This window comes from Euphorbia lathyris, chromosome 2 (genome assembly GCF_963576675.1).
Source record: "Euphorbia lathyris chromosome 2, ddEupLath1.1, whole genome shotgun sequence".
Lineage (NCBI taxonomy): Eukaryota > Viridiplantae > Streptophyta > Magnoliopsida > Malpighiales > Euphorbiaceae > Euphorbia > Euphorbia lathyris.
The window spans coordinates 55,269,076-55,336,717 of record NC_088911.1 but is presented as its reverse complement, the minus strand read 5'-3'; the positions used below and the strand labels follow the sequence as shown (position 1 = coordinate 55,336,717).

The 67,642-nt window shown below is 35.4% G+C and overlaps 1 protein-coding gene and 1 non-coding gene across 4 annotated transcripts; both read right to left on the bottom strand.

The window, feature by feature from the left end:
• Window positions 1–8,200: 8,200 nt before the first annotated feature.
• Window positions 8,201–19,194, bottom strand: LOC136218271 (uncharacterized). 3 transcript variants are annotated; one of them, XR_010683717.1, is made up of 5 exons: window positions 19,041–19,194; window positions 15,080–15,281; window positions 9,919–12,410; window positions 9,651–9,712; window positions 8,201–8,515 (listed from the first exon to the last, which is right to left on the bottom strand). XR_010683717.1 is itself a non-coding variant. In XM_066005063.1 (4 exons), exon 3 carries the CDS (start codon window positions 11,432–11,434, stop codon window positions 9,926–9,928), a length of 1,509 nt encoding a protein of 502 aa, XP_065861135.1. In that variant the 5' UTR covers window positions 11,435–12,410; window positions 15,080–15,281; window positions 19,041–19,194; the 3' UTR covers window positions 8,201–8,515; window positions 9,919–9,925. The 3 variants fall into 3 exon arrangements, 2 of the variants coding, with proteins under 2 accessions (XP_065861135.1, XP_065861136.1); XM_066005063.1 differs by lacking the exon at window positions 9,651–9,712; XM_066005064.1 differs by lacking the exons at window positions 9,651–9,712; window positions 15,080–15,281.
• Window positions 19,195–63,311: 44,117 nt separating this feature from the next.
• Window positions 63,312–63,418, bottom strand: LOC136221203 (small nucleolar RNA R71). Its single transcript, XR_010684985.1, has one exon. It is a non-coding gene; the product is annotated as a small nucleolar RNA R71 (small nucleolar RNA).
• Between the last annotated feature and the right edge of the window lie 4,224 nt (window positions 63,419–67,642).

Below are 67,642 nucleotides of genomic sequence, written 5' to 3'. Positions count from 1 at the left end.
GATGGTGGACAAGTTCATATTTCCAGATGATTTCGTGGTTCTTGATATAGAGGATGATAAATGGTCCTGATCTTGCTAGGTAGGTTATTTCTTGATAGATGTTTAAGAAGGTAAGTTGAACCTTCGATTGTAAGATGAAGAGGTAACCTTCAATGTCTATGATATGCTTTAGAGTTTCCTAATAGAAATATAAGTAGTTGTAATGTCATTGATTTGATTTCCCATGTTGATGTTTGTGTTGAGGAAACTATATATAGGCACAAGGATGACATCTCGTTGGAAGATGGCGAGAGGCGTACATTTGAGGAAGCTAAGATTTTTTTTTTATAACAACAGAAACAAAACAGGGACAAACAGAAAACTAGCCTGGGACCAATCTCGGGACGGAAATGCCAGCTAAATCATCCCTCAACAGCTCCCTTACATATCCTGGTATACCATTCAGCACCAAAAGACCCGGCTGGGCGGAATGAGCTTCAGAAGCAATTCTGTCCGCAACCTTGTTTTGCTCACGATAGATATGACGAATATCAAAACCAGTAAACTTCATTACAGCAGAGTGTTTTTGGGTAAATAAAAGGAATGAGGATCTCGACCAAGAGACTAAACTCGCACCTATGTCCTCGTTAGAGGATTCTCCAAAAATAGAGCACAAAACTTTACCTATTAATATTAAGTATATGTTTTTGGAACCTTCGAATTATTTACCCATTGTTATTTCTACTTCTTTGATAGGAAAACAGGATGAGTAGCTAATTGAGGTACTAAATAGGCACAAGAAGGCTTTAGATGGCCGATCCATGACATCGAGGGCATAAGCCCCACAATGTGCACCCACAAGATATTCATTGAGGAGGAAAACAAACCTATCATCCAAAAACAACGTTGACTCAACCCAAATATGAAAGAGGTAGTGAAAGTAGAGGTTATAAAACTCATCGACTCAAGTATAATCTTCCCTATCTCCAATAGTAAACGGGTTAGCCTGGTGTAATGTGTACAAAAAATGGAGGTGTGACGATAATGGAAAACAATAGGAGGGAGTTAATCCCGATTAGAAAAGTCATAGAATGACGAGTTTTTATATATTATAGAAAGTTAAATGATGCCATCTGTAAGTATAATTTTCCAATACTGTTCATCGACCAAATGTTAGCAAGGATGGCGATGCATATGTTCTTTTGCACATTGGATGGCTTATCCGGCTATAATGCTCCCGCCATATTCCAAAGGTGTATAATGGTCATTTTTATGATGATTGAGGACTTCATGAAAGTCTTCATATACGATTTTAGTGTGATCAGACCATTTTTTGATAAATGTCTAGAGAATTTAGACATACTTTAGCGGTGTGTGGACACCAACTTGGCACTCAGTTGGGAGAAGTATCGATTCATGGTGAAAATTTGAATCGAGTTGGGGAATAAGGTGTCTAAAAATGGAATAAAGGTCGATCCGATCAAGATCAAGTTAATTAAAAAATTGCCCCCACCTAGCAATTTCAAGTTTATTAGGAGCTTCTTAGGTCATCCAAATTTCTATCGGAGGTTCATTAAGGACTTCTCCAAGATAGTCAAACACCTAATTTAATTACTTCTAAAGGATGAATTTTTTTTCTAAAGAATGTTTAGATCATTTTTAACTTGTTGAAAGACAAATTAGTTAATGCTCTTATTATGATAAGCCTGGAATAGGACCTTCCATTTGAATTGATGTGTGGTGTAAGCGACTTAGCAATCAGAGCTTTCCTTAGTCAAAGGGTGGATAAAACGGGCACCCCTTTTATAGTGTACCTTCTATCAATGTTGTGATGGTTGGGGATGTGGTGTGAAAATTTGGTGTTTTCTTGACACAATAGGAGAAAATGTTGGGAGAATTTGGGCTATTCAGGGCAACATTTTTACATTCTAAGGATATGGCTTCTAGCGTTCTTAACCTTGGGTGGAATCCAATTCCTTTATGACGACATGAACAAAGTTACTCTTTCATTTCCCTAACATCTTGGCTATTCTAAGGGAGTAATCTACAATTGTCAGAGAAATCATTTTTGTTTTTATCAAGATAGATTAGTCGAACTCCGATAAAAGTTGTTAGATCTACACTTACCACACCAATGATAATATCAGAGGAAAATTCTGTCGTTGTGGATCTAAATATTAGGATTGTGGAATCTGGATAACATTGTTTAGGATGGAGTTTGGGCATGCTTGTTTGAACTTGCAAAATAAAGTTTGGTCATACCCCGATGAGGGATATTTTGACGTTCAAGTCAGTTCTAATCGAAAAGGGTGAAGAGAGAATGTAACAAAGTCTCTTTGAGACGAATTAAGTTATTGTAGCTTAATGAAAGGAGTTGGACCCCTTTATATTGGAGTGGTAACTCGTAGTCCAAATAAAAGATAACTGATTTTGAATCCGATAAGAAAAGGACACTGAGAAAGTCATCATTCTTTATCAGGTGGCGCTATCTACGTACGTTGGTGAGTATACTTTTGGTAACTTCCTCAAAGTTAAAAAAACAATCTCCAAAGTAAGATATAAATATAAATAGATGCAATCAATTATCTTATTATTGTCAAAATGGATCATAAAACAATAATATAGTTCGTATATCCCATAAATTTAAATTGAAGCATTTCCAAGAGACTCTTAGTCTACTCTTCAAAAATAATAGAAACAATTACCTCTTGGAAATTGTATTGTTGAAGTGTGATTTGAAGATTGACTAATTAATGACATCTCCAACAATACTCTCATACCCACTACTTATTTTTTTATCATTAAAATTAGTAATGTGTTGTTATATTTACCAACAGTGAGTTGAGAGAGAGTGTTCAATAATAAATTATTAATAAAAAAACAATTTGAGGAGTCACTAAGAGTGAAGAAAGACTCCTTATTAATGAGGAGGGAATGAATGCTCTTAGTGATTTGAGGAGCCACTAGGAGACTGTTGGAGTTGGTTTCTAATTCACACTCCTCAAATTTTAACTTAGAAGCCCAACAAAAGAGTCTCTTGAAATGGATTGACACAATCTATAAAATAAATGGATCGGGTCAAAGATTAACCGGCCAATATGTTAATAACCCATCTCTCTCTCTCTCTCTCTCTCTCTATATATATATATATATATATATATATATATATATATAATGGGTATAAACATACTTTTTCCTATGTCTAGTAAAAAATATCACCAAAGGATGCTAATGCCTTCTTCGAATATCCAGTTCAACACCGTTCAACCATTCCTGCAAGATACAAATTGAGCGGATTCTAGCTATGAACTTTCCAACGTTCAAGTCAATTCTAATATAGTAGAACGACTATAATAATAGTAAGCAATATTGTGTAAGAAGTGAAAGATATATCTTTGAGGATCAATGACCCTTCACATAAGAGTATATATAAATAAAGTGAGTCTAATATGCATAGGAAAGAATCCTAAAAAAGATGGGACTTTATCTATTTCGAAGATAATTGCATATGTTAATGACTTCTAATTAGAGTAGGACTAAGATACCATAATCAGGGAAAAAAAAAACACACTTCTAGAAGATCGAACAGACTATGAAGTTTAGTTTATAGTATTTGATTAATTATTATCTAAGCTTGATCTTTATGTTTGATGTAAATCTCAAATATTCACATTCGTGATCACTGTGTTATGCTAACTGGTGACAACTTATTTGAAAAGCAAATTTTTGTCTTCAATCTTCACTTGCCACGAGTCCTTGACCAATATATTAGTGCATTAAAATTTAATGTTTTTTCTAAACATAAAATTTAATGTTTTAAAGAATGGTTTTACGTTTTTATGTTTTTCAGAATTTTTTTTAATGTTTTTAGTTGCGAAAGAAAAAGATATGGAATAGTAATTTGAAAAAGAGATGATGGTTTTTCAATGAATTGAAGTATAACCAAATTGTTAATTTCTTGTACTTAATTGGACTTTGTTTTGTTAGACTAAATTTTAACTTGTTTAGTTGATTTCTTTTTATATGTTTAATTAAAATATTAAATATGTTTTTTTTTATCAAAGGTAACTCATTCATTGAATCAAATCAGAAGAAATAGTTCCTTGTAATCAAACCGGAGCAGAAAATGACACAAACTCGTTAGCATTGGACATACATGGCATGCCGTGCAACAACATAGACACCTCTATTCGCTAGACGTGAACAAATATGTTAAATGTTAAAATAATTTAAGTTTAAATTGTTTGAATTTTATATATTTTTTTAATCTTTATTTCAAAATTTATGGTTTATTAATAAATGTCTTAAAAAGAAATAGGTTTGTGGAGGCTTAATACATCAAAAGTCCTCTGAACTTGTCTAAAAAATTTGATTGCTCTCTAAACTTACACGATATCTCGTTAGTCCCATCAACTTCCTTAAAATAGCCTATTGGCCACCTAAATTATTTTAAAGTCATCTATTAACCTCTTGAACTTGCTTATAATGATCCATTTACCTCCTAAACTTATTTAAAGTGGTATATATTTCAATTTGTTTAAATTTTTTCACGATGCTGTGTTTAAAGGATATTAACTTTCTATTTTTAAAATCTTAATATCATTTTTATAGATTTACGAACTTAATCATGACATTTTAAACAAGTGTACAAGGCTAATAAATTCAGGGACCAATTAAACTTTTTAGACAAGTTCAAAAAGCTTTTGATGTATTAAGCTGGTTTGTGCATTTTATATCGATTGATTTTTATTATATAAAAAGTTAAATAGGCCATATTATTTGTAATGTATTAATTATTTATTTAATTACTCATGTCAAACAAATCAATTTATGCCAACCCGGTTAATAAATAGATAGTGTCATATTAACACATTTATTAAATAAGTTATATTGGAATTAACCCTTAACAAGCGATCAGAGTAGATCAACACAATTCGTTTATGATTCCTCCACCCATTTGAACACTATTCCGTTCAATACACCTTGAATTGTTGGTTCAGTCCTCCAGTTGCCATAAATTTGGTAACCCTAAATCTCATTATATAGATTTGTAACTCAAAACCACCACTTAATGGTGCCCGCTATGGTTACTTTGCTTTTTACAAAGTACCGTTACTTGGTGTGGTTTTCACCATTAGATGATAGAGCATAAAATTAATCCAATGGTGAAAACCACACCAAGTAACGGTACTTTGTAAAAAACAAAGTAACCATAGCGAATACCCCACTTAATTGTTGAAAGTGAACACATTGAATTTGTTAAGTAATTAATAACATCAAGTTACATCTCTTAGCCATTTAGTATAGGCACGTCTATGGAATGGACCTGTAAGAAATGAACAAGGCATGTGGATTTTACTCTTAATCATCCATCCGGCCCCTACTCTACTCTATGTGCTTCTTCTGCTGCCAAAATATATATTCTTCTTCTACCACTATAGTTCTATAAAACCTCAAGGCAGGATGATTTACTCTGAATGGAAAACCTTTATTAAAGAATTAAATGAAAAATACATATCCAACAAAAAAGGAAAGAAACAAAACATTTGTACCCTATATATATTGTCTTATCTTTATAAGAAACCTTTCAAACAATTATCATTGTCCAAGACAATATCCAACAATATTATACACCCAACATGGGGTCCAAAAAGTTTCCGCAACCAAACAAATTGTTAAAAATACATAAATATCAGCATGCTCAAGGCCTATTATTGCATCTAGACCAAAACTAATTCATCTTATAAAGTGTTTGTTTTAACTTTTTCTTCCTCCTAATTGTTGTTTCACTCTTAGGTTAAAATCACACAACAGCTCATGATTGATGTTTTAGGTGTATACAACTGATGTTTCTATAAGCAAGAAAATACTGCTTTTCTGCATTGACAATTTCGAAGTGTTCATTTGCCACCACCAGCAAATATGGGATCCTACTCTAAGGCCTTACTCTTGCTGCTTGCTAATTTGTGCATATAAATGGCAGTTGAGTTGTGTTTCTGCTATGTTTGCTTAGCTTTACATACATTTCAAAGGCTTTGTAACGTATATATGGTACTAAATTAACCTTACTACATGCTTTCATACCTATATGTTCTATTAATCTACATACTTGCAACCCGTTCGTAGATTATTTTTACTAATTTTAAATTACATTTATATATTTATTTAAAATGTATTCATATTTGTCATTTTATATAATAAAGTCATAATTTTATTAAAATAATCAATCAGCTAACAACAACAATAAAGGTAAATAAAAACAGTTGAACCAAAAGCCTAACACTACTTATAAAACACAACTCATTTCAACACCCAACATCAACATCTTTTTATTCCCAGTCCCACTATCACATAACATTCTCAACACTTGCAGTCTCATGAACTTTATTTTCTGCTTGTCAGACTCAAAAAAAAAAATTGAAGTTGTTAAGCTGGGATTTTTCTTTAGAAAAATGCCCATTTTCGGAATATATCTTTAACTAGTGCTAAGTTCTTTTTTTTTTTTTTTTAATCTTAACCTAATGCTTAGTTCTGCTACAATATATATACTCGCCTTCCATCAATACATTTCCAAACTATCACAGTCTCGTTCTACCAGCATATAAACCTCAGCTACTTCAACGAAACAGGAAGAGGTCAGGATAGAAGATACTCAAATGGAGAAAAAGGATAAACACAAATCAAATCTTAATAGATGCAAGTTGGAAATTCATCTAACACGAACGAACATGAATTGAATAATAATCTACCACATAAATGCTGGATAACTTTCACTTAGCAACAAAAAACTGTATTAACTGAAAATGAATCTTTTTTCCTAGACTAGTCAGCTCCTTGTTTCTTCCTCTAAAGTCTAAACACTTGTTTCTTCCTCTAAAGTCTAAACACTATCAAACTGGTAAGTCACCATGTGTCAAGATCATATCCATATATAACTCATGCTAAAACTGACTTCATCATACAAAACAATTTAACTTCAAAATTATGTACACATCATCAGGTAAGTTTCTATGTTTTTGTTTACAGATATTGCACCATTCAACTTGTCATGTACAGGCCAAACTAGTGCTATCAATTACTTATGCTGATTTCTACTCATTAAGCATATCCAATTCAAGTTAAATCGTACACTAATATATTGTTTACTCAATATTAGTTACAAATGAGCTGATCCTGAGAAAGAAACAAAGATGAACTACAAATGAAGCATATGAATATTTCCTATTGATTCAAGTGGGGGAAATAAATAAACCAAAATAAGAATTTGATTCGATCTAGATTAATTGAGAAGAATAAATACTCCACAAATTATCAAAACATTTCTGGTTAAGTGAAATTTTAGGTAGCAAAATCATTTTACAAATTAAATTATGAAACAAATTACTTCTTATATACATATAGTAAACTAAAGGGCGAGCCTTGGCGCAACGGTAAACGTTGTTGTCGTGTGACCAAGAGGTCACGGGTTCGAGTCTTAGGAGCGGCCTCTTGCCAAATAAATTGGCAGGGGAAGGCTTGCCCCAGTACACCCTTGTGGTGGGACCCCTCCCCGGACCCTCGCTCAGCGGGGACGCGTAGTGCGACCGGGCCGCCCTTTTTTTTTTTTTATACATATAGTAAACTAAGGGTGATGTAGTAGGAAGTAGTATTCTTTTTCCTTGCAAACTCTAATAATTAAATAGATGCTAGTTAATGAATTGACAAACTAAAATTGACATACTAATATAAACAAGTAGAAGAAAATTTGCTTGAAATTCAAAACATACTTCCGCATCTTAGAAGAGGTTTAAAAGAAATTCCAGAATGCCTACTTCAGAACTCCAGATTGATCATCAACACAAAATCCAAATATACAACACTGAATGGAATAAACAAAAATTTAGTAACACTAATTTGAAAATAAAGAAAAATATGATAAATTTTAAGATTATTTAGTAATCAAACCCAACTTAAATAGGGTATATTTGTCATGATCATTTTACTATGAAGAGTGTATTATTCTAAGAGTTTATTAACTTTGTCTTAACTAACTTCTAATGAACATTTTTTTTTATTATTCAATACACTAATCAAGGACAAGATTTGTCATTCTTATGTATAATTCAGTAGCAATTCTCATTTTATATACACGAAGCAAACATATAATCTTTGTGCTAAATCTATTGTGTTATATATAATTCACAATTTCACAAACATAATATTATGTTATGTATACTGTTCATTTATAATGAAATTTCTTTTCTTTTTTTCCTAAAAAAGTAATATAGGTGCAAGAGAGAGAAGGATTGTAGTGATAACAACGTCAAATACAAAATTAAACCCCCACTGATGAGAAACGAATTAAGAGTATTTCAACCTGATTAGAAAGACCTGCATCCCTAGCCTGATCCCTCTTACTCTTGTTCTTTCTTCCTTGTAAGATTGCTGCTTTCCAATCCTCTGCAGCATCAGAACAGACAGAAAATTTCTTTTCGTTGCTCTAATGTACTAGTGTAACAGCCAAAGCTGAAGATCTTCTCTCCTCCATATCTAAACTCTGAAAGTCATGAACCATTTATAAATTATGCTTTTGCTTAAAAATGACTCTCACTAGTGCACATTTCATTTACCCCACAGCTGATCTTAGATATAGCTGTCTATCCTCGACATAAATCACAGATTTACTATATTAAATTCATACTACAGATAATCAGAAACCACATTCGAGTAATACCAGCACAGGTTAATTGCTGAAAAAAGTCAGCGAGTGCAAACAACCCCAAACTTTAGAACAACAAATAGAAAAATTATCTCCATCTATATATCACATATCTAGGCACTATACAAAGTTCAATTTCAATGGCACATACTCTTGAGTATGTCAAATGGCCCAATACCAGAACTTTATCCCATTTTCGTCTGGGGTACTCGCCAAGAAATATGTTAACTTCCCAAACTCAGCTAAAATTTCTACTTTCAAGTCATTGTTGATCTCTGCAATCCAAAATCCAAGTCTTAAGATTCTATATTTACCTGTGATACCCTACTGCATGTGGTACACTGGTTTGCAAAATTAATTATTTTCCCCAAAACTAAACTATAAGAACCTTTCGTTTTTGGCCATTGTTGATAACGGCTATAATATTAACTTGTCAAGACGTTAAGATGTCATCAGCTATGAAGCACCAACTCGGTTGCAGCAAACGACATTTAAAAAAAACGAGGCATGGGTGCGGCCGGACATGGGAAATTTCTATATAACTAATTATTATATATATTAAACACATAAATAAAGTTTATAAGCGATAAAAGTACACAAATTACAATTATTTCGCAGCATATAGAGGGGAAATGTGTCATTTTCCAATCCAATTATTTCCATGCATAATCATATTTGTTTTTTTTTTTATGAAAATGCTTATATTGTTCCATTAGATGAAAAAAGTACAAGAACAACAGTGTTTTATAGGTCACTCCGACCCCCCCCCCCCCGGAAGAGTCGGTGCTTCATAGGTCATCAGTGTTTTAGGCTCCTAACTCTAATAATCAAACTGCTTCAGTCAGCCGACATGCAATTGCTAACTTATTCCACACAACAATAACAATAACACCAGCAAATTTTATAATTAAAGCATCAGAAACTAAAATTATTTCAGAAGCTGCATACACATTTCATTGACCCCCCAGCTGACCTTAGATAATAATAGCTGTCTATCCTCGGCAAGAATCACAGATTTACTATGTAAAATCCATACTGCAGATAATCAGAAACCAAATTCCAGCAACATCAGCACAGCTTAATTAGAGTGAAAAAAAGTCAGCAAGTGCAAAAACCCCAAAATTTAGAACATCAAGTAGTTCCTAGAAAAATTATCTCTATCTATATATCACACATCTAAGCACTATAAGCTACAACAGTAAGGATGGCATTAGGATCATAACACATATAACAATGCTCACCTTGCCATCAAGCATCAGGACCCGCAAAAGGATCATGTGTAGGGCCAACATCCTGACCAATATGGCGCTGCACTAGCCTCTGTAAATCAGCCATAACCTTGTGCTCACGTTTTGCCTTTTCTTCATAGTTAAACATGGCCAAAGCTCGCTTGTCTTCAGCACTGTAGACCTGATTCTCTTTCCTGATACGAATGGCATTCATCCTCTGGTGCCTACTACCACTCATCACATACCCAAGACTCTCAAACTTTTGAATCTCTTCAGCAGAAAGACCCACTTCACCTCTTCGAGGAATACGCTTTCCTTGTTGCACATACTGTGCAATGGCATCACCTTCACCAGGCCTCAATGCCCCTCCATAGCTAATATGTCCCTCAGCCCTGGGTAATGGCATTGGGCCAACTATAGGTTCATTATCCAAAGCAGGCTTCTTCTGAGCTTCAATCATCTCTTTCAATATGAGGGCATCCGCATCAAGTTCAGCATTTTTCAACTCATCTAGCTTTGCTTTTCCCTTTGAATCAGTTTCAGAATCTGAACCCTTAGCCGGAGGAGAATTTTCACTCTCTGTTTCAGACATTCTCTTCTTCTTGCCGTGTTTAGAGCGTGAAGCTGATGGTCTTCTCCGCTTCTTTGATTCGGAATCAGATTCTTCACTTCCACTATTGTTATCATCTGAATCAGTATACCTGGTCTTCCTCTTACTTCGTTTTCTGCTGTTTTTCTTGCTACTCTTCTTTTTCCTATGGCTGCTTTTACCTGACCTTTTCCTGCTCTTTCGATTCTCTTCAGAATCTGAGTCGGTTTCACTCTCGCTCTCAGAAGATCTCCTGCTCCTCCGCCTAGAACTAATCCTCTTCTTCCTTGATGGAGATTCATCTGATTCCGATTCAGATTCCGATTCCGATTCACTTCTACCCGACTCGAACTTACCCTTTCCATCCCGCTGTTTTGCCTTCTCTTTATCGCTGGAATCACCCTTATATTCATCTTCTACATACCTATTCGAAATCTCATCTGGTTTATCTTCAAAATCTTCTTCATCATTCTCAACCCTCGGAGGACTAGGTGTGATTGTCCAAAAACAATACCTATGGATATTTTTCCTCATCTTCTGCCTCTTCAGCCTCCTACGCTCCTCGTAGCTCAGTCCATTTAATTCCTCATCCGATTCAGATCCTGAGTTCCTCCCATTACGATAACCGCCTCGGCCACCACGGTCGAGGTAGGCACGCCCTCCGCCCCCGAACTTGTTAGGTAAAGAGTCTAGGGTTTTTCTGGGCCTAGGGCTTGGACTTCTTCTCCTAGGGCTTGGATAGTCAGGTAAGCCTGAGCTGTAACGGCGGCGGTCGGTTTCTCGATGACGTTCATCGTAGCTGTGGTAGGAGGGACTACGACGGTCTCGGCCACGGCGGTAGTCATCAGAAGTGTCAGATTCAGGAGTATGACGGCCGTTGTGGCGCTCCGAAAAGTACCGTTTGTCGGGAATTTCGACGGTGGAAGCTGGCCTGCCCATTACGTATGAAATTGACGGTATGATTTCAACTATGGTCTATTCATATTTGTCCACGGCTTAATCCGTTTAAACGTAGGAATAGGATTTCTACAACCCAGAATATGGGGCCCTTTAAATTTAGATGCGAGCTGAGGGTATCCGGCCCAGTAAGGCCCATTTCAAATTGAGTTTTAGTAGGGGTTACTGATATAATAGTGTCTCATACTTATTTATACGTTTAAAAAGAATTTTTCAAAATGTCAAATTTTTAAAGTTTAAACTGCTTATAGAAACTGATGGTGGAAAAAACTAGGGAAAATTATAAAACTAGGTCAAATGGGAGGCCCATTTACATATTTAACACATTTACTCAACCTATTACATATCTAGACTTATTTTGTGTGACTTTCTAAAAATACCCCCAATATTTACGCGCGGCTCGCCCCATCCCGTCTGACTTCGCATATTCCATACTATGCGAAGTCTGCAAAGTAAATGTTTGGGTTTGCTTGATGAATTTAGTTCGCATATGCGAAGCCTGGATGTGTTTTGAAGCTAATTCGCGAAGTGGTATATAACAAAAAAGGGCAAACAACAACGGATTCTAACATTAAAATCATAACATTATCAAAATTTACAACAAGATCGCCACAATAACGACATTCAAATCATAACATTATCAAAATTTACAACAAGATTGCCACAATGAACTCTACTAACTAATCATTTCAAAGTGAAACTAACTAATCCGGTACCAAGATTACGCATCCGCTTCAAAATTGGCACCGGATTAAGTTAGGTCCACTTTGAAGATTGGCACCATGGGATGGACGTGTCCCATGGTGCACCCCGAGATTGACACAACCTCTCCTAACGAATCATTTCAGAAGTGAATGTGTCAATCTTGGGGAAGTTCATCCCTATACAGGAAGGAAAATCATCTTCCCTGCAGCCCAGTACGCCGCCTTCCAGAAAGGGATGTTACGTATTCAACCATCTACAGAAAAAATTAACCGTGTTAGTTATGAAAAAGGACGATTTTAGATTCGCGAAATGAAAATTAGCGAAGCATGCGAATGTAAATGTGCAGGGGAAGAGGTGATTTTACTTCGCATATCGATTTTTTCGCGAAGTCTGCGAGGTCTGAAATGTGACTATCTACGTCGCATATCGATGCTTTCGCGAAGTCTGCGAGGTCTGAAACGTGAGGATCTATTCGCAGACTTCGCGAACTAATAGATTCGCGAGGTAGATCCATACGTTTCAGACTCTTTCTCTTCGCAGAACGTCGCGAAATCATCAATGCACGAAGTAGATCATCACTTTCCAGGCTCGTTCTCTTCGCAAAGCTTAGCGAAACCATCGATTACGAAGTGAATTCATGATAAAACGCAGAAAAAAACAGATACTTACATTTTTCGCCCCTTTCACCCCCAAAAACGACAATAACAATATGATAACATGGGAAGAACGAAGGAAATAACGTAGAAAAACCATTTCTTTGATGGTAACAAGAAGAAAGAAACCAAGCAACGAACAGGAAGATGAAAAACCATGGCTTCGTTTTCTAGGGTTCGGAAGTTGCAGAATCAAGAGATGAAAAGAGGAAAATGAGAAATTCATTGTGATTTTGACGAAATGGTGCAGATTTCGTGCAATTTAAAGGAAGAAAGGAAGATCAAAAGTCTTGAAATCATTAATGCAGGAGCAACTTTTCGCATAACCAAGGAGATAGGGGGAGCGATGATTCGTAGAGATAGGGGGGAAGTGGGAAGGTCAGGGGTATTTTTGGAAAGTCACACAAAATGAGTCTAGATATGTAATAGGTTGAGTAAATGGGTTAAATATGTAAATGGCCTTTCCATTTGACCCAGATTTGTAATTTCCCCAAAAAACTAAGACTTAATACATCATTTGTTTAAAAAGGTTGATTGTCCCCAAAACTTTTAAAATGTTCTGATAGCTCCCTCAACTTGCATAAAATGTTCAGTTAGTCCTGTGAACTTACGTAAAATGTAATCAGTTGATCACTCGATCGCAAAAAAAAAAAAAAGTTAAATGCAAAAGATGTATTCCACGCATCTTAAATTGTTATTACATAATTCAAAAATAAATTAAAAAGGAAATTATTAATTGCTCAATTATAAAACTTGTCTTCTCTAATATTAGAACAGCATACTCCGATTTTAGTCGTTTTACTTTTTTTTAAGATGCGTGGAATACATGTTCGGCACTTAATTTACTTTTTTGCGATCGAGTGATCAATTGATTACATTTTACATAAGTTTAGGGGGTTAACAGAACATTTTATGCAAATTCAAGGACTATCGAAACACTTTGAAAGTTAAAAGAACCAATCAAGCTTTTTGTACAAGTTCAGGAGGCAATTGATGTATTACGCCAAAAACTAAAAAAAAAAGGTATAGGAATAGAAAATGAGAAAACCCAGAAAAATGAGTTCCTCAACAGTAAAATAAAATCTAAAACTCTAACGTAATTTCCTCTAAAAATTTATAACGATGTAAAATTTAATAAATAATTATATGAATAATTTAAAATCAGTAACTTTTTTTAAAAAAAATATATGTTATTGATATATTAAAAAAAATGGGGTGATAAAAAAAAAGGGTAAATAATTATAAGGTTTTTACGTTTTTACTTAACACGCTAGTAAGTCCATCATATTATTATAAGGTCCTTAAGTTTTATCGTAATCAATTCTTTAGTCCTTCCATCTGTTTTTATAAATGAAAGTTCAAATTTGCCCCTAGTTATATACATTAAAAATTAATCTTTTAGTTTCAAATTTAATATAATTAGTTTTAATTAAATTTTTGAACTACATATACACCGAAATTAATATATTTGAAAAAATGTATTATTAATTTTCTTAAATTGTAATTATTTTTTTGATATAATATCAATAAACTAACATTAAATATTATTATAATTTTTTTATAATTTTTTTAAAAATCATATATTTTTTTCTTCATTTGTATAATTTATTAGAATTGTAAAACATTTTTACAATGATAGCCTACTCCTATTTTAATAATTTTTGAAATATTTTTCATTTATTTTTTTAGTCAATAGATTTTACGTTATTAAATTAAAGTTCAATAATTTTATAAAAATTAATAAATTAATTACTTTATATTGGAGTTTATAATGAAAAGATTGTGATTATGTAGGAAAAAAGAGAAAAAATATAAAATAAGAAAAATAGATGTTTTATTATTAAAACATAAAGTAAAGGGTAATTTTGGTATTTTGAAATTTATTTAGTATAGTTTGACCATTGATCCAAGCATAAGGACTAAGGAGTTAACAAAAACAAAAACTGGAGGACTATATAATTATTTCTAAAAACATAGGGACTAAGTAGTGTATTAGGTAAAAACACAGGGACCTTATAATTATTTACCCTAAAAAAATAGATAAAAGAGTTAGTGCATGTTTGTTTCCCGTGTTCGAAACTCTTTTTTGCCTTTTAAATCTAAGCAACTGCTTTTAACAGAAAATCAACTAGTATCTAATGCTTATCGGTAACAGCAAACGGGAACATGTAAAACAAAAGTGCCTAAAATGTAAAATAAACATGAAACTTGATTTGAGTGTAATTTTCTCTTTTAGTAGTTGATATTAGACGAATATAAACACACTCACGTGGCATTTATGGAGTTTGAGCCACCACATAAGGTCATAACTCATGTGGAATCATCATAGAGAATCAGATCCCAATACGACCCGGTCTCACAATCTTGGCTCGGAGATCTCCATCACTCCCATTAAAGATCATCTCGTTAATCAATCACGTTTGATCCCATTAATCACGGATCAAGTGAACTTGAGGGATACCGAACCCGATCTGCAGACACACATTTTTTTTATCAATAGGTGACACATAGCTCAACATGATTCAAGGCTTATAATCGCCTCTCCATATTCGGTCATATTGTAAATAGAGTAAGACATCCTCCAAGGTATACTACTTCATTCATTACTCACTAAGCTTATATTATAACTTTGATTTATTATTGTGTTCATCCTCAAATCGCCCCTAAAAGCTGACTTATGCATCGGAGCGGGTTAGCCGAACTCCGACTCCTCTTTTGACCCTATTTTTTTTATCTTATTTCAGGCTTACAAGAGGAACTGCGGGATTTAGCCACACGAAATTGGTGTAGTGAACATGGAACAAATATAGTCATGACTCGTTTAAATTAGGGGTGGGCAAATAAACCGGACAAACCGGTAATCTGAACCGGAAACCAGTAATCCAAACCGAAAAAAGTGGTTAACCGAACCGGTGGTTTTTTTAATGGTTAAAAAAATAGATAGGTATCGGTTTCGATTTCGGTTTAGGGTGTTCAAAAACCACGGTTACCGAACCGTTTAATAAATATATATTTAAAAAAATTAATATATTATATAAATTATATTATAATATATAATTGATGTGATGAAGCAAATATCTACTTTAAGCAACCCGGTATAATATAAGTTGAAATATTGTTATGTATGAAGATTATGACCGAGCCAATGCCAAGAGATTTCAAATACTCATTGCTGAAAGATTACAATGGAACTAGGGACCCTACTACCCACTTAAAGAACTTCAGGCGCACTATAGATACTACAACAACTATAGACGTTGTAATATGTCGCCTCTTCCATATAACATTGAAGGATGTTGCCTTTTTACTAGTATGAGCAACTCATTACGATCACTAGTTTCAAACAAATGATAAAATAATTTTCAGACCACTTCGTGACGTCCATCCCTGAAAGCAAAAACATGCAGGACCTCTACTATCTCATCCAACATGAAAATGGAACTTTGAAAGACTGCATGGAGAGCTTCTTGTAAGAAGCCATCGAGGTCCAAATGCCTCAACAAGGAGCTATCCCAAGAGTTGACAACTAACAGGCCCTAAACCTTCAAATACATGATAATCGATCGAGGGACTTTTGCATATATATGGACGATAAACCTTATGTTCAACTTGCCAAATCAGTAGCCACAGAGACCCATTCAGAGCACTTTTCAAACACAAAAGGCGATACGCAAAGGCAATGAAAAAATTATCGTCAGTAGAACCAAGCCAGGTCTATAAATCCTTACGATCACGAATAAGAAATAAAGCTCTGGACGCAAGCAACATCGGTTTAGAATGAGGGAGGAGAAATTGCAATTTTTCCAATTCCAATACCCATTAACCCACCAATTTAAAACCATGTAATACATATCTTACACAAACATCTGCCCAATCACAACCCGAATAAAAGGCACATACTCCACCCATTTATCATGCTAAAAACTCATATCTCGACCATTATTCATCAGTCTACACACTCCTTGACAAGCATATTAGAAACGATAATAACACTTTTCAGGAATAGAAGGAAGACTATGTAGCTCGAAAAAAATAGACCTGATCTATCACCTCTATACTTGGAAACAACAACAGACATCCAAGTAGCTTTATCCCTAATCAGAACACACCAATCAAACTTAGGATAGCCATATTCATTTCAAGCATAGATCGAATTCCCAAACCTCCAAAAATCTTAGGCACCGTGAGGATCTCCCACTTAAGAAGATGAATTTTTCAATCCTCACCACAAGAACCCCAAAGAAACCTCCTATTAAGACAATCAATCTTCTTGCAAACACCAATCAGAAGGGTCATAGACTGTATCACATATATAGGGAGGGAGACATTACAACTTTGACCAAAGGTGACACGGCCTGCCATAGAAAGATTACAAGCTTTCCATCCCGAAAGTCTGGCATTCACTCTTCATAACATGCTTGTAGTTATTGTAGGTAACCATACTATGAATGACAGGAACCCCAAATAATTGCCTAAGTTAAAAGTTAAAAAAACACCCGCATCACTCAATCATTTTCCCACCGCATCAAAAATATTAGTCGAAACAAACATATTCGACTTTTGATAGTCAACCAACTGGCCTGAGGCATTACAAAAATACTTAGGAACCCCTTTAACAACACCCACTTGTTTCATATTAGCTTCAATAAGTAATATGATATCATCTGTAAAAAAAATATGGGAATAACAGGACCACCTCTAGAAAGCTTCATCAAGTGTGAATGGTTTGCAGCAATAGCACCAGAGATAATATGATTAATTCTCTCAAAACATAAGCAAAACAGGTATGGAGAGAGAGGATCACCTTGATGAAGACCTTGAGTCGCGTGAAATGTAGGTAATAACTCCCCATTATAGTTAATACACATAGAAGAATATGTACACACAAACAAATTAGCCAAACCCAATTGTCATGAATAAGATTGCCTTTAAGAAAAGTCCAACTAATATGGTCATAAGCCTTCTGAATGCCAAGCTTAAGGATCGTCGCTCCCTTACCACTCCTTTTATCATCGAATGAATAACCTTTTGAAGCAAAAATGACATTATCTAGGATCCATATTCCTAGGACAAAACTACTCTAAGCATAGTCGTTCCTGATATTTCGTAAGCCCGAGCGAGGAAATAAATTTGGACCCTTTAATACAAAAATTTTAAAAATAATTTTTTTTTAAAAGTTGAAATAGAGGTTACGGGGCATCCTAAATAGGCTAGGACCCTCAAACACGTGATTTTAAAATGTGTTAAACAAAATCAATATTGTTAAGAATACAACTTCAAAATATGTTAAACAAAATCAAAATTATTCTAAACCACTAAAGAACAATCTCTATTTTGATATTCTTCATTTTATAACTCTTTTCTAACCCTTGAAGATCATCTTTAATTGCCTACAAAACAAAGTATGCAAATAATAATAAAAAAGTTTACTTCTCCGAGCATTCTCGTTAATGATAATATCAGTATCCATGGTTCCTAAAAAAGTTTACTTCTTTAAGCATTAAACATCTAATCGTTTTTCACTTCCGGACAAATGCCTTTTAGGAAACATCTTATGATTTACGAACAACAACAATTCAAACAAAATATAAAAAGAAACATAACATCTTAATAATCGGACGGTCATGCCTTGTACTCTTCTAAAACTTGATGACCCTGCCTCAGACTCTTCAAAGGCTTTAACAAATACAAACAATATATGAATTAATTATCTATGGGATAAGTTACCAAAATAGGCATATGGTTTTTGGGGAAGTATCAATTTAGGCTCAACCTACAAAATAGCACCAATATACGCTTAACGTTTAAAAACATGTATCAATTTAGGTCTTGAGAACGGATTGGACACGTTACTCTGTTAAGTTCTAATTTCTCCATCCATGTACAATTGACTGTCTCGTTCCGTTATCGAAATCTAAATTGATACCATTTTTTAAAGCTTAAACCTATATTGGTGTTATTTTGTACGTTGAGCCTAAATTGACTTCGCCAGAAACCATAAACCTATTTTGGTACCTTTATCTCATAATCTATCAAATTGAATAAAAGCAAAGAAGTAAAATAAAATCAAATTCAATAAAAATCAAAGTAGAAAAAAATCAAATTCAATCAATCAAACTATAAGCAGCAAAAATAAATCGCAAAGCAGAAAAAAAAAATTCAAATTCAATAAAAGCAAAGCAAGCACCATAAATAATAAAAAGCAAAAATAATAAAAGCACCAAACTTACAGAGACAAAAGGAAACAGGCAGCAAAACAAAACGGAAGGCTAAACCGCTAAATCGGAAGAAATCCCAAACGATTAGAATAGAAGAAGAAGATTTTGGGAAGAAAGCACGCGGCGTCTGTCTATTTTTCTCCTCCTCAACAGCATATACGGTGTAGTTAGGTTCGTATGTTTAATAAATTTCTTTTAATATATATACTGAAATAAATTTTTTTGGACCCTTTAGATTTATGGGCCGTGAGCCTACACCCCAAAAATCAAGGCCCAGGGTTGGGCCTGACTCTAAGCATGCCTAATCAAATAAGTAAGATACAGTTTTAGATGGTTGACAATGCACGTAGTTATGACTTTGTAAAGCACATTACATAAGCTTATCAGCCTGAACTGAGAAACCAACTCAGGATTAGGACCTTAGTGATAAGGGTAAGAATCGACTAATTAAGGGATGACAAAGAGTGCCCAAAATAAGAGCTTCTAAAGTAACACCATAACCCTGGTCATTAGTAATACCCCATAAACGTTAAAAGAAAACAGTTGGATACCCATAAAGACCATGAGCTTTATAAGGAGACATATCGAATAAAGCATATATTACTTCAACCCGGGTAAATGGCTTCACAAGATCCCTTAGATCATCATTTTTCGAAGCAGGAAAAGTTGAGTTCAACAACATATAGGGAGGATAGTCACTTCCTCGGTATACAAGATCTTGAATAAGTCATGAACCAACCTCTGAATGTTACTGTATCCCAAACCCAACCCTCATTTTCATCCCCCAAGCCTTCGATCTTATTCCTCCGACGATGAATCAGAGTAGAGGTATGGAAAATCTTGTATTCCTATCACGATCCACAATCCACTTAGAATGAGACTTTTTAAACGAAAAAGTTTCCTCCTCAAGATTAACCGAGTTCGACTTGTCAGAGACTTTCTTTTCTAAACGAAACAACCCCTATTAGGTTGAGTATCCAATAAAGCTTGCACGCCATCGATCCGAGCCATTAACCTCTTTTTTCAATTCAAAATATAACCAAATACATTTTTGTTCCAACTACACACTTGATAAATATCAGCATTTTTGTCCCAACAAGAATGAAAGAAGGGAACAAAATTCTCATCCAAGAAGCATGCCACTTGGAACCAAAAAGGAGTGTTGTAGATATTCTAGCAAACTGGCTAGCACACAATAAGAAGAGGAGCATGACCCCACTTATTTCTCGATAGATGCCTCACATAAGCATATGGGAATAACAAATTCCAACTATTATCTAACCGGCAAGCAACATGGGTGCAGGGAGTAATCCAATTAGGAGCGAATGGAGTTAAAGTCCCAAGCCATTATCCAGGGACCAGTCAGACTAGGATAAATAAGACGAATGAAAATTTGCTTATGCATTAATTGGGGTCTGACATACACCGCAAAAAAGTCCCAAGGAATAACAAGAGAACGATCAATCCCTTTGACATGAATAAACTGAAACTTTCTCATGGGGACACTAGACACTTTACCAATCTGGCCTGGAAAGGAGATAATATAGAGAACCCGATCCAGAGAAGAATGGAAATCGGCTTACTCAAGAGCCGGTTCTCTTTTCTATGATTCATGGTGGGAGTTGTTTACTGCTTCTTTGTTGGACAAGCAGATTCGCATTTGTTACAACCAACACAATCCTATGTATGTTCTTGGAGCAGAAGCAGTAGAAGGTAATATGTAACATTAGAAATCCATTTGAGTCTCTCGAACTTTTTTCATTCCTACTAGTATCCACCATTTACCCTACAATGAGTTAGGAATTGAACAGAAACTGAGAATCTAGCCCTCAATCTATGCAATTTACCGATCTGGATTTGAAGGCTTAAAGTAAAAGAGGAGCAGCAAACTCGGATTCGGTTAGTAGTTGAATTGGAGTGATGTGATCCGAACCTTTCGGAATTAGCCCCAAGCACTTGCACTTACCTAATTCATGAAGTAGGAATCCTAATCAGGCAAAGTTAATTGATTACTTGACGGGCAACAACTCCTGCCTTTCTTTCATTTTCATCCAAACAAGCAGCAAGGCAAGAAAGCAAGCCAATTTGTGGGTTAAAGTTACTATCCTCTGAATAACCTCCAACTTAACTCTATCCCTCGTGCCACAGGAGCCAGACACCCCACTAAAACCGCTTATCCTTGTCTCTAGGAGGACAAGAACAGATGGATCATGAGAACAGATGAAATCCTTACTTCCCATTGGATAAACGTTAACTCGCTGACCTCCATTTAAACTCTTCCTAATAGCTTCACAATTATTAACTGCAAATTTACCTCGGTCATCAGTAGGGTTAAAACCATCCATTTTAGCATTAACCTCCACCCTTTCCCTGATTGATAGTGCTCCCAAGATCAGCAGAATGGCTTGTCAATGTCAAGGGACCATATGTCTCCATAACCTGATTAGGCACGTCGACCTCCAAACTTCCAAAAGGATTGGTATTAGTGATGTCAGCAAAAGGTTGTCAGAAAAGCTTCTTACTGGAAAAAAAAAAACCATTTGCATTCGCGTTATGCAAAAACCCTCAACACAAATATAGCAAAAAAAAAAGTTGATCATTTGGATGGGCCTCCTAAAGAGGTTGATGCAAATGATATCAGTCCTTAGTTTTTTTTTTTATCAGATAGGTGCTGCAGTAGCAGCAAAACACAAGAGAAAAAAAACCAGAACCAAAAGCAACAAAGCTAGCAGCCTGCAGAAACTAACAAACACATTAGAGACTGCAGAAAAACTAAAAAAACAGTATTTAGCTTATAGGAGCAGCAACAAATCTGGACTCCCCAATACCCCTAAAGTCTAACAATAAAAGTCGTTTTATATCTTCCGGCGGGTCTGTCAGACAGCTGACTCCAATGGGTGACGTGTGAGACAGTTTTGCCAGCCAATCGGCGCATTTGTTGCCTTCTCTATATGTGTGTTTAAAGAGAATATGTGCTTTGCCTCGGAAAGACAAGATTTCCTGGATTAGAATGCGGTGGGGATGAATATGAGGATTCTGAAATCTTCCGTTTAGCATTTGAATAATTTCCCATGAGTCAGATTCAACGATAATTTGACTGTATCCTTGTGCGATAGTTAGCTTCAATCCACTGTAAATCCCCCACAACTCAGCACCAAAACTATCTCCTATTCCTATATTGTGGAGAAACCCAGTGATCCAAGAGCCATTCCAGTCTCTCACCAGTCCACCTGCTCCAATGGAATTCGTATCTGTACTGCAAGAGCCGTCAGTATTCAGTTTCACCCAAGGATAATTTGGTTTGTGCCAATTTACCAGAATTTCTTCGTTAATTCGGACATTGGTGAAATCATTCTCCAGTTCCGCTTGGTAACACATCAGGGCATAGTTTCGGATCCACTTTATTTGATTTTCTGCAGTATTAGCTACATTTCCAAATATGAATTCATTTCTTCCCTTCCATAAGGTCCACAGACTGATCGAGAAAGTAGTATTCCATCTGATGTTCCCATCGTTGCTCCCTTGCTCATTTTTCAGATTAGATAGTAACCATCTTTCCCAGTCATTGGTGAAAAAATTCTGATCATTTATTTCCATTCGGAGTTTCTGCCAGAAGTTTCTTGTGATAGGGCAGTCACGAAATAGGTGGAGATTGGTTTCCATACCTTGTTTACATCGGTGGCATGTAGCATTGTCGGTTAGATGTCTTCTACATCTTTCTACCTGGGTAAGTAGTTTCTCATGTGTAAGTAGCCATAAGAACATTCTGATCCTATATGGGATTTTCAACTTCCATATGAAATGCCATTTCCATTCCCTTTCATCTTCTCTCCTCGTGACAATTGAATAGGCAGATTTAGTTGAGAAGCTTCCGTTCGATGTCCCATGCCAAATCAATTCATCGGAGTGGGTGTTTGTGGTGTCGACTTTTTGGGCTGCCATCTTGAGACATATTTCTGTTGGCAGCAGCTCCTCTAACTCTGACCAAATCCAGTTTCCTTCATTGTCAACATACTCAGCAACCTTTCTTTGTTGGTGGTTAGCTGGGATATGGTTACATACATCCGTGAGACTAAAATCTCCCAACCATTTGTCGGTCCAAAACATGACATTTTTCCCGTCCCCCACACTCCATCTCGTGCCATTCTGAAAATCTTCTTTGACCCGGGAAATGCTTCTCCAGATATGAGAGCAATTTTTTTGGGGGGAAGCATCAAAGAAGTCAGTGTGTGGAAAATATTTGCCTTTGAGTAATCTTACCCAGAGGGCGTTCGGTTCCCTAATGATTCTCCATATCAGTTTCATCAATAGAGCCTTATTCTGGTTTTCTGTTTGCCGAATACCTATTCCTCCTTGTAGTTTGGTGTTGCACACTTCTTCCCATGGAATTAAGTGGACTTTCCTGTTTTCTCCCTTACTTCCCCAAAGAAATTGTCGATTTTTACTGTCAATTCTTCTACTTGTGGTTTTTGGCAAGAGATTAGTATGCATCACGTGAGAGGGAACCGCGCTAGTGACTGCCTGGATTAGCGTGGCTCTGCCTGCCAGTGAGAGTGTTGAGGCCTTCCAACCAGCTAGGCGGTTGCTAACATTTTCCAGAACCTCATTAAAATCTTTCACCATTGTTCTCTTCTGAAAGATCCCCACTCCCAAATATTTCCCCAAACAAGTAGTAAGGGGAATGCCACATTGGCTACTCAAGGATCGAGCCAGAGAATTAGAGACATTTTTGGAAAAGTAAATTTTTGATTTGGAGAGGCTTACCTTTTGACCTGATTGTTTGCAAAAGGAGGCTAGACAATCTCTAATAACTTCAATTTTATTTGGATTGGCCTCCGTAAAGAGGATGAGATCATCTGCAAAGAAAGAGTGAGACAATTTGGGGCAATGTCGACTAAGAGAGATTCCTGTCCATCTCCCCTCTTCCACTTTGGTGCTGATCATTTGGCTCAATCTTTCCATGCATAAGACAAACAGATAGGGTGAGAGGGGGTCCCCTTGTCTTATCCATCTGGCTGGATGAAAAGTTTCAGTCAAATCTCCATTGAACGATATTCGGAAAGAAGAGGTTGTAAGACACTGCTCGATCACTTTGGTCCAGCTTGGTGGCATCCCAATGCATTCCATGGTGTCAATGATGAAGTCCCAGCGGAGTCGGTCATATGCTTTCTCTAGGTCTATTTTGATCGCCATGAAGCCTTTTTTCCCTTTTCGGTTTCTCATGGAGTGGATCGTTTCCTGGACCAAAATGATGTTATCATGAAGTTGCCTCCCCTTAATGAAGCTGCTTTGGTTCTGGTCGACTATATTAGTTTTTTATGTCGGCCTTTTGGTTGGGCTAATGCAAGTGTTAAGGTTATTTGCATTGATCCCTTAACCGACGCAAATGATATCTCTATTTGTATCGGTGCTTACAGCAAATGAACTTTTTTTTTCATTTGGATAATTGAATGAATGTGTTTCACCTGTGAATTCCCCTTGTAGAGATATGAATAATATTTCGACCAATGAGCTTGATAATCAGAGTGTCTTTCCATGGGTGCAATATCAATTATGGGATGTAGTTTATTATGTCCACATAGCCAACTTTAATTAATCCTAAGGCTAAGAGAACTTGAGGAGTTCGAGCATCAGGAGGAATTACAGTATCATTGGAGACAATGTCTCTATACGATTTTGGAGAGTTGATAGTGGGCGAATTCTCCCGATCAGGGCGGGCTTAAGTGATCCCGAGGAATCACGGGCCGCAACTAGTCCCAAACTTTTATAATCTTGATTCTTCAAAATAATATTTATTTTTTCAAACATAATTAACCTAATTAATTGAACCATATAAATATTATGTTTTGAATCAATTTGTATTTTCTTAGTCAATATCCGACTGAAACCAACCAATTGATCCTAACAGATACACTCAAAATCAATCAAGGAAATAAATAAAGGCATATAATCAGATGGAATATACTTTTCAAATGATACAATTCTTAGAAGTATATGTAATTAATTACCACTTCACAAGTCATGTTGGTAAGTTTACATCCAACTTCCATGACATTGTACCATACAAATGTTAGATAAAATGGCTTTAGTGTTGAATAAGAAATAGCTTTAAAAGTGTGGGTATATTTGTCATTAACCTCTTTGCTCTCAAGAGCACATTTACAATCCCACATGGGAAACAAACAACCCTTTGAGTGGGTATATATAGAATTGGGCTTTAGAAGCCTTTAAATTGTGTTAAGAAGGTTTTAGCAAATATACCACACGCACGCGCGCGCTCGTTCGAGTGGGCCCGAATTTTATTTTTATTTCTATCCGTTTTTAACTTGTTTGAATTTTTCTTCAACGTTTTAATCAGTCAAAAACGGAACCTTATTTTTCTCCTGGTCTTACTCCACCTTCTAACGTGTAAGTGAACGTTCCAACGTTCTTATTTCAGAAGGCTATAAATACATGAGTTTCCAGTTTCTTCAACAAACAGTTTTTTCGATATTCCTCTTTAATCAAACTTTCTGGGCACTTAAAATAACCTTTTGCTGTTCTATTATCTTCGACCTTGAGTGCACAGGTTCGAAGGCTTCTGTGTTAACCTTGGGGAGCGACCGGAATTACAGATTGCACCTCGGTCTGCCGAAATCGCTTTCAAGGTAGTGGCAACCGCCACGGCACAGCTCGATTTCTGTTCATTCCAATCGTATTTTCTGTAACCCTTATATAGTTTCTCTCAACAAAAACTTATTTGATCCATGTTTTTTTTATGTAATGTGATTCAGAAACTTCATGTGTTTTTTTTTTTCAAATGGCAGGTCTTAATGAGGATTTATTTACAAGTTACAAGGAATAAAATATATACATTTGCCATGATGATTAAGCTTTGATTTAGAAATTAAAAACTTGCAATTAACACTTGCATAAAAGCTGTAACACACTTGAAGCTGAAGCTGCACGTAAGCCTACTTCCTTGCCCAAAATTAAAAACTTGCAATTAACACTATGTTGTTGTCCAGGAACCACCCACTGACCCAAACGATCCTGCCATGTCTCTGATTGTTCAGCAGTACGACACCCGTTCTGCAAAATACGAAAAAGACAACAAAACTGTTAGGGGTCATCTGCTGAATCATATGTCGAACTCACTGTTCGATATTTTTGTCAATAAGAAATCTGCCAAAGAAATCTGGGATACCCTCAAAGAAAAATACGGGTCTGATGATGCTGGAAAACGTAAGTATGTGGTTGGAAGATGGCTCAATTATCAAATGGTTGATGAAAAACCCATCAATGATCAGATTCATGAATATGAGAATCTTGTTGCTGAAGTTCTGGGTGAAGGCATGACAATGTCTGATTTGCTGCAAGCAAATGTCCTCCTGGAAAAATTTCCACCCTCCTGGAGTGATTTCAGAAACCATCTGAAGCATAAGAAAAAGGACTTCAGTCTTCAGGAGCTTGTCAGCCACATGAGAACTGAAGAAGCAAATCGAATGAAAGATAAGCAACTTTCCTCTAAGTCTGTTTCAATTAATGCTAATATTGTTGAATCTGCTGTGGTGCCAAAAGACAGGAACAAAGGACCTTCAACCAAATTCCAAAAAGGCTCAAACCAAAACAAGCCTTTCAAGAAGAATGAAAGAATTCAGAAGAAGAAAGTAGTGGAATGCTTTGTGTGTGGTAAACCTGGCCACAAGGCATTTCAGTGCTACCAAAGGAAGAACCAACAGAACACCAATCATAATCCAAACAACAGAGCTGCTCCACAATCCAATCTAGTAGAAAATGAAGAAATTATTGCTGCTGTTGTGGTTGAAGCTAATCTGGTGGAAAACAAAACGGACTGGGTTCTAGATACTAGAGCTACAAGGCACTTATGCTCAAACAAGGACCTGTTTAATCACTTTGAGGACGCTGCCGATGGGAAATGCGTCTACATGGGAAACACCACTACTGCTGGTGTTGTCGGTAAAGGAACAGTTTTAATTAAGTTAACTTCTGGAAAAAGCTTGTCTTTAAATAATGTGTTGTATGTGCCTGCTCTTCGTAGGAATCTTATTTCTGGTAGCTTGCTAAACAAGGCTGGTTTAAAAATTATCTTTGAGGCTGATAAGGTTATTCTCACTAGGAATGGGACTTTTGTGGGAAAAGGGTACCTAGCTGATGGCCTCTTTATTTTGAACACTGTCCATGTGAATTCTGTTGGAATTAATGCAACTACATCTGCTTCCGTTTACTTGAGTGAATCCATTGATTTGTGGCATGGTAGATTAGGACACGTAAATTTTGCTTCCATTAAAAAATTGGGAAATATGCATGTTATAAATGTTACTAATTCTGAAATTAACTCCAAATGCCCTATATGTGTGGAAGCAAAATTTGCAAAGAAACCTTTCTTACCTGTTGAGAATAGAAGCACAGAACTGCTTGGTTTAATTCACTCTGATTTAGCTGATTTTAAAAATTCTGTTAGCAAAGGTGGCAAAAGATATTACATTACTTTTGTTGATGACTTCTCTAGATATACCAAAGTGTATTTATTGAAATCAAAAGATGAGGCTGAGCATATGTTTATTAAGTTTAAATCAGAGGTAGAAAATCAATTAGATAAGAAAATAAAAAGGCTTAGGTCCGATAGGGGAGGAGAATATGGAACTTTTTTCCTTAAGTCCTTTTGTGAAAATAATGGCATTGTACATGAGACTAGTGCACCGTATACACCTCAACAAAACGGTATAGCTGAAAGGAAAAATAGAACTCTTAAAGAAATGATGAATGCCATGTTAATTAGTTCTGGGTTATCTGATAACATGTGGGGGGAAGCTGTCCTATCTGCATGCTATATTCTGAATAGGGTTCCTCATAAAAAATTAGATAAAACTCCTTATGAACTGTGGAAGGGGTTTGCACCAAATTTGAATTTTTTGAGAGTTTGGGGTTGTCTTGCTAAAGTTGCATTTCCATCCTTTAGAAAGCCTAACATAGGACCCAAGACCTTTGATTGTGTTTTCATTGGTTATGCCTCAAATAGTGCCGCTTATAGGTTCATGAATCTGAACGACTATAGCATATGTGAATCTAGAGATGTAGTGTTTTTTGAAAACACCTTTCCCCTAAAGAAAGACAAACAGTGTGAGGCAACTAGTGCTTCTACTCCATTACCTTTTCCTACTCCAATTGTGTCTGCTTCATCTCTACCTCGGGATGAGAATGAAAATGATGTTGCTTTTGAACCTAGGAGAAGCAAAAGGAGAAGAATAGAAAATAGCTTTGGACCAGACTTCATTTCAGCCTTTCTATTAGAAAATCCAGATAACATTACTGATGAGATTATGTCTGCCTATCTAATAGAAGAAGACCCAAAAACATATAAAGAAGCTGTTACCTCTATAGATGCTGATTTTTGGAAAGAAGCTATTAAGAGTGAAATAGATTCCATTATGGCCAACCATACATGGGAATTAGTTGATCTGCCAAAAGGCTCTAGACCTATAAGGTGTAAATGGATATTTAAACGAAAATTGAGGCCTGATGGATCCATTGAAAAATTTAAGGCTAGAGTAGTTGTAGTGGGCTATAGTCAAAAGAAAGGAATTGACTATTTTGACACATATTCTCCTGTTACTAAAATCTCTACTATTAGAGTTCTTATTGCAATTGCAACAATTCATAATTTGGTGATACATCAAATGGATGTAAAGACGGCATTTCTAAATGGGGATTTAGAAGAGGAGATCTATATACAGCAACCAGAAGGACACGTCATACATGGACACGAGGACAAAGTGTGCAAATTGAAAAAATCACTCTATGGGTTGAAACAAGCACCCAAACAATGGTATGAAAAATTTAACAGTGTTTTACTTTCCAATGGGTATGTGGTTAATGGATCGGATACATGTGTCTATTCTAAATCTTGTGATTCGAACTATGTGATTATATGCCTATATGTAGATGACATGCTTATCTTAGGGACAAGCTTAGATGTGGTTAATGACACAAAATCCTTTCTTTCTTCTCACTTTGACATGAAAGACATGGGAGAAGCGGATGTAATTCTTGGCATCAAAATTACTAAGACAGAAAATGGGTACTCATTAGGACAATCACATTATGTTGAAAAACTGTTGAAAAAGTTTAACAGTTTTGATGTAGTTCCAGCTAGAACTCCTTATGATCCTAGTGTAAATTTAACAAGCAATAAGGGAGGAAATAGTGTCTCCCAATAGGAATATGCTAAGATCATAGGCAGTGTAATGTTCCTAATGAATCATACTAGACCGGACATAGCTTATGCTGTTAGTAGATTGAGTAGATATACTCACTGTCCAAATAATGAACACTGGAGTGCACTTTATCGCTTATTGAAATACTTAAGAGGTACCATGAATTATTGTTTGCACTTTACTAAATTTCCTGCTGTTTTAGAAGGATATACTGATGCAAATTGGGTATCTAACAATGATAAGGTGAGTTCCACCAGTGGCTATATTTTTGTTCTAGGTGGTGGTGTAGTGTCTTGGAAATCATCCAAGCAAACTTGTATTGCTCGATCAACCATGGAATCTAAATTTATAGCTCTTGAACTAGCTAGTCAAGAAGCAGAATGGTTGAGGGCACTAGTAGCAGATGTTCCATTGTGGGGGAATTCTTCTGCACCCATTTCAATGCATTGTGATTCACAGGCATCTATCGGTACTGCAAAGAATAGTGTCTACAATGGAAGGAGAAGACCTATTCGCATTAGACATGGAATTTTGAAACAACTCTTGAAGAATGGGGTAATTGCCCTAGACTATGTGAGGTCGGAAAAGAATCTAGCAGATCCCTTTACCAAAGGATTACCTAGAAGAGTTGTACTTGAGTCGTCGAGGGGAATGGGACTAAAGCCTGTTGAATAAAGGAAATATGGTGGACACCATTCGTGGTCAAACGAAGCCATATTGTCCTCGATATGCACTATATCTCTCCCATTCCTATGGCAAATAATAGTGATTGTGTAATCCATAGCCCGATTAAGTGGTGGTTCATGTTCATGGACTTGATGGATGTGTTTTGAAGGTTGAGTTACGAGAAACTCTTAATGATCTCATTTTGGAGATCACCTACTTGAGTGTGGAGGTGGGCCGCCTTCTATGAAAGACTTAGGCAGTCTTTCTAGAGCACTCATAAGATCCAAGGTGTACGCATGGCCTTCAAAAGCGTTGTAAAGTTTTATCGCGGAACAGCAAAAGTTTTTTTAAGGTTATTTACGTGTTGTGGGGGTCTCAGATGAAGTTTTAGAAGTTCAAGAGCAATTCACTTCCAAAACGTCACTCTGTTGCCTCATCTCACTACGTATCAATTCAATCGAAAGACATTGATACTTAAGTTTTCATAACCTTGTCCTACTCGTTTTATTTGCCCAGAAAATTATTTCCTTTGTACTATTTTAAATGTTTTTATAAAGCCATTTGTGGGGGATTGTTAGATAAAATGGCTTTAGTGTTGAATAAGAAATAACTTTAAAAGTGTGGGTATATTTGTCATTAACCTCTTTGCTCTCAAGAGCACATTTACAATCCCACATGGGAAACAAACAACCCTTTGAGTGGGTATATATAGAATTGGGCTTTAGAAGCCTTTAAATTGTGTTAAGAAGGTTTTAGCAAATATACCACACGCACGCGCGCGCTCGTTCGAGTGGGCCTGAATTTTATTTTTATTTCTATCCGTTTTTAACTTGTTTGAATTTTTCTTCAACGTTTTAATCAGTCAAAAACGGAACCTTATTTTTCTCCTGGTCTTACTCCACCTTCTAACGTGTAAGTGAACGTTCCAACGTTCTTATTTCAGAAGGCTATAAATACATGAGTTTCCAGTTTCTTCAACAAACAGTTTTTTCGATATTCCTCTTTAATCAAACTTTCTGGGCACTTAAAATAACCTTTTGTTGTTCTATTATCTTCGACCTTGAGTGCACAGGTTCGAAGGCTTCTGTGTTAACCTTGGGGAGCGACCGGAATTACAGATTGCACCTCGGTCTGTCGAAATCGCTTTCAAGGCAGTGGCAACCGCCACGGCACAGTTCGATTTCTGTTCATTCCAATCGTATTTTCTGTAACCCTTATATAGTTTCTCTCAACAAAAACTTATTTGATCCATGTTTTTTTATGTAATGTGATTCAGAAACTTCATGTGTTTTTTTTTTTTCAAATGGCAGGTCTTAATGAGGATTTATTTACAAGTTACAAGGAATAAAATATATAGATTAGCCATGATGATTAAGCTTTGATTTAGAAATTAAAAACTTGCAATTAACACTTGCATAAAAGTTGTAACACACTTGAAGCTGAAGCTGCACGTAAGCCTACTTCCTTGCCCAAAATGGTGAAACATTTGTAATAATTGAAATTTGAAAAGAAGCTTGACGCATAATATTACTCCAATTAACACATAAAAGGTGGATTAAGGGAGCAAAAGAGAAGCATTATGTGATAATAATGAAGTTGGAAGTGTGAAAACAGGACTAACTAATTGATATATAGGGTTAAGCTCCTTGAACAAGACATAAAAGAAGAGAAAAAGACATGTGACCAAGTGTAGATATGAATAGTATCCAAGAAACTTTAATCTTTTTAATCAGTGAGTCTCTCCCAATGAACTAAAAACTCAGAGCTTAATTACAAATGGGGTGGGTTCGTTCATGCCTTATCTCCCCCTTGAAGAAACTATGGGATCGCCTGCACTTCATCCAAAGAAGGCGTAAGTAAAATTAGATGTTCGTTATTTATTTATTCCCTTCAGTTCAGTCACATTTTGCAAATTGACAGGTAGAGGGATATACATTCTGTACAAGGATGTGGAGTCTTGTCCATGTGAAGATGTTCGTGTATTATGGTCAATGCTAGTTGAATCTCATCATCTACATCCTCCTCCTGATGTTACTGTTACTGCATGATTTTACTGTCCACAAAAGTGTAAAAAATCTCATATGTATATTGAACAGGTGAAAGTAAAGTATGGTTTGCCAAGAATGTGCATTTCAAGCAGATGCCTTACAGATACTCATGTCATCATTGTATTATACTTCAACAAAATCAAGTTTTCCCTTCTTGTAAAAATTTGAATAAACACACTCTTTCTCTATATACTTTATAATTATTAATATTTTTTCTTTGCCAAATTCATTCCAGAGGAAGAATTTTTTTTTTTAAAGAAGCAAACTTTATTACCTAGAATGAGAAGATAAAACATTGATAAGAAAACGAGGTGGATAGGCCCACTCTATGCGGACATACCGAGAACTAACTACTATCATGCAATATAAGTTGTGGAGTTCGTTGAAAGTGTAACAATATGAATTGCTTAGTGATTGTTATTCATGTGTAACTGAAATATATACAGAGTATGTGTTTACATTGTAGTCAATGACTGATCCTATATTCTAGACTAGAAATAAGGAATTAATCTGAGTGTTGAATATACAGATAAATATAAATAATATACTCTAATACTCCCCCTTAGTCGAAATGTTCGGAGGCCGAACATTAAGACTATTTCGAAAGTCTTCAAAGAGAGGTAGGGGTAGTCCTTTGGTGAAAATGTCAGCGATTTGATACCGAGAAGGAACATGTAGGACTCGGACTTCTTCTTTGGCAACCCGTTCCCGAACAAAATGAATGTCCATCTCGACATGTTTGCTTCTGTGGTGTTGAACAGGATTACTGTGAGGTAAACGGTGCTGACATTGTCACAATAGATGACAGTGGATTTCTGAATGGGGCAGTTGAGCTCAAGCAGAAGGTTACGGATCCAACATGTTTCAGATACTACATTTGCAACCCCACGATATTCTGATTCTGCGCTTGAGCGAGATAGAGTAGGCTGTCTTTTGGCGGACCAGGAAATGAGATTGTCGCCAAGAAATACACAGTAGCCTAATGTCGATCGACGGGTGTCAGGAAAGCCCGCCCAATCCGCATCAGTGTAAGATGTCAATTGACCTGGAGAAGATGCAATTAAGGTGAGGCTGAGATCAAGAGTACCTTTAATATACCGAAGTATTCATTTAATGGCAGCCATGTGAGGTGTCTTGGGATCGTGCATGAACAGACAGATCTGTTGAACGGCATATGATATATCAGGTCTGGTGAGTGTCAGATACTGGAGAGCACCTGCCAAGTTTATGTATTCTGTGGGGTCATGGTAGGCGGAGCCGGAAGAGATACTAAGCTTCTGTTTGGTGTCTACAGGAGTGATGGTTGGGTTGCAAGATTCAAGTCCAGCTTTGGCAATTATTTCTTAGGCATATTTGCATTGTGACAGAAATAGGGAACCTGGTGAGTGAGTGAGTGAGTGACAGAAACCCCAAGAAGTAGTGGAGCTGACCCAAGTCTTTCATTGCAAATTCGGATTTCAATTTGTAGAAGATGGAGTTTTGAAGGTTGTCAGAGGAGGTAACTAGAACAATGTCATCAACATACAGGAGAATATAGGCTATGTGTGTGCTGTGTTGATAGACAAAGAGTGAGTGATCTGATATGTTGTTGGTGAAGCCCATGGAGATGACATATGTGGCGAATCGTTGGTACCAGGCCCGCGGGGCTTGCTTGAGTCCGTACAGTGATTTTTGAAGTAGGCAAACATGGTCAGGATGCTTCGGATCACAAAATCCCAGTGGCTGATGTTGGAAATTAGGCTAAGGTATAGCAGCGGAAATATAAAAATTTTAGCCTACTTCCTTTTAACCATAGGATCCGTTAATCGTTATTTCATATAAAGAGGGATAAGAAGGAATACCTTTTGAAGAACAATCTACCGTTGTTAAAGAAGCGCCACAATTCTTCTCCGAGATCCCAAGCACGAAGTATAACACGGTGAGGTTAAGATAGAATCAACCCTTATGAGATGCAACCAAAATAGATTGCCTCTAATTAACCAACACAAGATCAAAGAGAAAAGGAGATGAATGTAATTAATCAATCGACGGAAGCCGTATGAATTCTTGTCCACGAAAACGGGAAGTCGAATTCTCTTTCTCTCACTAGCTAGGGATTTCGAAAATCACAAAGGGGGAGGGGATAGGCTTAGTCGAAATTCACACATTAGGAGGGTATATATAATAACTTGTATCTAAACCCTAGTTAGATAGGAATAGGTTACTTAATAGGAATTCAATTCGGAATAGGATTCCTAATTATTATCTTATAATATATCTAATATATTTAGGATAATAATAAATAACCTAATTGGATAATAATAATAGGAGTATATTAATCTAATTAAAACTCCTAATTTAATTATCTCTCTCTTAATTAATTTAATTCACAAACCTAATCAAATTAGGATTAAGGGAATTAAAATAATTCTTAACTTATTATATACAAATTTCGGCCTCCCCTAATTAAATGGGCCTTACTGGGCTCATTTGGGCTTCCATCTATTAATGACATCCATCTCTCTTTTGGTTCCAAGTCTTATGTGTGATCCATTAGGTTCTTACTACTTCTGGCCGTACGCAACTATTAAATTAATTTCTTCAAGAATTATATTTAATCCTTGCATAACGGAATGATGTACTGAGTATGTTATTGGCAAGTCTGTAATCATTCCCCCAGAGTCCGTTAAGAAGACAGGTAGATTCTGTCGTTAACCCTTCCGTATTAGTTACAGTATAATTCGATCCTTTATCAACTATATCCTTGAACTGAATCTTATGACTATGGATGATGTCAAGTCACATATAGCGAGACGTTCGTTTTACTTGTACAGGCCGAGTCAACTCAAATAGATAGGTTAAGTGAAATCTGTATTTCAAGTCTTAAGCTATCACCTTGCAAGGATTTAGAGTCGAGTCTTCCACAAGCGATCCTTAGATATATCTCCCATTAATCGGGAGTGATAAATGCTCAATCCAATGTATAACTACCCTGACATTACTTCCTGTGACACCCAACCTTTGCAGTTCACACCCCAGAGTCATCTCTGTTAAGGATCGTGGGACCGCAGGATCAAAGTCTCACATTCAGTAATTCAGGATGACCAATTAACATTCCTTTGAGTCTGAGGATTACTTATACCTATTAATACCAATGAGATGAACAGGTGACAAGGATGAATCTATCCATCCTGTTATCTCAAATCGGATCCCCAATCCTAATGAACGACGTTTCATCGGATCTATGTAACTGTCCAGATATCTATATATATGAAGCTTGTGAGATCAGCTTTCTGTCGGACAGAAGACATTGTTACATACAAGTCCCAACAGTGATATATCAATCCTAAACATATCACTTGACTTGGGGTGGTTTTAAGTTTATTAGTTTATTATAAAGTTTTGTCTCACTTCATGCTTGTATGAACACTTTATAATCACTTTAAACAAACTTACGGATTTCCTTTTATTAGACTTTATTCAGTGCTTAAAAGGGATTGCCTTTATATAGTTATAAAACATATATCTCATTAAAACAAATGATATAAAGAACAATTCATTTACATTAAGTTTGTATCCTGCAACAATTGTCTATAGGACACTAAACCCCAACATACTCCCACTTGGACTAAAGCCAATTGTTTCTAAAACTTATCCTAGTAGAAGTTAAATGACGATCATGTACTTTCTGGGTTAAAGGCTTTGTCAACGGATCTGCAACGTTGTCCTCTGTAGGTACTCTTTCTATTCTCACATCTCCTCTAGCCACAATCTCTCTAATGATGTGGTATCGCTTTAGGTAGTGCTTGAATGCATTATGAGACCGTGGTTCCTTTGCTTGTGCAATGGCTCCATTGTTATCACAGTACAGAGTAATGGGATTGACAATGTCAGGCACCACACCTAGTTCTGTAATGAACTTTCTAATCCAAACTGCTTCTTTTGCTGCTTCCGCAGCAGCGATGTACTCTGACTCGGTCGTAGAGAAAGCTACACTTCCCTGCTTGGAACTTTTCCAACTGACCGCGCCCCCATTCAAGATAAACAGGTATCCTGATTGGGATTTAAAATCATTCTCATCTGTGAGATGACTAGCGTCTGAAAATCCTTCAATTTTCAGATCTCTTTCTCCGTACACTAGGAACATATCTTTAGTCCTTCTCAAGTACTTAAGAATTTTCTTGACGGCAATCCAATGCTCGTCTCCTGGATTCCCTTGGTAACGACTCGTTACAGATAACGCGAACGCTACGTCAGGTCTAGTGCATAGCATAGCATACATAATCGAACCGATCGCGCTGGCATACGGGACCACAGCCATGCGTCGTTTGTCATCATCAGTTTTAGGACATTGATGATTGTTTAACTTTACTCCATGTACCATGGGTAAGTTACCTCGTTTCGATTCAAGCATGCTAAACCGATTTAGCACCTTTTCAATGTATGTAGCCTGTGAAAGACCAAGCAGTCTTTGCGATCTATCTCTATAGATCTTTATACCAAGTATATAAGCTGCTTCACCAAGGTCTTTCATTGAGAAGTTACCGGATAACCATACCTTCACCGACTGTAATAGAGCAATGTCATTTCCCATTAATAGTATATCGTCCACATATAGTATGAGAAATGCTATAGAGCTCCCACTTGCTTTCTTGTAAATGCAAGCTTCTTCGCAATTTTGTTCGAAACCAAATTGTTTTATGGTTTCGTCAAAACGCTTATTCCAGCTTCTCGATGCTTGCTTGAGTCCATAAATGGATCTCTGAAGTTTGCGAACTTTGTTTGCATCCTTCGATATGAAACCTTCAGGCTGCATCACGTATACATCCTCAAGCAGGTTTTCATTTAGGAAAGCTGTTTTCACATCCATTTGCCAAATCTCATAATCAAAATGAGCGGCAATTGCAAGCATGATTCTGATTGATTTGGACATAGCAACAGGAGAGAAGGTTTCGTCATAATCAACACCTTGTTTCTGATGATATCCTTTCGCTACCAACCTAGCCTTGTAGGTGCTAACCTTTCCATCCATGTCAGTCTTCTTTTTGAAGATCCACCTACACCCAATGGGAATTATCCCTTCGGGTGGATCAACCAAAGTCCACACTTGGTTAGTATACATGGAATCCATTTCAGAATCCATGGCCTCAAGCCATGCTTTAGAATCTGGACTAGTAAGAGCCTCTTCGTAGTTTTCGGGTTCGTCGTCTAACACGGGAACCTCGTTATCATCTCCCACTAGAAAACCATATCTAACTGGGAGTTCACAAACTCTTCGTGATCTACGAATAGGTGCCACTGGAGTCTCATCTAATGGGACTTCTTCGGGTACCTCAACCACTTCTGTTGTTTCAGTCGGTGTTTCTTCCTCTTGAACTTCGTCGAGTTCAATCATGCTTCCCTTTTGTGTTTCTTCGAGAAACTCTTTCTCTAAGAAGGTTGCGTATCTGGATACTATTACTTTCTGATCATCTGGATGATAGAAGTAATACCCCATAGTTTCTTTGGGATATCCAATGAAGAAACATTTATCAGATTTAGAATCTAATTTGTCGGACGCAATGCGTTTGACAAAAGCTGAACAACCGCTGAACAACCCCATACTCTCATAAATGAGAACACGGGTTTCCTACCAACGAACAATTCATATGGTGTGGAACTAGCGGATTTAGTTAGTACTCGGTTCAGGGTGAAGAGGGCAGTTTCTAAGGCATAGCCCCAGAACGACTTTGGAAGTAAGGCCATGCTCATCATGGATCGTACCATATCTAATAGGGTACGGTTTCTCCTCTCAGATACACCATTGTGTTGTGGTGTATAGGGAGGTGTCCATTGTGAGCATATGCCACATTCAGTTAGATAATTCAGAAAATCATCTGAAAGATATTCGCCACCTTAATCGGATCGAAGCGTCTTTATTTTCCTTTCTAATTGATTTTCCACTTCATTCTTGAAGCATTTGAATTTCTCAAAAGCTTCTGATTTGTGCTTCATCAAGTAGACGTAACCATATCGGGTATGGTCATCTATGAAGCTTATGAAGTATCTGAATCCTCCTCTTGCTTGGACTGACGTAGGACCGCATACATCTGTATGAATAAGTCCTAGAGTGTCTGATACACGCTCACCTTTATTGCTAAAGGGTGTCTTTGCCATTTTACCTTTTAAACATGATTCGCATGTTTCCAATGATTCATGATCGATTGGATCTATAAGCCCATCTGAATGTAGCTTTAGCATGCGTCTCTTGTTTATATGGCCTAAACGACAATGCCACAAGTAAGTTGAATTATCTATCTTATGTCTTTTGGTATCAATTGCAAAAACAGGAGTTTTATCATCTAACACATAAATCCCATTTTTGTGATATTCCTGAAAAATAAAAGATCGAATCTTTATAAAAATTGCAACTATTGTTCTTTATTGAAATATGAAAACCGTCGTCAACAAGACAACTAATAGAAATAATGTTATGAGACATCTCAGGAACGTATAAACAATTCCTTAATTCTATTACAAGCCCAGAGGGCAAAGGTAAAACATAATCTCCAATTGCGAGGGCGGCAACTCTTGCTCCATTTCCCACTCGCAAGTTTATGCTTCCTTTCTTTAGTTCCTTAGTCTGATTTAGCTCTTGCATATTCGTACAAATATGAGATCCACATCCGGTATCAAGTACCCAAGATTCAGACAGTGAAACTGTATTTATTTCAATATAAAACATACCAGATGTAGAAGCACCGCCTTTTCCCTTCTTGAGGGTGGCTAGATACTCCTTGCAGTTTCTCTTCCAATGCCCGTCTTTACCACAGAAGTGGCATTCTCCTTTGGGCTTCTTCACTTCCTTTCCCTTGGACATAGCTTTCTTACCTTTCTTGGGATGTTTAGGATTGGGAAAATTCTCTTTCCTTTTCTTCGATCCCTTAATTACAAGAGCCGGTATGGTCTTGTCTTTCTTCATATTGGGCTCAACTGACTTGAGCATGTTTGCAAGCTCTTCAAAAGAGGTTTGCAAGTCATTCATCTGATAGTTCATAATGAACTGTGAATAACTTTCTGGGAGGGATTGAAGAATTAAGTCAACACTTAATTCGTTATCCATCGCAAATCCAATACTAGAAAGTTTGGTAATGTAGCCAATCATCTTGACACAATGTGTCATGACTGATGTGCCCTCTTGCATCCTGCAACGATATAACAGCTTGGATATCTCGTAGCGTTCGCACCTGGTTTGTTTCCCAAACAATTCCTTTAGGTGCATGATGATGGAATAGGCATTCATCTCCTCATGTTGCCTTTGTAATTCCGATGTCATCGATGCAAGTATGATGCATCCGGCATGATCGTCATCAGCCTTGTGCTTCTGATAAACATCAATTTCCTCGATGGGAGCATCATCTTCAGGGACAGGGGGTATCGATGTATCAAGTACATACCCAATTTTCTCGAACTTCAAAACAATTTTGAAGTTGCGAAACCAGTCGGTGAAGTTTGAACCATTCAGTTTGTTATCGGTAAGAATGTTTTGCAGATTGGTTTTAGTCATGATTTTAAGAGTGTGTGTTTAAACAAAACCTGAGAGTGAGAAAGAGTAAACGTATGTCATTCATTTGCTTTAAAGTATAACAATCTAAAATTATAGGCTTTTTAATTTATTTCAGATTGCTCCCACTATTTTGCCAAATTAATAACCCTCCATATTAATTCGAAGAATTTCACAAATCCTGTAACATCCCCAAAACCCTAACATATGAGTCTTCCCACATTCATATATATTTTCATGATTGAATACATACATTTTAGATTCATCTCATTGTCAGTAGAAGTTTTGTATGCATAATGCGATTATCGTGCGATTAGTATGCGATTAGTGTGTCGTTAAGATGTAACGATTGGTTCATTGAGTTAGGACTCACTGATCACAAGAGTTTGAAGTACATCTTTACACAGAAGGAGTTGAACCTAAGACAAAGGAGATGGATTGAGCTATTAAAAGATTATGATTGTACAATAGATTACCATCCAGGAAAAGCTAATGTGGTTGCAGATGCTTTGAGTAGAAAGAGTGTTGATATTGTGGCTAGTATGAAGAGTTATAGTTTAAATTCACTAGTGGAGATGCGAGCCATGGATGTGCAGTTAGAAGTAAATGAAGTAACAGGTTTGATGGCTACACTACGGGTAAAACCAGATTTGAAAGAAAGGATCCAAGAAGCACAATGGCATGATCCTTATTTACAGAAAATGCGAGATCGTGTACAACAAGGTAAAAGACCTGATATTTCTGTGGAAGATGATGGAACTATGATGATAGGTAGTCGATTATGTGTTCCAGATGTAGCAGATTTAAGATCAAAAATTCTACAGGAAGCACATAATTCTCCTTATGCTATGCACCCAGGAATGACAAAGATGTACAGAAATTTGAGACCTTTTTACTGGTGGCCTACAATGAAGAAAGATGTATCTGATTTTGTTTTCAAATGTTTGACATGTCAACAGGTTAAAGCCGAACATCAAGCTCCTGTGGGAAAACTAAAACCTTTAACCATACCAGAGTGGAAATGGGAGAGGATCACTATGGATTTTGTGATGGGATTACCAAGAACAAGGCGTAGACACGATAGTATATGGGTGATAGTGGATAGACTTACGAAATCTGCTCACTTTCTACCGGTTCAACAGACAGACTCGATGGATAAATTGGCTAGACTTTATGTGGAACAAATAGTGAGGTTGCATGGAGTACCTATATCTATTGTTTCAGATCGTGATCCTAGATTTACATCTAGATTTTGGGGCAGTTTACAGCACTCATTGGGAACAAAATTGCATTTCAGTACAGCCTTTCATCCACAGACAGATGGACAATCGGAAAGAACTATTCAGACCTTAGAGGATATGATGAGAGCTTGTGTTCTTAATTTCCAAGGTGAGTGGGATATACATTTACCTCTTATGGAGTTTGCTTATAATAATGGTTATCATTCGAGTATAGGCATGGCACCTTATGAGGCATTATATGGAAGACCATGTAGAAGCCCTATATGTTGGGATGTTGAAGGAATGAGGCAATTGGAAGGACCTGAGTTAGTCCAGGAAACTGTTGAGAAGATCAATGTCATAAAGAAGTATTTAAAAGCTGAACAGGAACGTCAGAAAGCCTATATGGATCAGCATCGAAGGGAGATGGAATATAAAGTTGGAGATAAAGTGTTTTTAAAAATATCCCCGTGGAAAGGAATAGTTCGTTTTGGCAGAAGAGGGAAGTTGAATCCAAGATACATCGGGCCTTATGAGATCATTGAGAGAGTTGGACCATTGGCTTATAGGTTAGCTCTACCACCAGAATTGTCTTTAATACATGATGTATTTCATGTGTCAGTATTGAGAAGATATAGATCAGACCCAAGTCATATGATTCCTGAACCTGAGATTGCAATAGTGAATACAGACTTAACTATTCGTGAGCAACCTTTAGAGATTTTGGGACGAGAAATGAAACGACTCAGAAACCGTGAAATTCCAATGGTTAAGGTGAGATGGAGTCATAATCAAACACTTGATGAGGCAACTTGGGAGGTAGAAGAAAATATGAGGACACAATATCCTTACCTATTTGAAGCTTCTGGTAAGTGAATTTCGGGGACGAAATTCTTTAAGGGGGAAGAACTGTAACATCCCCAAAACCCTAACATATGAGTCTTCCCACATTCATATATATTTTCATGATTGAATACATACATTTTAGATTCATCTCATTGTCAGTAGAAGTTTTGTATGCATAATGCGATTATCGTGCGATTAGTAGGCGATTAGTGTGTCGTTAAGATGTAACGATTGGTTAATTGAGTTAGGACTTAAATGAATGAATTAATGAATTCATATGTCCTAAATTGATTAACTTACATTTGTGGAGGGCTGGATTGGAGGTTTGTGAGCAAGCACGAGGTGTCACTCAAGTAAGACAAAGTATGCCTCTTTGTTTTAACAATGATTGATACAACTCATTTCTCCTCATTTCCAGCCACAATTTCGACCAAAACTTCAGCAAACCTTCCTTTGATATACCCTAACATCCTCCAAACAAAACTCTTCCAATTTCTTCCATTTTCAAGCCAAACAAGTCAAGTTAGGAAGCATACTAGGTGATAGACACAAGTTGAAGGTTAGTATGCTGTTTTAGCTTGTTTTCTATGAGTTGGAGATTCTGAAAAAACCTAGGTATGATCATAAGATTTGTTGTGGATGAGTTGTGATTGAGCTTGTTGAGTTTTGGTGTTGTTTTCATTGGTTTTAGGCTGTCCAAATGAAAGATATGTATCAAGTGCCCTAAACAGAAATCTAGGGTACTGCTTTCAGTCATTTTGGAGCCTATTTTTCATATTGATATTGTTCGAATTTGAAGATACATAAAGAATAACATATGTTCCTATATGTGTTATGAAACCCTCTGTAAAATATGGGACTTTAATTCCATATATAGAGGAAGAAAACCTAGATGGATCATGACTGCCTCGAAATTGAATGTCATGTGAGGCAGCCATGTTGATGTAGCATTTTGAGGATCTTAAAGTCCTAATTGGAGAAAGTTTCTTTATACAAAAGTGTTCCTACATACTTGAAGTATTTGTCTGTAAAAGGATTTGGCAATCCATTGTGTTTATTGTGAGCTAGGTTGAGTGAATTATGGTAGATGCAAATCTGAATAGTCTGTTTCTTGGCTGGAAACAGGACCGAATCATTTTGCATGCCATATATTGTGTAGAAGTGATATTAAAGTGAAGTTTTGGATATGTTATACCCATATATGTCTAGTTTCAGTAGGTTCAAGAATCAGGGCATTTGGATTAATATAGAGAAAGTTATGGCAGAATGTGTGCAAGTAGGTCATGTGATGATCTAAGACAAAAGGATTAGATTGCATGAACTTTGTGGCATTAGTGTCTTGTAAATCATATAGCATTCCTTAGTTTCTATTTTCATTAAGTTTATGTTAAGTCTAATTGTATCAATGTTATGTGACATTAGGAGGGCAAGGTGCAATTGAACGCACACCCGATCGTGTTGAATAGATCGAACCAAGTGCGACGGTAAGCATATTGCTTATATATGTGTATGAATGTATTGTGCCTTGTGACTTGTTGAGTGTGAGATGTGGTTGAATCTGATGTGAATGATGTGGATAATGTTTGAGTGTTTATGATACGTCATGATTGATAAGAAAGTGTTATGATTGAGTATGTTGCAGTGTTATGCGTAAATACGGCATGTTAAGCCTTGTGCACATACTGGAACTGAATAATGGTTGGATTATAAATGAATATGAGCTTGCTTAGATGGATATGTGAAATGGTCCAAGTTGAGAGTGCTATCCGAATATTGTGAGCCGGAAGCACATGTGTTGAGATATATGAGTACGTGAGTGAGTGTAACTCCTCCGTAGCACAGATGATTGTATTCCGAATTTAGTGAGCCGGAATACAGATTGGGCCCAAGGACCATTTTATATATATTGTCTAAGTATAGCAAGGCCTTTCTAAAATCAGTATTACTATTCTAAATGAATAAATTCTAACTTGGTACTGATGACCTATTTTGGTTTGTGCTCTTTACATTACTTGTATATACATATATGTGTAATATGTTTATTGAGTAGGCAGCTCACCCCTTTCCAACAGATTTTACAGGTTAGGTGGAGTTCTTCTTGCTTAAGGTCACACCAGCAGTGTCAGTCCATTCTCATCTAGGCATTTTGGAGTCTTGTGAATGTACTTTTGTTTTGTAAATCCTCTGTGTAGGATAATGACTTAAACGTGTATTGTAAATTATAAATGCTTTCTCTTATGTATAATATGTAAAATTTATATGAGATTGAAGTTTATATGATTGAGAATTGAAAACATGTCTATGACTGATATTGTGTGAGATATCATGTGATCCAAATGAGGGGGTTACAAATCCTTTAGTGAGTTAGGATCCCAACTCCTGAGATTTCGCCTTGACTTTAGCCAACAAGCTAGTCCCATTTGTTAGGTAGATTCATGCAATCAATCACATCTCGAATGTGATTCCTAGGTTATTGGGTTACTAACCACATTAGTAACTAATATGTCATTCATATTAATCCCAACCATCTTGCCCATTAGTTTATGACAACATGAGTTTGCCCATCCAATTATCATACTCTAATTTAAGTATTACCCCATATTCATGAAAGAATGATTTTCGATAATTCAGGTGTTACCATAAGACCCCGAGCTTGAGTTTACCCAACAACCCAAAGGCCCCCAGTACTGCCGGCTGAATTATAATATTAGGGAGGGGCAACCGATTTTAATAACTTGCTTATTTACTTAACTTTTTAACGAGGTATTTTATTTAAGTCTCATAATCTAACTTAGTCTTGATTTGCTTTAGCATACATCAGACATACATACATTCACATACATTGGCGTTATGGACATATCATCTAAATTATTCCGTCGAGCCAGAGACGGAATAAAAGGGGCAAACCTAAGGAAATACTAACTATTACATATTTCTCTTTAGGTCCTCCGTCTTCTCCATGGCGCCTTGAAATTACATATTAATTTCTATACTACTATAAGAAAACTTCAATTGAATTGAAGGGAATCAGATGAGAGGAGAAATTACAATAGATAGTAGAAAGGCAGGACGCGCAGGCCCTATTTCAAAAATACCAAAAGACTAAAAGAGGGTCCAAATATGTCCATAACTCCAAACATGCATAGACTCAATTAAATAAATTTAATTGGTTGATTACATAACCGGCTTATGTAATATTTAGGTTAATCACATTAACTCGTCAAATTAACTTTCATCTAATTTTACTTCTAATCGTTTTATATCTTTATATTAATACTTAGATTAATATAACCATATAAAACGTCGATTATGCATGTCCCAATTATTTTGATTTCAATTCATTTAACACTTTGATTTACAACTTGGTAAAAACAAACTTTTAAACGAATTTTTCATTCGATAATCAAAACAGAAAACAATTGATTTCCGCCCCGCGACCCGAGCCGCTGTCGTATTTTTTTTTTATAAAATATAAATATATATATATATATATATATATATCAGATTTTAAAACGGTTTTAAAAACGATTTTCAGAAATAGGAAAAACTACAATAGATTTCCGTTTTATCTTTTAGAATTAATAAAACTAATTTTATTAACCTAACTATAAAACAAATAGATTTTGTTATAATGATTATCAACCGAAATAATTAGGAACATACGCATAATCTATTTTAATTAACAATTAACTAAAATTTATTTATCTTTAGAATTAATTAATCAAACTATTTGTTAATTAATCCTAACCATAAATATTAATTCAATCCTATTGAAAAACTTATAAATTTTCATATATGAAATAACGGATTTAACGATGGCTCTGATACCACTATTGGAAATTAGGCTAAGGTATAGCAGCGGAAATATAAAAATTTTAGCCTACTTCCTTTTAACCATAGGATCCGTTAATCGTTATTTCATATAAAGAGGGATAAGAAGGAATACCTTTTGAAGAACAATCTACCGTTGTTAAAGAAGCGCCCACAATTCTTCTCCGAGATCCCAAGCACGAAGTATAACACGGTGAGGTTAAGATAGAATCAACCCTTATGAGATGCAACCAAAATAGATTGCCTCTAATTAACCAACACAAGATCAAAGAGAAAATGAGATGAATGTAATTAATCAATCGACGGAAGCCGTATGAATTCTTGTCCACGAAAACGGGAAGTCGAATTCTCTTTCTCTCACTAGCTAGGAATTTCGAAAATCACAAAGGGGGAGGGGATAGGCTTAGTCGAAATTCACACATTAGGGGGGTATATATAATAACTTGTATCTAAACCCTAGTTAGATAGGAATAGGTTACTTAATAGGAATTCAATTCGGAATAGGATTCCTAATTATTATCTTATAATATATCTAATATATTTAGGATATAATAAATAACCTAATTGGATAATAATAATAGGAGTATATTAATCTAATTAAAACTCCTAATTTAATTATCTCTCTCTTAATTAATTTAATTCACAAACCTAATCAAATTAGGATTAAGGGAATTAAAATAATTCTTAACTTATTATATACAAATTTCGAACTCCCCTAATTAAATGGGCCTTACTAGGCTCATTTGGGCTTCCATCTATTAATGACATCCATCTCTCTTTTGGTTCCAAGTCTTATGTGTGATCCATTAGGTTCTTACTACTTCTGGCCGTACGCAACTATTAAATTAATTTCTTCAAGAATTATATTTAATCCTTGCATAACGGAATGATGTACTGAGTATGTTATTGGCAAGTCTGTAATCATTCCCCCAGAGTCCGTTAAGAAGACATGTTGATTCTGTCGTTAACCCTTCCGTATTAGTTACAGTATAATTCGATCCTTTATCAACTATATCCTTGAACTGAATCTTATGACTATGGATGATGTCAAGTCACATATAGCGAGACGTTCGTTTTACAGGCGGATGGTGGTGGTGTAGGACTCGATAGCAGTGGCTATGCGAGTGGGGGAAGGCAAGTTGTTTCTGCTAGAGATTGAATGTGGGGATGTATGAAGTGTGGTGGAGGCGAGGGCAGAGGACAATTGGGTTGACACGGTGTTGACAGGCGGAGGGGACGAATTTAGGGAAGAAGGTGAGACAAGAGGGTTCAACACAGACGGGGGAGGAGACGAGATAAGAGGGTTCGATGAGACTGGGGGTTCAACGCAAAGGGGAGAGAGGACGAGAAGGGGATATGCGAAGGGGACACTGGACGTGGAACGGGACCTGGGTATGGAATTGGCGACAGGGAGTGACGGGATGGATAGGGGATAGGTGACATTGGGGACGGCAGTAGCCTGTCGGATGGTGCCGAGGTTGCAGGCACCGAAGGGCAGGCTGCGAGTTTTGGAGAAAAAAGAAAGGCGGTATCATTGAACACGACGTGATGGGAAACTATGATTTTATTTTTGGATAAATTGAAACATTTGTATCCTCTATGATTGGCTGGGTAACCAAGGAAGATGCATGGGTAGGAACAAGCTTCTAACTTATGACGAGATTGAGTAGGAATAAGAGGGAAGCACAAGCATCCAAATACTCGTAAGTGTGAGTAAGAGGGAGGGGTCCCTCTGATAAAGAATTTTGGTGGGGGGAATGGTAACCCAAGATTCTGTGAGGATAGATATTGAGCAAGTAAGTAGCGATTTCTAGACCATGGTGCCATAAATGAAACGAAACAGAAGCATGATTCATGATAGTTCGAATTACATTGTTTGTGGTTCTAATTGTGCGTTCTGACTTCCCATTTTGAGGTGAAGTATAGGGACATGAGTAACGAAATTGGATTCCATTATTTTGACAGAACTGATGGAATGAATTATTGTTGAATTCACCCCCATTATCGCATTGAAATACTTTAATGTCACGTTCAAATTGTGTGCGGACAAAAGATCGAAAATGAAGAAATACGGAGAATACTTGTGATTTTTGAGCTAAGGGAAAGGTCCATAGAAAATTAGTGTAATTATCTAGGAATATCACATAGTAACGATGACCACTAGAGCTTAAAACAGGAGATGTCCAGATATCACTATGAATTAAATCAAAGGGCATACAAGCAGAATTATAAGAGGACTGAAATGGTAATTTAACCTATTTTCCATTAACACAAGAGAGCAAACAGAAACATTCTTAATCCTATTACATGAAATCAAATTTTTATTCATCAGGGTGTGCAAAATTGGAGATCCAGGATGTCCCAAACGATTGTGCCAAATATCGGAAGTCAAAGCAGTAAGAGCAGAATGGAAAAACGGTAAGGTGGATGAGCTAGACATGACTGGATAGAGATCCTCGGTACTATTACACCTCATGATAAGAGTCCTCGTCTGTAAATCCTTCACAGAGAAACCCAATGGATCAAATTTCACAGAAACTTGGTTATCAACAGTAAATTGACGGACTGAAATAAGGGTTTTAATGAGTTGTGGGGCATGCAAAACATTGTTCAATTTTAATGGATGATATTTAGTAGGTAAAGATGAAGGAAAATAGACAAGCCTAGGCACAGCGGAATAATAAAATTTTATCTATTTTATCTATTTCCCTTTTCCAAGATCTGTTAATTGTTATTTCATATAAAGAGGGATAGAAAGTAATACCTTCGGTGAAGAACTATCTACGGTTGCAAACGAAGTGCCCACAACTCTTAATCCGTGTATCACGAACAACAAAAGAAACAACACAGAAAAAGATAAGTAATCCGTAATCTACCTTAATCATAGCAATCGCAATGATTGCCTCTAACAGAAATCGATACGAGATCAAAGAGAGAGTAAGAAAGATTGTAATTAGCCGAGACGGTTGCAGAACGATTCCTCTAGCCCTTCTATTTAGTGTTAGCCGAATTATGGGGTTAGGGAGTCTATTTATAGACTTCTCAAAACCCTAATCCCAATTGTGTTAGGTAATTAAATAAACACTTTACTATTATCTAATAATAACTAATTATATCTAGATAATTATGATTAATCAAATTAATAATTAATTAATGTTAGGGATAATTAATTAGAGTTTCAATCACATAAAAACTTCTCATTAATATTATCAGATAATTCTTTAATTTAATTCATAACCATAATCAAATTATAATTATTAATCAAACTAATTTATCCCTAATTAATCTACAAATTTTGGCCCATATATATAGTGTCTCACTAATTACATTTTCGTCCTCCGATTCCAAGTCCCATATGCGACCCATTAGGTTCTTTATTGCCACTAGCCGTATATATCCTTTGAAATTATTCATCATGATTAATTCCAACATATATATAACGGAATACCATCGCGAGCTGTTACTAGCAGAACCTATGATATTCCCCCATATCAATTAAGAAGTCAGGTTGATAACTGACGTTAACCTTTCTGTATTAGGTACAGTATAATACGATCCTTCATCAACTATATCCTGTCGGTCAATTCCTTATAACCATGGAACGTGTCAAGGTTACATATAACGAAGAGTCTGGTTTTACTTGTACAGGTTGAATTCACTCTGAAAGATAAGTTAAGTGAAATGTTCATTTCTACTCTTAACTCTATCACCTTGCAAGGATTTCAGTCAATTCACCACAAGCGGCCATTTGGATATATCTCCCACTTATCGGGAGTGACGAATGCTCAATCTGACATTAACTATTCTGCAATTACTTTGTGTTATACCCAACCATGCTCTCACACACCCCAGGCTCTCACCTGTTGGATCGTGCTCGCACAGAATCAAAGTACCAGGCTCCATAATCCAGAATCACTAATTAACGAATGTTTGAGTCTGAGGATTAGTTATACCTATTAATACCAATAAGATGAACAGTTGACACATTAGATAAATCAATCCATACTGTTATCTCAAGTCGGGTCCCAATCTTAATGAACTCCTTCACCGGATCCATGTAACTGTCTAGATATCTAAATATCTAAAGCTTGTGAGATCAGCTTTCTGTCTCGAGAGAAAACATTATTACATGCAAGTCTCAACAGTGATATACCAACCCCTATAACATATTACTTGACTTGGGTTGATTTTAAGTTTATTGATCTTATTATAAAGTATAGTCTCACTTCATGCTTGTATGAACACTTTATAACTACTTAAATAAACTTAGGATTACTTTTTTATGAAAGATTTGTGCCTTTATATATAGTTACATTTTAATGCTATATATCTGATTAAACAAATGATTAAATAAAAAATTTATTCATTAATATGTATATCCTAAAACAATTGTCTATAGGACATAAACCCCAACAAAAGATACATTACCAGAACCACAAATAGGAACACAATGACCATTACCGATAATAATTTTACCATTGAGGCTCGAATCAAAATAAGAGGTGAGCGTACCTTTGTGAGCCATTATGTGAGACGTGGCTCCTGTGTCCATGTGCCACTGATCAGGAGGTGGTGTGATTGACATAGTATGCATAGCAGCTGCAATATCAGTTGGAGCATAAGCCGGATGGGCTGCATTGAGATGTGCTTGGTGCATATTAGGTCGAGGGCCAAGGATCCCTGGTTGAGATGGATGGCCGGAGGGTGTTGGGTTAGCCCATGTGTTCGTAGGGTATGGGCATGGCGGGGTGGCCCATGGTTGTTGTGGTGGCCAAGGTGAATAGGGAGCCCATGACTAGCTGTACAGGTACCGCGAATTAGAGCCGGAGGAGCGGGATTGGTATCACCCGTCGTGTCTGCCATAGCTGTACCACCCACCGTTTCTACTGCCGTGTGAATAGTAAGGCGGACGGTGATGCGCTGGTCGTAAAGAGGGAAAGGAAGATGGTGGTTGAGTAGAGGTGGCTATAGTGAGTGCGACAGAATCCGTAGGGGGGATGGATTTTTGGGCACGGGCTGTTTCTTCGAGAATCAGCATTGAACGGGCCTTGGGAAAAGAAGGAAGGGGGTCTCCGTGTCTGATCTGTGTTCCAACTATATCATAGGCGTCAGTCAATCCAGAGATGAGTTCCAGAACCATCTGATCATTAGTAACAGGGCTGTCTACGTTGGATAATTGATCATAAATAGATTTGATGTGTTGACAGTAGGATGAAATGTTAGAGAAGTCATCTAATTTGATTTTGAGAACTCTTGTTGAAGGAACAGGGCACGGGAATGTTTGTGTCACGACCCGAACCTGGCCATGACCGGCGCATAAATTAAGACTACCTTAACCTATGCTAGCCTCAAATTCAAAGTGCAAATTAATACTTGTTTAACTAATAAAGGCTTCTAGCCTGATGATACAACTTAAACTGTACAGAAATATATCCCATAAATTTATCCAAAAGTCTCCAAATCAGTAAAATAACAATATCTAACTAATAATATCCTCCTTCAACATCGAACCCAAATGTCTGCGCAGCTATAGAGATCTTAATCTGAAAAATATAAAATCAACGTGGTATGAGATTTTGTCTATGTGAGCGAAAATCTCAGTGAGTGATAGTCATAGCACAACAGACGGGGAACAGGCAGATATGCAGATAAGTTTCAAATTTGTTTTCAAAATTTATCAAACATGATAATGCAGAGAAACCAAATAATATTGCGATATTTACTCAAATCAAGTATATCGAATAATAATAATTAAATTTCAGATATGATCAAAACCACGGTACAGTAACATCAGAATAATGATATTCCACATTGCCAAAGGCCAGATAACAGATATAGATGGTAGCGCTACCAGATTCAGATACAGAATGTCTTCACCGACCTTATGCATGATTCTAATACAACTGACACAAAGACAAACAAATACACAGATAAAACAACGACAAACAATGCAAGCCTAATATGAGGATCGGTGAGACATGAAAACAGATACAGATAATACTGAGCACATGTACCGGTTTCAAAGTGTATAATTTATATCTCATAATATTTTCAAATAACTTAAATATCCAGACGGCAGAATTCGAATAAAATTTCAGATTTTCAATACACACGGTAACAGATAAAATCAATCGATTAACAGAATTAAGTATAATCTCAAAGAATTTTTACTTCCAAATAAGATAAATGATATCAGACAAACTAATGTACTAAGGGCCTGTTCCCAGAAGCCTAGGCTCTAATGCAGAGAATATTTGACAAATAAAATTAAGCTCAAGAATGTCCTTTTGACAAATAAAATTAAGCTCAAGAAGGTCCTTTATCATTTAAAAAGAATAGGCACTATTTTGAACAAATAACATTTTTAGGAAAGTTCATCAGAACTATTTTAAAGGAACGAAAATATAAAATAAATTTAAAAATCGGATATAATTATATTTATCAAACCTTTTTATATTAATTACTAAAGGACATAAATATAATTTAAACGAAATACTTTTATCAAACGAATTTCATGATAGAGATTTCAAAATCAAATAAATAGTGTCATGAACCATAATTGCCACTCACCTCGAACTCCAAATAATAGCCAAATCCAAATCTTAGCTATCAATCTTCCCAATCCATCCGAACACCGTCAAATTTCCTATTTGATCAACATATTCAACTAAATTATTCTAAAATTTCTATCATACTCACTGAAATCTACAACCCAAATAAGATTGGGTCAAATTAAACTATAGGGGAATCGAAGTAAGTGAATTTATATTATATACTGAATATATGGTTTTTACCAAAGAACAAACAACTAATCTAAAATATCTTTTTGATTGAAGAGTTAAAGCAATTGTTTTCCAACTTCCTCAAAATTGATGATCGTGGCTGGAAGAATTTGTGTTGGCGAAAACAGAGTTTTGTAGAAAACGTTTTCACTTAAAACTGATTTTTATTATTTATTTACTTGTTAAGAGTTCAAATAAAATGGGAAGCTTAAACTAGGAGAAGTATAAAGTGTAGATTCTAATATATATATTAAAATATAATATTAAGATAATAGAAAGAAAAATTAAGTAAAACCGCTACCATTTAAACTTTTTCGAAAATAACATTAGTTTTATATAAAATATATTAACAGGTCTAATATTAAAAAAAAAAAAAAACCATCCATATCTATAAGTTATAATCTAATATAATATGGCTTAGGTAGATTTTTTTTATAAACAGAATATAATTAAAATAAATAGATAAAATAGTTTTACAAATTAACTTTCCACTATATATAATATCATTAAATTTCAAAGTCACAATCTTCTTAAAATACAAACATTTATTAACTAATAAAATATAAAGATGGATAATTACCACCATTTTCAAAGATATAATAATAACTTCAATTTTTTTTTTTTAACAACTAAAAGTAAAATACGGGATATTACATTCTCTCCCTCTTAAAAAAAATTTCGTCCTCGAAATTTAAAATATTATCGGTTTCTATCAAAAGCTTAGACTAATGAATCTGTATAAATCACCACTACGATTCTCCGGATTAAATTTATGTATTATCTAAAACTTAAAGCCAACTATCTTACAACATACTTCACTGCGTGGCTCTCAAATGATATGCCACTGATACTATATGCATCTGTCTTAATCTAATAACACATATTTCGAAGCACAACATACTGAATGTGAATTACTAACTTGTCATTCTGAGAAAATACGAGTTGCATTAAAAAAACACGTCAAATTTAATATCTGTCTATCTCTTATTTCACTCTTTGAAAGTTTTGAATATTCTAACTATAATACTTAGATATAACTATTCATAAGAACTAATGTCACATGTAAGCAATGCATATTATACTCCTTATAATCCCAAGCTTGCATCAAACAACTATATCGATTAACTGATCACATGCTATTAGCTTAGAAAATTATAGCCTTATTAATTTTCGCCTTTAATTTATGAAACACTTTCAATTCCATTGTCCAATATCCATAACCAAATTCACTATAACCTTAAGCAGATGTCACTTTGATAAAACAATCTCCAAAAAAAAAATACATAAAGCTTAATCCCTTGCTAATATTTTAATAATTAACAACCACCTATTGAAGGCTATGTGAACCACTAAAACACCATAAACATCAATTCAATTTTTGTTTTCCAAGCCATAACCTCTGCTCCTTTATTATGATAATTAATAACTAAAGCTTTAACCTGATCCACTCCAAATTCTTTCTAAACCCACACTAAAGACTTAAAAACAAAAATTCCATAACCATTCAAATGTTTTAATTGGACCATTGTTTTAATTGGACCTCTACGCATATAAAGAAAGCTGTACTTCACTCTTATAATGGTCATAATATATACGCATATATATATCAAACAAACTCCAATAAAATAACTTAACCACCTAACACCCAATATATCCAAGATCATATAAACATCCTAAGCCATCAATACCAAAATCATTTATTCTTTCCAAAACTCTTAACTAATCATCAAATATATTTCGATTTCACATCTCATATTCATGAGTGGACTACCGACGTCCAAAGTACTTAAACTTTTAATTTTTTTTTCCAGCTCCTAATTACCTTGGCCGATGTTGAAGGTCTAAAAAAAATTCAATAACAGACAAACTTTAATAAGACAACCTCAAAATAATAACTCCAAACCTATTTATCTATTACTATTCAATCTTAACTATTGAATTTATAGAGTATTAAAACCTCAAATAAACTCCCACTTAGTTCTCCAAATCGTATAACAATATCTTCAACTAATAGTTTAATAGGGTATCTACATAAAGCTTTGACAAACCAACTCCAAGCTATAATATCAACATTAAGGGCATGTAAATCTACAACTATCAAGGACCTTATAATAACTAAATCTTTGATTCAAGAAACCCAAAATTAAGATCAGCCATATAACAACTAAATTTTTCTAACTATTGTACCTTTATGAACCAATAATTCCAACTCATCTTTAAGCTAATGCACCAGCCAACCCGTATAAACAGCAAGCCTTAATAATGATATTTAAAATCGTTGACCAAAACTCTAAATAATAACTTAAGCTATACACTAGCCTAAAAATTCTATAAGTATTCAATTTTCCTATATTGAACTTAACTACTTCGAATATACTTCCACTTAATCACCAACCCATATAATAAAGATCTTCAAAATGCCTTGATTATGATATCCACTTTAAACTTTGATAGACAAACTGGAAGTCGAAATATCCACATTAAAAACTTCTAAAATCTATAACTATATTAAGAACCTTACAATAACTAAACTTTTGATTCACTAAACTAAAAATTAATGTTACATATACAAACACCAAAATATTCTAATCATTCAATGTACTCTACTGGGCCATAACTCCAAATCATCTTTTATCAAATGCACCAGACCCAACAATCCATAAAATATCTGACCTTAAAATCATTGATAAAACTCCAAAATATAGCTTTAGCCACACCTTTGGACTAAGAGGTAACCTAGCGCTCTGATACCACTTTTGTCACGACCCGAACCTGGCCATGACCGACGCATAAATTAAGACTACCTTAACCTATGCTAGCCTCAAATTCAAAGTGCAAATTAATACTTGTTTAACTAATAAAGGCTTCTAGCCTGATGATACAACTTAAACTGTACAGAAATATATCCCATAAATTTATCCAAAAGTCTCCAAATCAGTAAAATAACAATATCTAACTAATAATATCCTCCTTCAACATCGAACCCAAATGTCTGCGCAGCTATAGAGATCTTAATCTGAAAAATATAAAATCAACGTGGTATGAGATTTTGTCTATGTGAGCGAAAATCTCAGTGAGTGATAGTCATAGCACAACAGACGGGGAACAGGCAGATATGCAGATAAGTTTCAAATTTGTTTTCAAAATTTATCAAACATGATAATGCAGAGAAACCAAATAATATTGCGATATTTACTCAAATCAAGTAAATCGAATAATAATAATTAAATTTCAGATATGATCAAAACCACGGTACAGTAACATCAGAATAATGATATTCCACATTGCCAAAGGCCAGATAACAGATATAGATGGTAGCGCTACCAGATTCAGATACAGAATGTCTTCACCGACCTTATGCATGATTCTAATACAACTGACACAAAGACAAACAAATACACAGATAAAACAACGACAAATAATGCAAGCCTAATATGAGGATCGGTGAGACATGAAAACAGATACAGATAATACTAAGCACATGTACCGGTTTCAAAGTGTATAATTTATATCTCATAATATTTTCAAATAACTTAAATATCCAGACGGCAGAATTCGAATAAAATTTCAGATTTTCAATACACACGGTAACAGATAAAATCAATCGATTAATAGAATTAAGTATAATCTCAAAGAATTTTTACTTCCAAATAAGATAAATGATATCAGACAAACTAATGTACTAAGGGCCTGTTCCCAGAAGCCTAGGCTCTAATGCAGAGAATATTTGACAAATAAAATTAAGCTCAAGAATGTCCTTTTGACAAATAAAATTAAGCTCAAGAAGGTCCTTTATCATTTAAAAAGAATAGGCACTATTTTGAACAAATAACATTTTTAGGAAAGTTCATCAGAACTATTTTAAAGGAACGAAAATATAAAATAAATTTAAAAATCGGATATAATTATATTTATCAAACCTTTTTATATTAATTACTAAAGGACATAAATATAATTTAAACGAAATACTTTTATCAAACGAATTTCATGATAGAGATTTCAAAATCAAATAAATAGTGTCATGAACCATAATTGCCACTCACCTCGAACTCCAAATAATAGCCAAATCCAAATCTTAGCTATCAATCTTCCCAATCCATCCGAACACCGTCAAATTTCCTATTTGATCAACATATTCAACTAAATTATTCTAAAATTTCTATCATACTCACTGAAATCTACAACCCAAATAAGATTGGGTCAAATTAAACTATAGGGGAATCGAAGTAAGTGAATTTATATTATATACTGAATATATGGTTTTTACCAAAGAACAAACAACTAATCTAAAATACCTTTTTGATTGAAGAGTTAAAGCAATTGTTTTCCAACTTCCTCAAAATTGATGTTCGTGGCTGGAAGAATTTGTGTTGGCGAAAACAGAGTTTTGTAGAAAACGTTTTCACTTAAAACTGATTTTTATTATTTATTTACTTGTTAAGAGTTCAAATAAAATGGGAAGCTTAAACTAGGAGAAGTATAAAGTGTAGATTCTAATATATATATTAAAATATAATATTAAGATAATAGAAAGAAAAATTAAGTAAAACCGCTACCATTTAAACTTTTTCGAAAATAACATTAGTTTTATATAAAATATATTAACAGGTCTAATATTAAAAAAAAAACAAACCATCCATATCTATAAGTTATAATCTAATATAATATGGCTTAGGTAGATTTTTTTTATAAATAGAATATAATTAAAATAAATAGATAAAATAGTTTTACAAATTAACTTTCCACTATATATAATATCATTAAATTTCAAAGTCACAATCTTCTTAAAATACAAACATTTATTAACTAATAAAATATAAAGATGGATAATTACCACCATTTTCAAAGATATAATAATAACTTCAATTTTTTTTTTAACAACTAAAAGTAAAATACGGGATATTACAGTTTGTTGTTAGAAAAGATATCATGTAGACGGGTCCAGGCTTTGGCTGCAGTGGAATCAGGTTCAATGATGGTGTGAAGCAAGTTAAGTGAGATAGTAATGTATATCCATGGGAGGACAACAACATCAATGCGAGACCAGAGTTCAGGGTTTGTGGTTGTCATAGGGTCGGTGGAAGCAGGAGGGATGATATGATTATCATTTAAAAAAATCAAGAGTTTAATCAATAAAAAATAAATTAATTAGAGATTAAATATGTATTTTCCCAATAAAAATAACAGAATCCATTATTATTATTATAGTTTTTTTTTTAAAATTATTATTATTAGAGTGGGTCGGAGAATTTTACTTTACTAAACTTGTTATATCAGCCCCTCTACTCAAGGATTACGGTGAATTTTGATTGTTATGTTAGTTGATATATTATTACTCATTAAAATAAGAAAGTAAAGAGTTATAATTCTCTAAAATAATGTCATATGTTGACCAAAAAAGAGCTTGTCTAAGATGCTCAACCACTGCATCAGTCTCAACCAAATAATTATCCAAGCCATAATTTTTAAGTCAGCTAAAAGTCTCTCTAATCCCAACAACCTTTCCATCTCTAGTCAAATAATTACCCAACAATAACTTCGAAAAAGCCATATAGAAAACATTGTTACTATCACACAACATAGTCTCCAAACCAAGTAAACCTGATATCAAAATAATCAATGTGTTAGGAATATCGCAGGAGGCTTGGCCCAATGCAAAACAGATTCAAACTTGTAATCAACCTCTTGTTGACATAAATTGTGAGATTTGAGTTGAGCGTCTTGCCACTTCTTCATACCCGAACAAACAATGAATAACACTACAACTGGTGAATTCATAAGCCCTTTAAAAAAATCATTTCTTCCCGACCAGATGCCCCACACAAGATTGATCAAAACTTAAGGAAGAAAAAACATGACACATCCAATAAAAAAAAAATTAACTGCATTCATATCCAGCACCCCTCCCAAACCCGCAGTTGGGTAAACACTAGAATGTATAAACTCACAAAACATATACAAAAGACTTTCAACTTCCACACCACAACCCGCACACAAAGGATAAATATTAACATACCACTTAACAAGAGCTTCAACTGTAGGAATAACTTCATTGTAAACCCTCCAAATCAATTTCAAACCTTAGGAGGAACTTCCAGCGTATATAACTACTTCCAAACCCAACTAGTTGCATCAGGTTGTAAGTTGCAAAGTCATTTATACGCATTATGCACTAAATAATTATCGTCATGCTCAAACCTCCAAAATCAACCATCTTGATCAATTAAAGAAGATAAAGGAATGCTAAAAATATTAGTTTGATCCTCAAAATTAAACACGTCTTTAATAGCATCTACATCCCACCTCCTTTCTCTTATAGTGAAAAGCGAAGAAACACTGGCCATAGCAATCGAATGGGGAATTTCAGTGGTTTATTTTCCTTTCGGTGCCTGATAGGGGTAAAAAAACCCTATCATTAGGTACGATTTTTAGGATGGTTTTGTCTAGTTTTCATTCAATAAGCGAGCAATTCTCGCATTTTTATGCATGTGTGCGTGTATGTTTTATTTACTTTTGTAGTTTTTAGCCATTTTCTGATTGTTTTCAGGCAAATATTGCCAAAATAGCACACACGTGAACTTCCACTTATTTGTTTTGGCTAATTGATCCACCAAAGGTCGCACCAAACAGTGTTTTCACTCAAATCTAATGACTGGTGGGTCAATTTAGCCTTTGGACTAACCTCGTTTGAAGTTTATGTGTGTGTGTGCATGTCAAAACAGGATCAATTTTTGAAGGAAAATAGGCAAACGTTTGGCAGCGGAAATATAAAATTTTTAACCTATTTCCTTTAACCAAGATCCGTTAATCGTTATTTCATATAAAGAGGGATAGAAGGAAATACCTTTCGAAGATCTATCTACTGTTGCAATCGAAGTGCCCTCAACTCTTACTCCGAGTTCACGAGCACAAAACAAAACACAATTCAAACGAAGTTAGAACTCAACCGTAAAATATCAATCAAAGTAGATTGCCTCTAATTAATCAACACAAGATCAAAGAGCAAAAGAAAGAGATGAAAATCGATTGATCGGAAGCAAGCGGTGAAGAATTGATCCACTACAGTAGGGGTCGATTTTTCTCTCTCCCAAGTTGGTATGTGTGTGTCGAAATTCACACTAAAGGGGGGGGGGGTTTATATAACCTCTTCCAACTAAACCCTAGTCAGATATAATTAGGTTACTGAATAAGAATTTAATTCGGAATAAAACTCTTATTATTATTATCTATAATTATATCTGAATATAAAGATAATAATAACTTATTAATAGGATAATAATTAGAAGTAATTTAATCTCATTAAACTTTCTGACTTATTTATCCTATAATTAATTTAATTCAGAATCATAATCTAATTATAATTGTTAAAATTAAATTAATTTCTTATGTGTTTTGACACATAGAAATCGCCCCCCTGTTTACTGGGCCTTAGTGGACTCAGTTGGGCTTCCGTCAATTAATTAACATATGTTTCTCTTTTGGGCTCCAAGTCTTATGTGTGACCCATTAGGTTCTTATTGCTTCTAGCCGTATACAACTATTAAATTAATTTCTCAGAATTATATTTAATCTTTGTATAACGGAATGAGTAAGCGAACTGTGATTGGCAGATCCGAAACATTCCCCTAGAGCTATAAGAAGACATGTTGATTCTGTCGTTGACCTTTCCATATTAGTTACAGTATAATTCGATCCTTCATCAACTACATCCTTGAACATAATCTTATGACTATGGGCAATGTCAATTCATATATAGTGAGACATTCGTTTTACTTGTACAGGCCGAGTTAACTCCAATTAGATAGGTTAAGTGAAATCTGCATTTCAAGTCTTAAGTTATCACTTTGCAAGGATTTAGAGTTAAGTCTTCCACAAGCGATCCTTGGACGTATCTCCCATTTTATCAGGAGTGACAAATGCTCGATCCAATGTATAACTATCCTGCAATTACATCCTGGGATACCCAACGTCTGCCGTACACACCCTAGAGTCATCCCTGTTATGGATCGTGTTACAACAGGATCAAAGCATCACATTCTATAATCCAGAATCACTAATTAACATTCCTTTGAGTCTTAGGATTACTTATACCTAGTAATACCAATGAGATGAACATGTGACAAGGATAAATCTACCCATCCTGGTATCTCAAGTGGGGTCCCCAATCCTAATGAACTCCATTCATTGGATCCACGTAACTGTCCAGATATCTGCATATCTGAAGCTTGTGAGATCAGCTCTTTGTCTCGACAGAAAACATTGTTACATTCAAGTCTCAACAGTGTTATGTCAATCCCTATTCAAAACATATCACTTGACTTGGGGTGGCTTTAAGTTTATTAATTTATTATAATGTTTCGTCTCACTTCATGCTTGTATGAACACTTTATAATCACTTTAAATAAACTTAGGGATTTCCTTTTATTAGACTTATTTAGTTCTTTAAAAGAAGTTGCCTTTATACAGTTATGAAACCATATCTTATTAAAACAAATGATATAAAGAACAATTCATTTACATTAGGTTTATATCCTGGAACAATTGTCTATAGGACACTAAACCCCAACATGATCTACCCAGATTCTTTAATTTGTTAACAATTGTGGTGAATTTGGTGTTCATATCACATATGGATTCATTTTGCTCCATAATAAGGTTTTTGTTTGGAAGAGTAAGGATTTTGTTTGGAATAAGCTTTTCACTAACCAATGAACTAATGAAAAGTCTATCCATTGTATTGAAATTACCTCTTCTAGTTTATAAACTCAATATGTTGTTTTTGAATATGCATATGAAGATGACATGGTTGTTTGGGAGATTAAGTACCCAGCCCTACAAGGTGAGGTTTCGTGAATTAGAATATTAATCATGTGTGTCAAATTTCTCAAGTTGAATATACTATCTTATTAGTATGCTCAGACATCCTAATATTGGCTCTTTGACCTTTAGGTTGCCTAAAAAATTATAATACATTTTTGTTCAGAGACAAATTAATATGACCCTCCTAATAATGAATAGCGAAAAGTACAAAAATAAACCTTGTGGTTTGGTCGATTTGCAAACATAATCTGTGTGGTTTAAAAGTTGGCAAATAGGTACATGTGGTTGATTCCTGTTAAGCCCAAAATATACCTAAAATATCATCAATAATTACATCAATATTGCTATGAATTTGTGTTGTTTATATCTGTTTAGAATACTTTTACTCTCGAATATGTTTCTTTCATGCAAGGTACATAAATATTTGGTAACATCCAAATAGGAGTGAAAAAGGATCAAAAACAGAAGAAAAACCCTACAAAAGGAGTCGAAGACGACGAAAATTAATAACGCCAAATCGAGGACGAGAACGAAAGCCAAAGAAGCGAAAAAGTTCCGTGCCGCGACCGCGGCTCCCCCAATTCTCGGTCGCGACACGCTCCCTTCAGCTCCTCTTTCCCTTCGTTCAAAGACCAAAATGATGCTCCCCCATTCTCGGCCGAGAATTAAATATTCTCGGTAAGAGCAGAAATATGTAGAAGAAAGAGATTAGAATAGAATTTATGCAGAAATTCCGAGTCAAGTGATTCAGAATTTAGATTTTATTTCTGTTCAAAACAATATGATGTACACACATTGTTTATTCAATAATAACAAATACAGTAGCGTTTAGACATTGTTCCAATTTAGTTTACATTTTGGTAGTAGACAGACCCCGTCTCTATTACAAAGATTCAACGAGAAGATTGAGTAGAGGATCCGCCCCTGAGCCTGACAAACTCTAACGAAACCCAAGGAAAGGATTGACAACCCGTTCACTTGCAAGTCGTCGAATGTTTCCATGCTCCTTGTTCTCTGTAAACTTGTATCAATTTATATTTCATCTAATAAAGTCCGTTCTATTCGATAGATTTTTATGCAGCACTTTGGTAAAGGATCTGAAGTGGATTGATGCTGGTGTTTTCATTAAAACGTAGTTTAATTCAAAATCTTTACAAGGAAACTTTGTTGAATACTTAGACAAATTATTATCTCGGTAGAGTTTTAATTTGGTTAAGGAAGCAATCTAAACCAGTTAGGAGGATTGTTGCGTTCAAAGCCTAAAAATTAGAGGTTCCGTCATTTATTTCATCTTTATAATTTATACAAAGTTTAAAGTTGTTTTCTTTGCTTAATGCAAACAAATACATTTGTTTACTTTTCTAAAAAGTACTAAGCGTTCATGTCTTGCAAATTCATTCTTAAATCAGAATATTTTCTAACATTTTCATACTCTAATCTAATTCTCATTCTAGCAATTTCAAAACCATAACCGATTTAACGATTTTCCTTACTATAAATCTTATAAGTAAATTTAACCGATTCAAAATAAGTTTTTGTTAAAAAACGTTCCCTGTGGGATCGATATCTTTTATTACTACAAGCGTATACCGTGCACTTGCGGAAATCGCTCAACAAGTTTTTGGCGCCGTTGCCGGGGAACGCCAAAATTTTTGACAAAAATTTAGATTTTTCGTATTTTATTTCGAATCTAGGTTTATTCATACTTATTCAAACTTTTATATTTTATTTATTTTTAGTTACTAACATATTTATTTTTCAAATTCTGTTTTGTAGGTAGTTTCGGTTCGTGCGAAATTTCAGGTTCATGCGCAGCTCTCGAAGTTCAGGCACATCACCAGATCCTATTGACCCAGAAATTGAAAGGACTCTTAAAAAGAATAAGAGAGACAACAAAAACAAAAACAAAAACAAAAAAAAAACAAGACCCCAATAAAAACCAGAGTTACCGAGCCAGAAATTATGGCTACACTCATGGATTACGCTAGGCCAGGAGTGGCCGGTGTAACAAATAGTGTAGTTAGACCCCAAATTAATGCACACCATTTTGAAATTAAGCCAGCATTGCTTAATATGTTGCAAAATAACGTAACATTTTACGGGTTACCTAACGAAAATCCTAATACCCATTTGACAAATTTCTTAGAAATTTGTGACACTTTTAAAATTACTGATGTAACTGCAGAAGCAATCAAACTTCGCCTTTTTCCTTTTACTTTGAAGGATCGAGCCAAAGAGTGGTTAACTTCTATGCCAGCCGCATCATTTGAGACTTGGGAGCAATTAGCCCAAGCATTTTTATCAAAAAAATTTCCTTTAGCAAAAACTGCAAGAGTCATTAAAGAGTTAACATCTTTTTCTCAAAATGATAATGAAACTCTTTATGAGGCTTGGGAACGTTTTAAAGAACTTCAACGTTTATGCCTACACCACCAATTGCCCGCTGAACTTTTAATGCAAACATTTTATAATTGACTAAATCCTACAACTAGAGGTTCATTGGACGCTATGTCTGGAGGGTTATTCATGAAGAAAATATCTGCCCAAGCAAGATAACTTTTGGAGGAAATGGCAATTAACAGTAGTATGTGGCCCGCGGAACGTGGACACGTACCAGTAGTGAAACCATCATCCTCATCAACGTCATCAGTTAAAGGTATAGTGAATCTTGATCCAGTTGCGATGTTGCAAGCCTAGTTTTCTGCCTTATCGCACAAAATTGATTGGTTTATGGCACCGTGTGATCTTAATGGTAAGCCAATCCAAACGGATGTGGATTACGAAGGTATGAGCGAAATTGAATAGGTAAATTTTGTCCAAGGGCAAAATCAAAACAATAACCCTTATTCCAATACATATAATCCTGGATGGAGAAATCATCCTAACTTTAACTGGAAAGATAATAACACTAATGCTAATGCTAATCAAAATCGTACCACCAATTATCAAAATCAATCGAGAGATACGATTAGCACTTTATCTTCTAAAATCGACAAATTTATTGATGCTATGAGCGGAAAAATAAGTAATCACGACGATGGTTTTAAACGGATCGAGAATAAATTCGATCAACTTATTAAAAACCAATCATCTAGCATCCATAATTTGGAGGTTCAAATTGGACAACTCGCTAAATCAATTCCATCCCGCAAAGAGGGAAGTCTTCCAAGCCATACGGAAGAAAATCCGAAAGAGCATGTTAAGGCTATCACTCTTCGTTCAGGGAAAAATTACTTAGGTCTGGAAATGCCCGGAAATTCGACTTTACCTGGAACTGATTTACCAAAGTCCAAAGAAGATACATTAAATCAAAAAGATGCACCAATTGACTCTAGTACAAAAACTTTTGTACCCAAACCACCTTTTCCACACAAAGTCCGCAATAAGGACTATGACAAACAACTTTTAACATTTTTAGACAAACTTAAAAATTTGCATATTAATTTGACGTTTATGGATGCGATTACGCAAATTCCCAATTATGGTAAATTCCTCAAAAATTTAATTTCAAAGAAAATCAGTTGGGAAGGAATTTTATCCATTTCACTAACTGAAGATTGCAGTTCAATTGTGTCAAGTAATTTGCCCACAAAACTCAAAGATCCCGGATGTTTTACCATTCCGTGTAAATTGGGAGATATTGAATTTCCCAGTTGTCTCTGTGATTTAGGAGCAAGCATTAACTTGATGCCATTATCTATTTTTAATAAGTTAGGCTTAGAAGAAGATATCAAACGTACCAATATGGTTTTGCAATTAGCGGATCAAACCACTAAAAGACCATACGGTATAATTGAGGATATTTTAGTTAAAGTTGACAAATTTATTTTTCCTACCGATTTCGTTATTTTAGATTTTGCTTATGATGTTAATTGTCCGCTAATCTTTGGTAGACCGTTCATGAACACAGGACGTGCTCTAGTTGATGTGTCGGAAGGGAAAGTAGTTTTACGAATAGGAGATTATAAGATTGAGTTTGATATGAACCAAGCGATGAAATATCCTATGGAAGATTTCGCTTGTATGAAACTTGATTTGATTGAAGAATGTGTCAATGACATTGTTCAAAAAGAAGAAATAATAGAACCTATAATGAGTGAGGAACTAGAAGATAAGGACCCAGAACCTTTGATTCGAGAAGATGGACCGGTTCCGCCTTCGATTATAGTTCCACCTAAATTAGAACTTAAAGAATTACCAAGTCATTTGAGGTACGCTTTCTTAGGCGAAGGCGATTCTCTACCTATAATTATCTCTAACAAGTTAACACAGGATCAAGAAGAGAAATTGAAAGAAGTTGTTAGAAATAGGATAGGAAGTATGGGTTGGCAAATTTCAGACTTAAAAGGTATTAATCCGAGTATTGTAATGCATAGAATTCACTTAGAAGAAGATAAGCCACCTAAAGCGGATAGGCAAAGACGCCTAAATCCGAATATGAAAGAAGTAGTCAAAAATGAGATTACTAAACTTCCGGACAATGGAATCATCTACCCTATTTCGGATAGTGAATGGGTTAGTCCAATCCATTGTGTACCTAAAAAGGGAGGCATAACAGTTGTAAAGAATGAAGAAGGCGAATTAATACCTACACGAACCACCACTGGTTGGAGGGTTTGTATAGACTATAGGAACCTTAATAAAGCAAATAGGAAAGATCATTTTCCTCTACCTTTCATTGATCAAATGATCGAAAGGATAGCTGGTCATGCTTTCTACTGTTTTCTAGACGGTTACTCCGGATTCTTTCAAATATATATTTACCTGGATGACCAAGATAAAACGACCTGCACATGTCCTTACGGAACATTTGCATATAGGAGAATGTCCTTTGGTCTATGTAACGCACCTGCAACATTTCAATGTTGTATGACTGCGATTTTTAATGATTTCATTGAAGATATCATGGAAGTTTTTATGGATGATTTTTCAGTTTATGGAGATTCTTTTGATTCGTGCCTAAAAAACTTGGATAAAGTTTTGTCTAGGTGTGAAGAAACAAATTTGGTATTAAACTGGGAAAAATGTCATTTCATGGTTGACGAAGGAATTGTTTTAGGTCACAAAATATCTGAAAAAGGATTAAAAGTGGATTGATGCTGGTGTTTTCATTAAAACATAGTTTAATTCAAAATCTTTACAAGGAAACTTTGTTGAACACTTAAACAAATTATTATCTCGGTAGAGTTTTAATTTGGTTAAGGAAGCAATCTAAACCAGTTAGGAGGATTGTTGCGTTCAAAGCCTAAAAATTAGAGGTTCCGTCATTTATTTCATCTTTATAATTTATACAAAGTTTAAAGTTGTTTTCTTTGCTTAATGCAAACAAATACATTTGTTTACTTTTCTAAAAAGTACTAAGCGTTCCTGTCTTGGAAATTCATTCTTAAATCAGAATATTTTCTAACATTTTCATACTCTAATCTAATTCTCATTCTAGCAAATTTCAAAACCAAAACCAATTTAACGATTTTCCTTACTATAATCTTATAAGTAAATTTAACCGATTCAAAATAAGTTTTTGTTAAAAAAAAACGTTCCCTGTGGGATCGATATCTTTTATTACTACAAGCGTATACCGTGCACTTGCGAAAATCGCTCAACAAGTTTTTGGCGTTCCCCGGCAAGAGCAAAAACTTCAGTAATAGAAAAATTACCCCCTCCAACTACTGTTAAGGGAGTAAGATCATTTTTAGGACATGCCGGTTTTTACAGAAGATTTATCAAGAATTTTTTTGTGATTTCCAAACCACTTACTAATCTACTCATGAAAGATTCAACCTTTGATTTTAATAAAGATTGTGCTAAAGCTTTCGAAACATTGAAAACAGCTTTAGTCAGTGCACCTATTATTGCTAAACCCGATTGGGATTTACCCTTTGAAATTATGTGTGATGCAAGTGATTTAGCTTTCGAATGTGTTTTAGGTCAAAGGAAGAATAAGAAACTCCATGTCATTTATTATGCAAGTCACACACTGTCCGGTGCACAATTAAGCTACACCACAACAGAGAAAGAAATGTTAGTTGTAGTTTTTGCATGTGATAAGTTTAGGTCATACTTGTTAGGTTCGAAAGTTATTATTTATACTGATCATGCAGCATTAAGATATTTATTTGCTAAAAAGGATGCAAAACCACGTCTCATTAGATGGGTTTTATTGTTACAAGAATTTGATATAGAAATTAAAGACAAAAAGGGAGTAGAAAACCTTGTCGCCGATCATCTATCGAGACTTGAAGATGAAAATGGTCCTATAGGTGAAACTATCGGTATACGAGATGATTTCCCTGATGAACATCTCTATCAAATAAAAGATGTCATGTCACCATGGTATGCGGATATTGCAAATTATCTTGCAGCCAACATTGTTCCGGAAGGATTAACTTTTCAATAAAAGAAGAAATTTTTCTTTGACATTAAACAGTATTTTTGGGAAGATCCTTTTTTATTCAAGACTTGTGGTGACGGGATAATTATGAGATGCGTTGGTGAAAATGAACATGAATCCATAATATCGGAATGCCATTCTAGCTCCTATGGAGGACATAATGGAGTTAGCAAGACAGTAGCTAGACTATTTGAATGTGGTTTCTTTTGGCATACGATGTTTAAAGACGTCCGTTCATTTATTACTCGTTGTGATAAGTGCCAAAGAACAG

Bases quoted from the DNA above. Each gene is read 5' to 3' on its own strand.
- LOC136218271 (XM_066005063.1), bottom strand. From the start codon at position 11,434: ATGGGCAGGCCAGCTTCCACCGTCGAAATTCCCGACAAACGGTACTTT.